Genomic DNA, 72,089 nt, shown 5'->3' with positions numbered 1-72,089 from the left:
CACCTATGAAAACTAAACAAATTGGAAAAAAGAAAGATATTAAAAAGAAGGTCTGGATAACTACAGGAATAATTAAATCAATACGTGTTAAACAGAAGTTATATGCAAAAGTCCTAAAGACAAACTACAATGAAGATATTGTGAAGAAATATAAAAAATATAGAAACTTGCTCACTACGATTTTAAAGAATGCAAAACGTACTTATTACACCAATTTACTATATGAAAACCGATGTAACACGAGTAAGACATGGGAAATCATTAATGAATTATTGGTTGGAAACAAAAAAAAATTCAAGGGTTGTTGAAGTAGACAGGCTTATCAAAAAGGTCAATGGAGACAATAACCTCATTACATCTATAAATGATATTGTCAATGAATTCAATAACTACTTTGTAAATATTGGTCCGAATCTAGCAGATACTTTGCCAAATGAAAATGTGTCACATAGACGTTACTTAGGGGCAAGAGTTAACAATTCTTTATTTTGGAAACCTGTGACTGAGGATGAGGTTTTTAATCATCTTGTAACTCTAGATGAAAAGAAAGCTTGTGGTCATGATAATTTACCAGCACGATTGTTAAGAGATAGTGCTGTTTACATTTCAGGTGTCCTGGCATATATCTTTAATTTATCTTTAGAATGTGGGAGGGTACCAGATGAAATGAAAATAGCAAAAGTTACGCCTATCCACAAAAAGGGACCAAAAGATGAACCTGGAAACTATAGACCAATATCTGTTTTGCCAGTGCTCGGAAAGGTTTTCGAAAAAGTAGCAAACGGGCGATTAGTACAGTTTTTAGAAACAAACAATGCTTTTTACCACCACCAGTATGGTTTTCGTAAGAAGTACAGTACTAAGTTGTCATTAATAAATTTGTCCAACACTCTCTTAAAAGCAATTGATGAGAGTAAAGCTACACTTGGGATATTCATTGACTTCAAAAAAGCATTTGATACGATCAATCATAATGTCTTAATCAACAAACTCTCTCACTATGGAATACGCGGTCTCCCGCTTAAATGGTTCGAAGACTATCTTAGAGGAAGATATCAGTTTGTTCAATATGAAGAGACAGTCTCTAAGAAAATGGAAATCACATGCGGTGTTCCTCAAGGTTCGGTTCTAGGACCAACATTATTTTTACTGTATATAAACGATCTACCATCTGTTTCTAATTATTTCAATTTCAGATTATTTGCAGACGATTCTAATCTATTTCATACCTTCCCAGCTGGACAAGATGAAATTGATGTAAATGAAGTCAATATTAACATAAATAAAATACAAGAATGGTGTGTTGCAAACAAGCTTACTATCAACTCTATGAAAACGAAATTCATGTTGATTGGTAGCAGAAGGAAAAATATTAGACTAGCTGGTAAATTGGAAATAGCCGGAGAGGAGATTGAAGAGGTTAATGAAGCAACTTTTGTAGGTATAACAATAGATAAACATCTAACTTGGAAGAACCATATTCGAATAGTTAATTCATGTATACGTAAAAGAGTAGGAATTATATTTCGGTTGCGACATTTTGTACCAAAATATACATTAGTATTATTATACAAGGCATTCATAGAGCCACACATAACTTATGGAATCGAGGTGTGGGGGAGTACTTACAAGAGTAGCTTAAATTGTATATTTTACACCCAAAAAATGGCAGTACGTGCCATCACATTCAGTGAGTGGCGAGCTCATACACGTGTATTATTTCAGAATTTAAAGATCCTAAATGTATTTGAAATGCACAATTTATCTATATGTACCTTCATGCATGACCTGGGTAATAATAACTTACCTCACTCTTTAGTAGATTATTGCGATGTAATAGAGCATAGATACCCAACAAGACAAAAAGAAGGTCGACAAGTACATTTACCAAAATTACGGACTACTCAAGGACAATTCTCTCTATCTTTCTTAGGAAGTGATTACTGGAATAATGTACCATTAGCCATCAAACTAAAAGTATCCAGAAACGATTTCAGGAATTCATTACAAAATCATTTATTAAATCAATAACTTATCATATTGCTCTGTATATAACATAAAATGTTACACTCATAATTTTATTTTGTTTTTTTGTAGTTGTTGTGTTTAAAAAAAAAAAACATACTTTAAAGTTCAATATTCGCCTATATTACTAATATGTGTAGGGGCCAGGCTCGACTAGCACTTGTGCTATTTTCTGGTCCCTTTTATCAGCTCTTAACATATACATGTATGTTTCATTTCTGTAATATTTATATGCATGACATAATAATGTAATATGTAAACATCTGTAAATATGTTGTTATCGTTGGTGAATAAAAATCAAATCAAATCAAATCAAATATGGGGCTGTCCCGGGGGGGGGGGGGGAGGGCAGTCAAATGTATTGCTGTACACACGCGTGGACAAATTATTTCCAAACACCCCTTAAACGAGTTTTTCTCTGTGTGCAAAATAACCCCCTAAACAAGTTTTTCGTGGGCTTTATTTACACATTTCTGCCCCTTAACAAGTTGTCGTCAGAATATGACCCCAGTGAAAAAGCTTGGGGGAAAAATACCTTAATTAAGGCTAAACACGATTGGCTAGTCTTAAAAAAAAAAGCTTTGGAAAAAAAAACCCTAGATACGTTTGACCCTGCGATTAACCATTGACCAGTTTTTCAAAACTACCCCCGTTTTGGAAATCGGTGTGTTTGATATTCGTCCTTTGATTTCTTTTTAAAAGCCATCACGGTACATGTACTTCCACCAAATTCGTAAATACCATTGTTAGGCCGATGAAGAAATGATGAAATGCGTAACCGTGACATGCTTTTCAGGAAGATAAATAAAAGAGGACCACAATTCGCATGAAAACACCTTTTTTTCAATCCCGCCAAAAACAAAAATGTGATATTTTGTAATAATATAAACCAGACAAACAAATCGCCTGTGGAATCAACCAAATTCTTCAACCATGAATTGCATGCATTATAAATATGTTCGGGGGGGGGGGGGGTGCACTTCCATTGATGAGTGGACCCCGCGTGACCACGCAGGGCCAGGTTTCGTAAAGCATTTTTATAGAAAGTATTTTCAAAATGCACCCCTTAACACATATTGGCGTGTAAAATCAAGTAGGATCCATGCTTGACCTCCTAAACAAGTACAGCAATAGTTTAACAGTCCCAGCATTAGCAGCAATCATTCTTCTAGTTCATGCACATTTGAGAAACAGTAATTACATCAGAGAAGCAAGCAAACAAACAAACAAACAGCTTATGAGCAAGTTTCCCGGGACCACCCCCATCTCCCACAGGACCCTAAACACGTAGCGTTGGTGCAATAAAGGTACATCTTTTATAAAAGCATTTTAGTCTTTTTATACCATCGCAAATTGGACCGTAAACGCGTAGCTTTCCTAGGGAAATACTGTATTTACCCCTTTTTCATTATTTAAGCGTTTTTACTAACTCTTATAGGGCTCTTATTACGTTACTTACGTCCACTGTAAAAAAATACATAGAATAAAATTTTAACCAGTACGAGGGTAATTATGTGTCTAACCAATTTGGGGCAGTATATACCCAATGCAGGAAGCATATTGTCCAGTATGGGTTAAAAAATAAGCAGCAATTACTTTAGAATGCTTGGGCAAAAGTTTCATCACACTGCATAAAATGCCCAATGTTGGTTGGACACATAAATACCCTCATATGGAGCATTTTTACCCAACATTTTATAGAGTGTAAGAGATCCCTTTTACGTGTTACTTTGGTCACGCGTGGCATCCACTCGTCAATAGAAGTGGACCCCTGGGGTCTTCCTCTCAAACTTGACCCAAAACTAACATCGAGTCGCCAGGGAAGTTTCTCGGTGATAGGTAAAACAATAATTCGGTCTCCAAAAAGTATATAAAAAAACTTTTAAAAAAGCTTATACAAAATTACAAATGGTAAACTCTTTTTCTTTGTACACTATCCTGTCGCAATGTCAAAATTTGAAGTTGACAAATTTAATAACAAACAAGAAGCAGGAAGTTTTAACACCATTTTTTTTTTGGGTGGACTACACATTGGGAGTTCCATTGAGATTGCACAGTGCAAGTGCTTGGGTGAACCCAAACTTCAAACCAAATTTTCTCCTTATTATTTTTTTTTTCAGCTCTCACTGAATTTCTTCTCCATTCTATCAAGGACCTATCAGAGTAGGCTATTGTTGATCTCCTTTGACATCTCCATCATGGCCTTAATTTTCACCATTATCACCATCATCCTTATTTATCTCCATCTTCATCATTATAAAATCATGAACAAAATAACATTTCCATTCTGCTTCATAAAAAAATGAATATATTAATTTAAAGAATTTTATTCCGGGGTTGTCATTTTTTTCAAGCAATCTGCTTATAATGACAATCCTTCTCCTGCAAACAAATGTAAAATTTTCTTTGTTAGTAGTAGATCATATTTGTTTAGAATGAATTTTTTATTTTGGATTTTTTTTTTCTTTAGGATTCATACCAAAATCAATTACCGATATATTATGTTTGTTACGTAATGAAAATTGTATTGTATACGAATGAATGTTATGAATGCAGAAGAAAAAAAATCAAATCAAATCAAATTTATATATAATTTGAAGGCTATATAGATGCTAAACGTTTGTTCAAGCACTTTATAAAGCACCCAAAATTAAGATTGTGCGACTTATTATTAGTTTTGGGGTGGAACTTGGAAGTGCACATTATGCTTGAACCAGGGAGTTATTAGGAAGGAGCTGTAATTCTTGTAATTTATTCAAAACGCATCCATAATGTCTTTAAGCGTATAGGCTATAACAATGAGGTTTTACACCGTTTACCGTTCTTCTACTGAGGTGATTTATGTCCAATATCAGTAAGGTATATAAAGAAGTAATATTGGTTGAATTGCATTGGTTAAATCCCAAACTTGTCTTTGTTGAGCTGACTGTTTGCCAAGCTGAAAATGGGTAGCCAATCAGGAATTCAGATTTACTGCTTGTGGATGTTTCTTTCTTGTGGACGCACGCGCATTGACATGTTTTAAGGGGGGGGGTGTCACCCTGACAAAAAAGCTTTTAGAAATAGCATGAATAAAATATATTGAAGGTTTGAGGAACTCCATCAGAAATTAAGAAAATTATTATAATTTTTATTTTTCATTTGTAACGTCATATACGTGCAGCTGCCTCGTACTCATGGTATACTTGTCATTTGTCAATTCAAGTTGGTTCATATAGGCCTATACCTGGCGCACATTGCGGAAAGCTTTTCTACTTATAAAATATGGTCAATATGACTGATCGACGGGAAAGGCTCACTCTTTTCCTTGTCTATGTATAGCAGGCATTCATTACCTCTGCCACTTTTACCTCTGCCATTTTTACCTCCGTCATTTTACCTCTGCCATTATCACCTCTGCCATTTTTACCTCTGCCATTATTACCTCTACCATGCATTGTTACCTTTACCATTTTTACCTCTGCCATTATTACCTCTGCCATTTTTACCTCTGCCAGTATATACCTCTGCCATTTTACCTCTGCCATTTTTACCTCTGCCATTATCACCTCTGCCATTTTACCTCTGCCATTACTACCTCTGCCATTTTACCTCTGCCATTTGAACCTCTGCCATTATCACCTCTGCCATTTTTACCTCTGCAATTTTTACCTCCGCCTATTTTACCTCTGCAATTTTTACCTCTGCCATTTTTACCTCTACCTTTATTACCTCTGCCATTTTTTCTCTGCCATTATTACCTCTGCCAGTGGCGTACCGTGGGTCACTGCATGGGGGGCACCAGAAAAAAAAAATTTAGTCACTTAGTGAGCGCGCGAAGTGTGATCAGTTGCCTGGTATACTGACCTAATAGAGACATTTTATAAGGACAATGCCATTAAACGGATATGTATCTCACTGATCAAATAATGCGAGCGCGAAGCGCGAGCTGAAATTTTTTTATATTCAGACCTAAAAAGGGACATTATAATCACATTTTTGTAATCATGATACGTACCTGTCTTGCTTAACAATGCGAGTGCGAAGCGCGAGCTGAAATTTGTGTATATATTGACCCCAAACAGGGAGATTTTAAGGACTACATAGGAATCCATTAAGAATATAAATATCTCACCATAGTCATGTAATGCGAGTGCCAAGCGCTTGCTGTTAGAATTACATCTAAACACATAAAGCAGTTTTTTTAGTCATTGTAATCATGATTATCATTCGCATCTCACTAATCAAATATTGCGAGCGCGAAGCGCGAGCTGAAAATTTAGATAATTCAGAACTGAAGTGGGGCATTCTAAGGCTTGTTTGTAAGAATTCACTAGGACCATACGTATTTCATTAACCAAATGATGCGAGCGCGAAGCGAGAGCTGAAAAATGTTTATATTCAGATTGAAAGGGGACATTTTAAGGACTGATTTTAGGAATTCATGGAGAGCAGACATATCTCACCAATCCACTAATGCGAACGTAATCACGGACAGGAAATGTTTTTATGAAGACCTTAACATGGGGCAATCACTTTAAGAAGTCATGAAAAAGAAGCATATATGTCATTACATAAAACAAACTCGAAGTGCGTGGAAATATAATTGGCGTATATTGACTTGAAAACGGGAGGTTTTAGTACAACAGGATTATATCATAAAGTTATGATAAAAATGTTTCTTATTTAATGTAACGTATACAATATAACATTATATGAATAACAATTTATTATTTCCCACTACGTTTCTCTTCCTTTCTCCCTCTTTTTCCCCGTTTTTTTTGTCAGCCGATGGGGGGGGGGGGGGGGCACGTGCCCCCCGTGCCCCCCCCCCCCCGTAGTTACGCCATCGACCTCTGCACTTAATTTTTACCTCTGCCATTATCACCTCTGCCACCATTCACCCATTAGCTCGATGATCTAACCCCCTTCAAATAGAGTTTCGCTCTCATTTTTTTTTGATGCACCCCGCCCCCCCTCCCCCACCCATCGTCTTGATCCCCTGATCTGATCTGGTAGGCGATGTGACCGCCCTCCGTATAAATCACAACTATTTTGTGGGTTTTTTCCATTAGAGTCAGGTCCAGATTTTTAAAAATGTGCTCAGAAAAAGTTCTATCAATCGTATGAAGGTAATTCAGGAAGGCTGAATCCAAAAATGATGTTTGCCAAACTTGATTCTGACGTTTTCATCCTCAAATCGGCAAAAAAAAAATTGCAGTATTTTGAATGCGGTTTCCCCTATTAAACGATTTCTATGGGTGATTATGCTTCAGAAATTATGGTCTATGCTATATTTTTTATACCCAGGGTGGCAAACATATAAAACTTCCGATTGATTCGTCAGCCATCGTTAATTCCAAGATGGCTGCCATGATTCACAGCTGTTGATTAATAAATAATATGATAAAATGTTTGACAATTTTTGGGCGATGCTGGCAAAATCAAGTTATGATAACTTTAACTTGTTCGCCGCTTTTCCTCGCCACCATAGCAGAAGCAAGACATAGAACTGATGTCGCTCTTCCGACGGCAGCAATCGGACTTTGGCGTCGGCCAAGATGTTAAGTTTTTGAAATGTCAAAACTCTTAGGGTATAAGCATCTATTTTATGAAACTAAGGGTTAAACAAAATGTATTGAGACAGGTTATAGTTTGCACTTTTTTCTAACTATGAACAAGATGGTCGTTAAAAATAATTAACTGGTGTGAGCGCGAACGATGGCCTTTGGTAGATTTTTAGTATGTTATGCCTGACATCATATATAGTACCAGAAAAAGTTGACAAACATTTATTTTTTGTTGCAGGTTTTGGGGGTCAAAAGAGAGCAAAAACGGCTGTAGAATGGCGGCCATATTGTTTTTGCCATTTTGAGGATTTTAACATAAAATTCAAGTTTGGCAAACAGCATATTTGGACTCAGCACCCTCAAATTATGTTTAAACATTTCTTTATATTAAGCATTAACACGATTTGCCTAAAGCAATCTACTTTTCTCGAATCTAGACCTGACTACATGAAATTTCATTTATGATGTTGATTTTTTGTAGAGGATGGACACGTAAATTGGAAGGGTGCCAATTCATATTAATTGATTGTGTACCAGGCGTGGATTTCAAACTACGGTACAGCAAATTTCTTACATATGCTCGCATGCAAACCCCATGTCTCTGACGTCATTTGGAAATTGCGAAAAAGTCAAACGCAAATTTCGAATCCTTTACAATCTGACCATCTAACGCACAACGAATCTCAAATCGTGCGATGTAAACACAACACACGTGAGTATAGGTAATTTAGCGCCACGTTTCTGCGACGAGAACAGACAATACAATTTGAAGTTGTAACTTGTACCCCAAACACCGACCAAAATCTAATTATTTCGAGAAGAAATGGAAGAAGATTTTGCCGTAGATAATACAACGAAACTCAAAGCATATACGTGGTGTCAAGAATATCTTGGAGGCGTATGGAAGCAGATTGATTTGGAGGAGTTTCACATCCGTGATTTGAGGTGAGTATTTTTTTTCCATTCAAAATTTCAATATGTGCAAAACGAAGCGGCGCGCGCACGGGGAGGGGTCGGGGTATTGCAACAGACGACTGGCGGCTGCTCATGCTGCTAGCTGCACGCTGCTGGCTGACTTAAGCTGCTGCTTTAGCCATGACAGCACTTGTTCACTGCAACCACCCTGCCTGTGCTGTGGGAAATCTACAGGTAGATTTGTGCCTATTTTTCTTCTTACTACCTCCATGGCCAGATCTAAGCCATGGCAATGGCAATGCAGTAGTACACAGTCACAGCAGTACTCCACAGCTCCAGTACAGTAGCCTTGACACTGTGACAGGACTCCATGTCTGATATTTTTTAATATTTTGACATATTTCTTCATCATTCATGGAGCCTTGAAACTCTTTCCATCATGTCCATACAATACATAACTTAAGGCGAGACCGGCTATTCATATCCATATTTACAGGGTGAAATCAGTTTATAACTCAAAAAGTGTGAATTTTATTGATCTTTGAAGTTTGAGTTTGAACCTTCAAACGCCTAGGCTAAGGCCCTTAGGGTGTGTTTATGCTTCCATTGCGAGGACGGAATCAGCGTTTTCAAACGTCGATTCAAAACGCCGATCGTGAACGTGATTCTGGGAGTGCTGTTTATGCTTAACTTTTCAGAGGCGAAATCACAATCTCCAGCTGGCTTCGCATCGTAATTTTCGTTGAGCAGGAAAGCGATGTCAAATTTGGCGCGCCCTTTATCGAAAGTTTTTTTTCCCGAGTGTTGTTATAGGGAAGGTACGTCGACTGTTATATAAACATCGAACAATTTCCGATATTTTAGTCATTGCATGGAGCTTCTTGATATAGCCATATAATTTTCACCATGGTGAGGATAATAGTAAGAAAAAATAAAGAATATTAAGTATAGGCCCTACAAAATAATAAAATATCAATTTGTTTATGCTACTGGGGCATCTGGAGATGTCTCCTCATTATAACTCATGTTCCAGGTTTTTTGGTGTAAATCCCTACGTTCATCGTAATGACAAATTGGAAGAGTAATACTAGTAATAGCACAACACATGCAAAACAAGGGAGATGAGAGGTAATTCCGTGGAGGTAACATGCGACCATGGAGCAATGCGATTGTATTTGCCGCGGATTTTCATCTCACCGGAAGCATGTACCAAATGACGTAATTTAAACACGTTTACGATCGTGGTTCTGTTTATACTTCCCCAGAAAGCCTGATTCTGGTCAAACGACGTTTACAAACGCACCTTTTTGTCTCACCTGCATAGCAGAGTGAGACTATAGGCGCCGCTTTTCCGACGGCGACGGCGGCGGCGACGTCAACACCAAATCTTAACCTGAGGTTAAGTTTTTGAAATGACAGCATAACTTAGAAAGTATATGGACCTAGTTCATGAAACTTATACATAAGGTTAATCAAGTATCACTAAACATCCTGCATGAGTTTCACGTCACATGACCAAGGTCAAAGGTCATTTAGGGTCAATGAACTTTGGCCGAATTGGGGGTATCTGTTGAATTACCATCATAACTTTGAAAGTTTATGGATCTGATTCATGAAACTTGGACATAATAGTAATCAAGTATTACTGAACATCCTGTGCAAGTTTCAGGTCACATGATCAAGGTCAAAGGTCATTTAGGGTCAATGAACTTTGGCCAAATTGGGGTATTTGTTGAATTACAGCCATAAATTTGAAAGTGTGTTGGTCTAGTTCATAAAACTTGGACATAATAGTAATCAAGTATCACTGAACATCCTGTGCGAGTTTCAGGTCACATGATCAAGGTCAAAGGTCATGTAAGGTCAAAGAACTTTGGCCACGTTGGAGGTATTTGTTGAATTGCCATCATATCTCTATAAGTGTATTGGTCTAGTTCATAAAACGTGGAAATAAGAGTAACCAAGTATCACTGAACATCTTGTGCGAGTTATAGTAGTTTTCAAAATCAGCACTGCTGCTATATTGAATCGCGTGATGCAGGTGAGACGGCCAGAGGCATTCCACTTGTTGTGAGTTTACGATCGGCGTTTTGAAACGGCGTTTAAATGAAAGTAAGCATGGACGCAACCGTGTTTTGGACTAATCACGTTTGGAAACGCTGATTCTGGCCTGAAAAGTGGAAGCATAAACACGGCCTAATGCGTATGAAGGGATAACAATTATTTCACCATGAATGGCAAAAATTAGAGGTTTCTTATCAGACCGATCTCGTGTAGATCCCTTGATCCGTTTGTCAACAAAGCAAATACAATAGGCCTGACCCTTGAACCGCTTCGTTATGAGGTACCATCGATTAGCAATGTTACAAAATGCCGTTTTGAAGAACAAGTTATAGCTAAAAATTATAGTTAAACAGATACTAAAATTTAATACGTGATTATAAATAATTATTATTATAATAATTCTTTCGTTACTAACGGGTAACGGCGTCACATGGATGTAATTAATCCCCCGTTCCTTTGGACAATTTTTATCTCTGCAAATTATTTTTTGCTGACTCCCGATGTAGTTCATTTTTCCCTGATCGTACCAGATCTGAAAGTTTGTCAATTCGTAGCAACAACGGCATAGTGGAAACTTACATGTAAGTGACATGTTAAAGTTTTGCTTAATAATAATATTTTCAGAAAACGGTTTATTTGCTGATAATGAGAATGGATGATGTCACACACTCTGTATTAACGTTTTGGATGAAGTATAGAATTTTTGCAGATTTGACAATAAAGATATAAGCATCATCATAGAATCATGGGAGATCCAAGATGCAACGATGACAATCCAATACATCCATTGATGATTCAATTAAGGTTTGTTTCACATACTGTAATGAAAAAATAACGATATTTCAGATTTATTTTCGTATAAAATACAAAAGAAATAGTGACTGGGTGACATCTTCCTATGGATCATTTGATTAATTCAAATGTAAAAATTATTGTGAAAATAAGTGCAATTTCTGATCCGATTTGGATGAGATTTATTGCTTTATAACTTGTTTAATTTCTTCTGTTTTAATCTAAATTTACTTTGATGTTCTCCAAGCACCTATTGTTCTGGTTGCCTATCCCATTGTCATTTGGAGCTGCATTGTACATGTATGATATTGATTTCATATTGTATGTCGGGACCCAAGATATAGGCCTATGTACAATGTCAACACTGAAATTGAATTGATTCCAGCTTATGGTGATTGTGTAATCCACACAAGTTCAGCCAACGTTCTCGCTACCACGCGTCACGGTTGGCGGGCGCCGACAACCCTGAAAATTTTCAGGGCAAATCCGCCAACCGTGAACTTCCCCGACAACCGTGGCCGACAACTGTAAAACAGGCCTAGATCCACACAAAAAACTGAATAATATATTTAAAATAAAAACAATCTGCTTTTCAGATCCTAAAATAAACTTGTCGATTATTTCTTCCACGATTTCTTCCCGGGATTTCTTTGCTTCGCTACTATGCTGTATACGATACGACCTCGACTCGAGGCCCAATTTAACTCTCTCTCTCTTATGTGGGAAGTGCGAAGATGTTTACCTCGCATTTGCGTATCGCATTGCTCTCATTATTTACGTCTTTAAAATGGTAGTAAAATACGCTCAAAAATAAAGTGAGAAGAGAGGGGTACCGTGGGTTACTGGGTTGGGCAATGTAATTTAGATGTTACGAATTTCAGTTGATATTGTCATTTATTTTGTCAAAAGTAAAGTGTGTCAAAAAATAATATAAAAATTCGATCGAAATTTAGTTTCATCTCGTCCCAGGCCCCAGCCTTATTATAGCTACATCTACATGAATTCATTGAATGCATTTCTGATGACACTGCCGTAGAACGAATTGAGAAAATTATTAAAAGATCACGTTAATAATGACAAAGCCACAGCCACATGAATGGATTGATATTATGTCCAACTCATTTACTCACAGCAAAATGATTATTCACATTTATATTCCAATTTTACTCCATAATTTCCAAAGTCTTGATCTCTACATCGATCTTTTGAAAGTGTTGATTAATTTCGCGACGGTGTGTCTACCAAGTTCTGTGTCACTGCACTAGCGCTCGCCATGGGCCGGCCACGTACATAATACAAATCGCACATGGCATCAAAATCTATCCGAGTCTTCCAAAATTAGATGGGATCCAAAACCGATTTGAATGTTTTTTTTTTCTTCAGATATTCATTGAATCTGTTATAATTTTCATAAGTAATAATCTATATTAATTTTATTCACGCTTTTTATCATATTACGACTCATTTTTTAATGTGAGTTATACGTACAGTGTATTTTCATTTGTATTGTTCTTTATTACTCTTTGCCTGCCAATTAGTCATTACAGTGAATGCTTCATGAATTTGTTGTACAATTGCTTAACAACTCCCGGTAACAACTACGATTTAAAATAAAATATTATTTGAAATTAATTTGTGTAAAGGAGAAAGAGAATAATGGGAGGTGGTCGTGGGCAATGTAAATGAAAATGATGGGATGTTTGTGACTTTGTGGGGGAGGGGATTGGCGAAAAGAAGTCAATGTTCGGAGCGAATTAAATTAATATTCTTTTATGGATGTGTCTACTGTGATTGTGGCTGCATAATCTTTATGGCGAGTGGAAAATCAACCCTTGGACTTGGTCGGGAGGGGTACGTGATTCAATAGATTTCAATAAAAGTACACATTCAACAAAGTGGAATTGACAATTCATTCACAGATATTCATTTCAGGGCCGCGGAAACAGGGGGGGGGGGGGGCTGGGTGGGCTTCAGCTCCCCCACTTTTTTTTCCAAAACCATGTACAAAAACAGGACCACCGGGGGCCCGTTTCATCATCATTTTTGTCCGACAAGTTGTCAGACCTGACAACTTTTCTTGATGTTGATTGGCTAAGAAGCATTGTTACTATGGTAACTGTCGGATGAAATGGGACTTGTCGGATAAAACGTCCGACAGGTCCTTACATGAAACGCTCCCCTGATTGCGTTTTTGCATGGTGGTCAGCCCCCCCCCCCCACTTTCAAGACCTTTCCGCGGCCCCTGCATTTCAAGTACGAATTATTGAAGTTGATATGTGTGAACGTTTTAGAGGATATGTATTTCGTTTGCCCACGCCCACATGAGTCGCTAGTATAATTTGAATATCGCTGGATGAATTTTTCAATTTCACTTATGTCGTTATATATGTTTTATATCGGAATTGTGTTTTATATATAGAGTTATCTTTACAACGTCGTTAGCCTAATTACTGCGAGTGGATTATATTTATGAAATGAGTTGGAATGTGAACGAGACCCCCAAAGCCGATGGCACGTGATCTAATTAGTATTCACTTTCTGGGTTGAGCCAATCATTGTGCTTGAAAACGGGTTTCCCCGAATTCCCGCCCTTGGAATGACTGTGTACCATGTGCGTAACCTGTTAACCTGTTGTATGAATGCGAATCAGCTGGTTTCGTGACCTCAAATATTCTTCATGTTGTTTACGCTGGATGGGGGCTATAAAAAGATCTTTCTGACTCTTTTTTTTTTTCAATTTTAATAATCTGTTCGTGAATTTCTGTAACTTGAAAACTGATGCAATTTATTGAATCACGTACCTCGATCTTCCCACTCATGGTGCAAGAAAATATTTAAAAAAATTTAAAATCGCCAAAATATACATGTAAAGAAAGATTATTCAGCCGTCATCAGACTCATCATCAGTAGTAGTATAGACATGTCTATAAATATGCATTCGCTTCGAATATTGACTTCTTCACCAATCCCACACACACGTACGATCTCAACATCCCCTTGTCATTGTCCACGCCACGACCCCTCCCCTTTCGCGCTCCCCCTTCGACCATCCTAGCTACAACCCCCCCCCCCTCTTCCTCTCTTTCACACACGCTGTATTTGTAGGCCTACATAGTGCATTATTTAAAAATACAAATCTGCTTTCCTGTCAATTAAGCTTTACTTTCAAAACATTTTAAATCGCAATTAATTATAATAAGAACAAAATCGTAATATTAAAGTATGATGAATGACTAAAAATATTTCTCCCGCTCGTGATGGACACATTCATTATTTTATAGGCGAGTATAGAACAATACAAATGAACATATAGGAATAATTGACAGTGAGTATAAATCTACTTTCCTGTCAATTAAGCTTTACTTTTAAAACATTTTAAATCGCAATTAATTATAATAGGAACAAAATCGTAATATTAAAGTATGATGAATGACTAAAAATATTTCTCCCGCTCGTGATGGACACATTCATTATTTTATAGGCGAGTATAGAACAATACAAATGAACATAGCAATAATTGACAGTGATAAACGAATCTTGATTGGATATTATTAGTATAAACATCATCAGCAGAAGTCTTAATTATGAGAGTCATAGTTTCAGTGAGTATCTGAAAACAAAACAAACATGCAAATTATATCGTCTCATGAATACCGATGCCCATTATTTGGAAGCCTCGGAAGTTTTCTTCCGAGGCTTCCAAACAAAGTCGGAACAATCTTTGGATTGAGTAAGGGCGTGGCGCGGCGCGCATGCGGTCCGTAGATGTAGTCGGTCATTGACACACATTCACAAAATGAATCGCACTTTCTAAGGACGTAGCGATCTAGACATTGGAAAGTATGGAGTACATTATCGATGTCATTGATGTGAATAAATCTATAAACTGTAAGTATAAAATGAGATTGAATTTAAATCTTTTCTTTTGACCTTTTTCATCAGTACTTGCCTTCATGCTTCAATCGATCGCAATTCGCGCAACCGTTACGGCTGTGTGGCCGGAGAAGCATTAAATAGTCATAAAATGTGGTGCATTTAGCAGCAATCTAAGCTCGTCGATATTGATATTTTCGATAGCTACCGCGCTCCGCGAGGGAGGGGGGACACCCCCCTCCCGCGACCCTCCCCCCGTGCGTGCTTCGCACGCACCAAGGCCGCTGCGCGGCTTGCGTATCATCGCTTCGCGCCGCCAAGCGTCAGAATGAACCTGGCGAGAACGTTGAGTTCAGCATCATCCATGTTGATCACATGTATAATCACATGACTTGAGGTGGTGTCATGTGATAAGGATCTGAAATGGAAAGTCCTTATCCATATGGAGCATCACAAATTTGTGCATGAGATCTGCTAATAAACGTGAATTCATCTGGATCTGGATGGTTTGAGTGTGGCATTCCCGTACATTTTTGGCAACAATTCATAATGTCGGATGCGTACTTATGATTTATTTGGATCTTTTCCAGGAGTTATTTAAGGATTGTTGTAGCCGCTCTTACAGTATCAGGGAGTTTATTCTATTGGGGGATTGTTTTTGGATATAGAGAGCTGGTAGCATCTCGTATTTGCCCTTACATGTATATATAGTAAACAAACTTCTTTGATTTGTTGTTATCTGAGCCATGTATAAATATTAGGAACATATTGATTTTAGGAAAAGTTAGTGGTTTGCATATGATGTTTTTCAAATCTCATTGAATGAAATAAGAGGACATCACATCAACTTCCCCCCCCCCCTTGGTCCTTAACATTTTGATTATCCTACAGTAGTTGGGCAAAGGTCTTGTAGGATGGGATAAGGATCAATCACATGGAGATGCCGTGGTCTAGTGGTGAAGACTCCCGTCTTCCAATCAGAGGGATGTGGGTTCGAATCCCAGCCATGGTGTGTTTTCCTTAAGCAAGAAAGTTACCCACATTGTGCTGCACTCAACCCAAGTAAGGTGAATGTCTGAATGGGTACCTCAGACCTGCCAACCAGTACGTTTTAGCCGTATTTAGTATGTTTTTTTTTATACAAAATCGTAATTTATTGAGAAAAATCATCTACATGTATATGTGTCTCTATTTCATAAAACCTACACAAATGTGGTTATTACATGTAGATCAATGTAATTTCAGGTAACTTGTTTTTTTTTTCAATCATTTTGCAAAAACCAGGGTGAGATATACACAAGTTTCAATGGTTTTTTTTTTCATCTGCAAGAGCAGTGCACATTTTAGCTTGCATGCAGCTTGAGCGCCATGATGGGCGAGTGCGCCAAGCATTTTATTATGAAATACACTTTTTTGGGGAAAAATACAAAATATTTATCTCACACGGTAAAAATACTGATTTTTTTGTCAAAATACTGATTTTGGGGGATAAGAATACTGAAAATGCAAAATACAACTTGGCAGCTCTGGTACCTGGAGGGATTTATTCCAATATGGCGGCTCAGCTAGGGCCAGGGTAATAATATACCAAGTATCATGCGCAATTGAGTGCATACTGTAGTATCTGCGTTAAATACAAATGGACATGTCTATTATTATAAGATTCTATAGAATAACAATAATTCATAAAAAAGAAGTTAAACATCCCCCAGTGTTTATCTTGCTATCCTATTAAATAAAATCTTTCTGAGTACAGTGAATGTGACCTTTCGAAGAATTTAGTTATTATAGAAATTCCATTGCACTCAAGTGCACTGCTTTTCGTAAATTTATGTGCATTATACAGCCTTCACATGTACAATCACTTTGAAATACATTTGGTTTGCCCCTATTAATTAAATTCACAACTACAAGGTCTACAGCAGAGTTATCTTGAACTTATCAAAATTATTTCATTGTAAGGAGGGTACATTATATCAATGATACAAGCTGTACGTGTCATTGATACTTTAGACCTAGATATTCGAAAAACAATGACAATGACTCCTCTTCACAATAATTAAATGTTGATCAGAGATCAGTTTTTGTTCTTTATAAAATGTCAAAATAATTTTCAAGACCTCCATGATAACCTGTACAAATATTGTCATGTATTGAACCAACGATTGCTTTGATATACTCTCAAAGTGACTTTCAACTGTTTGCCACAGCCAAGCGGAGGGTGTGATAGATTGTTGGTCCATTGGCAGCTTCCTAAACACAGAACTTAGACATAGAACAATTGACACAAAAAGGGATTGGATTTAAGTTTGATGTTAAAATTGAAGTATTCCTGCGAACATACTTTACAATAATAGAGTTGAGATTCAAAACATGAAATATTGATAAACATTCAATACACTGTACGTAATATATTTTAAATCAATAATTGAATTAAAAAAGGATCAAATATTCAATATATATTAACTTGCATATTAAACTTGTAGAGGTGTTGTGGCTTCGTCAGGGGTTTAGGGGTTTGAATCCCTGTTGTGGCTTCGTCAGGGGTTTAGGGGTTTGAATCCCAATGCAGCAGAGGTGTTGTGGCTTCGTCAGGGGTTTAGGGGTTTGAATCCCAATGCAGCATTCACATCCTTGGGCAAGGCGTTTACATTTGCCACTCTCCACCCAGGTGTAGTACATAACTAGGCCTACATGTAAATGGGTACCAGGTAGAAAGAAATTCCTTGAATACCGGTACTTGAGCGCCCGATAAGAATAGCTGTGCTTAAGCTTAGAAACATTGTATTAAGCGCTGTATAGATGTTGCATATCAAATTATCAATAAATGCAACCATTATTGCAATTCCCCATCGATTCTTGATGCGGGATTATTGGCACATCCAAATGTAAGAAAACAGTCAGTGTTAATTAGTGCCTAAATTTCAGTCCAAAAGTTCTTTTTATAGAATCTCTGGATTTATTCAACATTGGAACCTGTTCAGGAGATCTTGTTGCTGTGGGAAACTTTGAAGTTTAACTCGTTGATGACTGTCTATTCTAGCATGGTTGGAGTCCTTTGACGATTTCCCTGACTCAACTTGACAAGCTTAGACTGGAACATCGTTCTCAAGCTCATAGAGCTTATGATGCTCCACTCATGTGTATATATATAATATGAATGATCATTATAAAAAATAATATAAATGTTATGTAATGTTGAGAATGATGTATATGTATATATGATATATATATTTATATATATGAATAAAATAAAATCAATCAATTAAATGTCATAGTTTACACTGTGTTTAGATTGGGGTTTACACCTCTACGCCTGAGCATGGCAGTATTTGTTTGTTTTTGTCACTGCAATCACGCCATTCTGGAACCTTTGACCCTATAAAGAGACAAGGTAAAAACAAGACAATCATTTGAAGATCAAGCGTCAACTTGTGAAAAGATTAAAAATCAAGTCCTTCAGATTGTGAAGAATATCCTACAGTACCATGGGCATTGGAGCAGAGGATTGTCTTTGGAATGGGGGGGGGGGGGGGGGGACGTAACAGTAAAAATAGAGTTCCCCCATGAACATAACCGTCTGCCCCAATGTACATGTACAGTACTACAAAGGTCAATCAATACAGACAATGTACATGTATCATGTTGTCACATGAAAAGGAATGTGAGTGAGAAAAAATGGGGTGAATACAGGACCACATTCAGGAGACATCATTTACCCTTTTTACACACGCTAAAATTTCCTTAACCCCGTACTATAGGTGGGGCTAAATTGCTATTTAGCCCCACCTATAGTACGGGGTTAAGCTTAGCCCACTTTCTTTTTACACAGCATTTTTGCAAAGTGGGCTAACCCCACATTTAGTACGGGATTATTTGGCCCTGCAAAAAAGCAGGGTTATCCCAGCAATTGCGGTGCTAAGAGCGATAGTACGGGGTTAAGATCGCTAGTGTAAAACGAAAGTGGGCTAAGCTTAACCCCGTACTATAGGTGGGGCTAATGGCAATTTAGCCCCACCTATAGTACGGGGTTAAGGACATTTTAGCGTGTGTAAAAAAGGCACGAGTGAACTACTTGTACTACGAATAATCGACAAAAACCACTAGTCCGGGGTTAGCGAGTTTCGTGTCTGAAAAGCAAGCATTCCTTATCCGGGGTTAGCAATAACAATTTGGCATGTGTGAAAAGGGAAAAAAATAGTACGGGGTTAAGGATAGTACGGGGTTAGCGATAGTCCGGGGCTAAGAAAATCCTGTGTAAAAAGGGTAATTAGGAATAGGAACTCAAAAAGGGTCTGGTCACCCAATACCAAAATCATTCACATCGGAATTTAGTAAGCATCTTTTCGTGCAAACTTTCACATTCATTAAAAGACAATAAAAATTGGGAATACAGGAAAGCTGCTTTTAGAGTAGCACTATACAGGTGTTGTGTGTTTTCCACCGTGGGTTTCCCCATAGATATTTTTAAAAAATGGATAGAGCTCATTGTATGCTGCCATGCACTTTACCTTGAAGCAATACGTGTATAAAAGTACTCCATTACACAATCAACAGTATATGGGGCCACACGAACATCTAAGAAACAACACGCACATGTACTGTATGCACGAGAAAAAAGTGGAAATTTGTGTGCACTTGACCTTTTGGATTACTGTTAAGTGCTTCCGGTGACCTCAAAAGAATGTGCTGTTGCTGTGTTAAGTATTTTTTATCAATCGGTGTCTTTCATTCTCCATTGTTTTGTTAACTGAATGATGAGAATAAGTGATGAAAAGATGCATTAAGGATAGTCTGCGGGCACAGACCCTGATTGAAACTTTGATCAACAAGTGGGTCTTTACACAAAGACTAGCACATGTAAAACTTGCTGTTTCAATTGATTTGATTTGAATTATCATATTTCACAAAATAGATAACAACACAATACATAATTTGATTATCATTTATAGTATGGATACATGGCAAAGTAATTCAGTAGAACAAAGAATGACGGTAGAATATACAAATGAGGGAGAGTGAGAAGGTCTTTCAGTACACAAGCCATTGTAGTCTTTGCATTCAGACCCCTTAACTCGAAAGGTTTCCACAGCAGATAACATACATTCAGGATACTTGTGTAAAAGAGAGCTCTCACTTTGGTATTCGAAGGACCCCCTATTTTCTCATACATTCACTTGTCCTTGGATATTTTTCATTTTTGTACACGATGTACAAAAACATAATTCTGAGTGGGATTTTTTCATGGTCAGCTCCCCAATTTTCAAAGCTGTCCTTTCCTAAATGTAAATGTTCAAACTATTTAGAGGTTTATCCTTCTAAGTACTAGGTTTTGCAAACTCCATTGACTTCACATCAACGTGCCTATGCCAGTATGCCCTATGGTCATACATGTTAAAGAGGGTTAAAAGACTGGAGGGAACAGCAACTCATTTCCATTTACTTCCATGTTTTGTTTTGTTCAGGAAATATGGAAGGAGGTGATAAATGGCAAACACACAGAATGATTGAATGCCCTTCGGTTTTGACATAAATGTCAACTTTGTCCTTCATTTTGTTTATTGATATTGCATCCGATACCAGGGATCTGTGACACAAAACTATACAATCGATTGTATAGTATACGTCAAAGCTGTCTTAGCGGCCACCTGCTTATAGCGGCCACTAAAAATTCCCCTGCAGGAAAATCATGTGTTGTAGACCCTGTCTATAGCGGCCACCTGTCTAACACGGCCAGCGGCCACCCATTTTGGTTCCCTCGGTCACTATCCGACCGTCTATAGCGGCCACTAAAAATGAGCTGCGCCGAAACTTTCGGCTCCAAAACTGGTTGAATATAGCGCGTGCGCTTGCTCTTGTAACTACAATAATACATGAATTCATCTTCAATCTTACCGCCATGAATACACTGTTAAAAGCGATATTTAAAGTTCCCCTAATTAGCTAAAGGCCGTTACGTAACATCTATTATACCGAAGATTTTCTATTGTTAGTTGTTTACTCAAAGTTTCGCACCTGCAACTCGCACCCATTGTTCGGGTAAGTAGGTGCGAGATGGCGTAATTAATTGACCTCATTCAGGTTGCAGCAGCCGCGTTCACTAAAATGTTAATTTCTATGTTATAAAAATCTTAATAAAAATATTTGTAAGTCAAAATGAATTTAAAAAAATATTTTTATCATGTTCCTATTATTTTTTATTTTGTTATTTTGAATTTTTTTTTGGGTGGGATAAAAAAAGTTTTTTGAACCAATTTTTGCCAGTTACGATGCTATATAAGCCGTCGCAATCCCGGACAATGGCACTTGTTCAAACTTTCGACGAATCAACGCACTCCTACAACCAGCTGTTCGATTCATCACGAGCAATTCTCATCGAAATCATCTACCAGCCTGCACGTCGCTTGTCATCAACTCGGCTTCCTAATCTTCAGTTTATACTCGGATACACTACTCCAAGAATCTGCAATGGCTCCTAACAACACCGTGATCGGGGGTCGCCATCCACTCTCTCTTGAAAAGAAAATTGAGGTCATCAAGATGCACAATCAGCAGAAGTTGAGCGCTCGATCTATTGCTCAGAGGTTAAGCACCCAAGGTCATTGATGTGGTAGAACACAGATCTCCAACATTCTCAAGAGAAAGCAAGAATGGATAGAGGAGTTTGAAAGCCACGTTCCTCTCGACAGGAAAAGAAAATTCTGCAAGACCAGCAACGATGAACTCAACGCCATCGTCTACGAGTGGTTTAAGGACTCTACAGCCCGAATGTTTCCTGTCAGCGGACCACTCCTCCAAGAGAAGGCCAAAGCTGTTGCAGCTGAGCTACAGTTACAAGACTTCAAGGCTTCAAATGGATGGCTAGAGGCTTTCCGTCGGCGACACAACATCATCTTTGGCAAGATGAACGGGGAGAGCGGAGGGGTCGACACCACTGTCGTCGAAGACTGGAAAACAAAGTTGCCTGAGCTTTGTGATGAGATGAGACCGGTCTTTTCTTCAAGGCTTTGGTCGACAGCACCCTGCACTTCAAAGGCTCTGACTGCTCCGGCGGTAAGAGATCGAAGAGTGGCTCACGTTGATGCTGTGCGCCAATGCACTTGGGGAGAAGGAGAAACGTATGATCATCTGGAAATCGATCAACCCTCGCTGTTTTGGCAGAATCGACAGGAAAAGCCTTGCAGTAGACCACCATGCAAACAAGAAGGCTTGGATGACTAGCAACTTGTTCGAGCTATACATGTAGTCTCTCAATACCAAGATGTTTAGACAGCGCCGGCACATCTTGATGCTTCTTGACAACGTCCCCTTTCATCCCCAACTGCAGCTCTCCAACATCAAACTCGTCTTCTTGCCGCCAAACACGACTTCCATCACCCAGCCCATGGACCAAGGCATAATACAGGCAACAAAGCTGAAGTTCAGGAATAGGCAGCTGAGAGGTATCCTGCAGCAGATGGAGCAAGAGCCTGGGCTGACAGCACCTGAATTACTGAAGAAGACATACGTTATACAGACTATCAACTGGGACGTTCATTCGTGGAAGGAAACCAGCCCTGAAACCATCCAGAAGTGCTTCAGGAACTGTGGTATAGGTCTGCAAGCTGGTGATGTTGAAAAGCAAGTTGAAGAGGCGGTTGATGGTATGAGCGACATATGTCAGCAAGAGCTCCAAGTTTCGCTCAACGACTTGGTGGCTTTTGATGAGAACCTAGCTACGACCGACAATGAGCAGGCTTCTACTGTCCAGGACTTCCAACGTCGTCTTCAAAACAGCCAAGATGAGGGAGAAGACAGTGATGAGGGAGAGTCTGCTATCCCAACACCCCAGCAACCCAGGATTTCCAGTCTCCGGGAAATGGCCAACAGTGTGGCAGACATCAAGGCTTTTGCTATCAGCAAGGGCATGGCCGACCTGCTGAGCCATTGTGAAGAGATGGAAGAGACAATTCATATGCACATACATACACTTGTATACCGTATACCCTTTCTTGTTATACAATACAATTGTTTAAAAAATCAAAATGGCCGCCAACCTGTCTATAGTGGCCACCTGTCTATAGTGGTTACTTTCGCTGCTTCCCTTGAGTGTCCACTATAGACAGGTTTGACTGTAGTTCATGTTTATGAATTATAAGAGACTGAATATAAGGCCAAGTAAAAAAAGAAAGTAGTTGATCATCCACGCGTGCATCTATTCTAGCTGCCGCATGCAATTTTTTACTATTGACTATTTTCAAAAATTGGCTAAAAAAAAAAAATAAATTGTGATGTTTCTCGTCCGCGCCCGCTTCCCTTTTTGATTGCAGCATCAATTTTCTTGATATTTACTATTTTTATGGCTGCTGAATAGCGAAAAAATTTCATAAGATTGGCGAGCGATTTGCTCTCATGTGCTCTGGGATCTCTCTCGCAACTTCAAAAACAATTGCAAAGTCTGATATCACCGTAACTGCAAGAAATAAAAAATTCTGATTTGGTTTTTTATTGGAATTTTGAAGATACCATTATAAATTAGGGAGAAAATAAAGTTTGCAAACTCGGAAAAGATCACAGATTTCTTCATTTTCAGTGCATTTTTGGGGACCCCGCTTCCTGAATCTGAACTAATCCGTCGCGTGCTTTGGAAATATGGACCAGATGAATAAATTTTAATGACGTAATTTGTATTTCAGTTGGGTTTTTTGGTGAGTGATAGCGCCTGTACTTCGATGTGTGTTACGGTGATTGACTGTGCATGTGACTCTGTTGGGTGAATGCATGTATGCTGGGATGATGTGAATGACTGTGCTGGCGCGACATGTGAATTTGTGAAATGAATTGAATATTCTGGCGAGTTTTCTAACGTCAGCAGGCAATGCATTGAATATTCAAAAAATAATTTCAAGTGGGTTATTCATTATCAAGATTGAAAATCATTAATGGGATTCCAGTAAGTGCCAATTCTGTTCAAATTTGATAAACTTCATTCTTCTTGAGCTATTCAATTTGATGGACAATTGTAGAAATTAGTTAGATCTTACACTAACAGTTACAAATATTGAAATAATAAACATGTGAACAATTAACAATTAATTCAATAATCATTTAACATTTGATATCAATTAAAAAAATGAATAAAAATTGAACAGTATTAAACATTAGGTAAACGAATATACAAGCAGCTGGAAACTGCGATGCGAAACCATGCCCAGAGCTAAAAAAGAGATTGGCTCTGGAAAACTGAACATGGCTCCATGGTAATAAAAATGACCCCCCAATGCATTTTTTACCCTTACATGTACATATATATAGTAATATAGAATAATGTTTAAATCATTCACTTGACATGAACGTTTTGTTTTACAACAATACAGTACCGGTATACATGTACATCAGTAATACATCAATAGATTTTTATCGCATGATACATTTTCCATAGATTTCCAATCAATTGTATATATATTATGCATATATATTATATATATATATTTCTACTCATTTATTATTAATATTGAGTATGCATTGATCACATAATTCGAGCTTGACATGGCCTGACAATCATTTGAATAAAAAATAGCAAAAAAATAGTGAGGACGTCCCTCATCACTGATGTCAAAAAACGGGCCGAGAAAATGCCTCCTTGTTTTAAAAAAAATAGTAAGATAGTAAATAGTAAGGACCTCCCTCATCACTGCTCTCAAAAAACCCGGACGATCAGCTACTATCTTATTTTAATTGGCCTAATGGTCAGTGTAATAAAATAAAACAGGGGCTGCAGAACGGTTTTCAAAGTGGGGGGGGGGGGGGCTGACCATGCAAAAATCTCAATCATATGGTCATTTTTGTCTCGCCTGCATAGCAGAGCGAGACTATAGGCGCCGCTTTTCCGACGGCGGCGGCGGCGTCAACATCAAATCTTAACCTAAGGTTAAGTTTTTGAAATGACATCATAACTTAGAAAGTATATGGACCTACATGTAGTTCATGAAACTTGGACATAAGGTTAATCAAGTATTACTGAACAACTGGGCGTTGTGGCGTGCGCCTGTAATCCAAGCTATGCGGGGAAGTTACAAATTGATGCAGAGGTTCGAGCCCTGGTCACGTCTTTCGGATGGTGACGTTAAAGGTCGGTCCCAGACGTAAATAATCATATCTGATTGATACACGTCTGACAAAACTCAAATACACACACACACACACATCCTGCCTGAGTTTCAGGTCACATGACCAAGGTCAAAGGTCATTTAGGGTCAATGAACTTAGGCCATGTTGGGAAAATTATTTTCAAAATCTTAACCGAAGGTTAAGTTTTTGAAATGACATCATAACTTAGAAAGTATATGGACCTAGTTCATGAAACTTGGGCATAAGGTTAATCAAGTATTAGTGAACATCCTGCTTGAGTTTCAGGTCACGTGACCAAGGTCAAAGGTCATTTAGGGTCAATGAACTTTGGTCAAGTTGGGGGTATTTGTTGAATTACAATCATAACTTTGAAAATTTATGGATCTAGTCCATGAAACTTGGACATAAGGTTAATCAAGTATTAGTGAACATCCTGCCTGAGTTTCAGGTCACATGACCAAGGTCAAAGGTCATTTAGGGTCAATGAACTTTGGCCAAGTTGGGGGTATTTGTTGAATTACCATCATAACTTTGAAAATTTATGGATTTAGTTCATGAAACTTGGGATATAAGAGTAATCAAGCATCACTAAACATCCCCTGTGAGTTTCAGGTCACAAAACCAAGTCAAAGGTCAGTTAAGGTCAATAAACTTAGGCCATGTTGGGGTAATTGTTGAAGTGCCATCATAACTTTATGAGTTATAAGTTTATGGTTAGAGTGAATGAAATGTGGACATGGGTGTAGTTGACAGTCTTAAGTCTCCGTTCAAATGTCATTTATGGTCAATGAACGTGGTATTATGTCATTATATGAAAGATTTTTTTGTGAATGATTATTTTATAGTAGTTTTCAAAGTTAGCACTGCTGCTATATTAAATTGCGTAATGCAGGCGAGACTGCCAGAGGCGTTCCACTTGTTACGTTTTTTTAACACGGTTTTGGAATAATAGTGGGGGCTAAAACCCCCACCCCCCCCTCCCCCCGCTTCCGCGGCCTCTGTAAAAGACAGCTCTACGATCAATTGCTAAAAGCGTTGTGTTGAAGGATTCCCGTAATACAAAGGTTTCGTACACTTGATTTTTATGAGTAATTATACATTGTAGTCAATGGAATCAATTGTAAAAAAATGTTATATGATCATCGCTTTATAGCTTTGTGTTATGGGCCCCTGTGGGCGTGTTATCACAGGAAGTATCATACTTTTAAAAACTTTTCAAACATTTAACCTAACTAAAACTCACCTTCTGAAGTCAAAACGGGGTTCCAATAAAGCCGTACTTGTAGTATGAAGCAGAGATATTATTTGTTTGCATCATTGGGGAAAATGTCTGCAGGCACATACCCTTGGAAGGTTCTTGCAATTCGCATAGTGCATAACGCAGAGTCTGAAGAAGTGAGACTAGATTCACTATGGACTTTGGCTGGCTCTACCTAGTCTGCTGTGCAAACCCTTCACTCAAGTTTAGGGTCTGAATGTGCAGCCTACTCATGCCTTGTGTACTGAAGGCCCTTTCGCTCAAGTCTTTGCGTGGAGGCACACTTGTTGATAAAAGTTCCAATCATGGTCTGATACGAATTTATTTGACACAGATAAAGAGTCTTTGGAGTCTACATGTAGTCTTCACTTTAGACCTGTAATTGGTCAAAGTGTCAAATATGAGTCTGGCTTGCAGACTAGGGAAAATAGGGAGCGTTGTATGTCTTCTTAGGTCCATGGTTGCATCACCCTTTGTCATCTTCTGACAAGTTTCCAAATTTGACTTTCCCTTGGTTTTGGTTGGCTGCTACTATGGTTACTTGGATAACATTATTTTTCAGTAACTTTATACAGTCATTGATGGCCTACATGTATATTCACAAAGGAGGTTTGTTCAGCCCAGGACAAATTTATACCACATTTTAAAACTAAATCTCCTTTGTGAATTCAGGTTGATGAGTCATATAGGCCTACATTTCATTCATTTATTGATTCCACTTTAAAAAAAAATAACATAATATACATAACAAATGTATTCGTGAACATAGTGTATCAAAGATCAAATTAAATATCTAACATAAGTATTTAAACATACGGTACACTACAAAATGTGAAAAAAGTGAGGAGCCTAAATAAAAAGCAGAGCTTGTAGAAAATTAGGCTCCCATTGGGAGAAAATATAAGTTGTTACTTTGGGCGAACAAATGTGGAAACGGAATACATATTTATTACATTGAATGTTTAACACAAAATACATGCAGGTCTTGTACAAGTATAACTGAAGAAAATGAGTAGTTTTGAACTTTTGATATTATAAATTCTTGTAAAGATACAAATTTATACTTTACAAATAGATAGGCATGCATATAGGTTAAACAAAATCAACTTTAGGTATGATAACGTTATGTTTTTAAAACCAAAATATCACAGCATTTACATTCTGTATTATAGGATTAACACCTGTTTTCTTTCAAATGAAATATCATGGTTATTATGAACCTTGAACTTGGTAAAAACTTTCCTCTGAATTACACAACTTGGCTCAATTCCTATAACAACATCCATTTTTAGTTGACTGAAAAAGGATGTTGTTATTGGCTTTGAACCATGTTGTATAATTCAGAGGTTTTGAAGGTTGCGACTCATGCACTATATCCCTTGGTTCTTATTCAATTGGTCTATAAACAGGTGGTCTACATTTCTCAGAGACAGTATAGACACATGTAGACAGATCCTTGCCATTTGATTGGTTGTTTGATATCAAACATTCAGCCTATTTTACAATGACATCAGTGCAATTTTAGATCCATTCATTGTGCAATTTAGGATCCATACAATTTTGTCCATTGCACACACGCACTGAGACCCCAGGCACCACGAGTAAAACACTCGTGTTTGCAGCACGCGTGTTGTGCAGTATGTATGTACTCGACAATCAACACTCTGAGCTTGCATTGCGGGAGTATATTTTGCATCAAAATTCATAAATTTGAAATGACAAGGATCTATTTTCAGGTGTCATATAAACCTACATTTAATAATGAATGTTTTCATTCGTGCAATGTCATATGGTAAAAGATGAAAGGCATAGCCGAGTTGAATTTCTTTCACCTCATGAAGTACATGTATTATGTCCATTGCACTCATAAACATTCATTATTTGTATATTTGGCCATTATCCATTCAGAGCTTACATGCAATCTAAATCATCGATGCAAGCCAGAAATCACATACATGTACCTCCCTCATTTTATATTCGGTACATGTATGTATGCACACATTTGTTTTGAACATTAACATGTGTGCATATGCTGTATGGAAATGAGTTAGGAAATGTCTGTCATGCAACGGAAATAAACTCAACAATCATCCCAATATCATTTTATTGATTATCTACAGGTTTTATTTTTGTTAATCGGAGGCCTTGATTGGCTAGTCTGCAGGCACAGACCCTTGGTTTTTGCAATTCTCATGGTGCATAATGCAGAGTCTGAAATAGTGAGACTATATGTAGATTCACTATGTACTGTGGCTGGCTCTTGACAGAGACATACATGTAGGCCTGTATTCTGAAGTCAGGTTTAAAGGTAAATTCTAGTTTTGGTAACGATATCAAAATGAGTTCGTACAGAATCCAATGAAATGACCACCAAAGTGTCTGTTTGTATAAATAAAACGCATGTGCCAAAGGATTCTGGAAGAAATTGTGTAATTGCTGAGAAATCAGCAAATAAGCACAGGATTCGGACGCTCAAAGCAATAATTATACACTGTCCCACGTGCGCTTATCTGTGTTGGGGAAGTTCAGTCTGAACATTTTTCAGCGTAGATTTCAGATTTCACAAAGTTCAGTTTATGTAACTGTACCAGATCTAGATCCTCGATGATATACTGACAATTACCGTAAGTAACGGTGTATTAACCGCACCTTTTTCTCGGCGGGATATAAGCAAAAGTCGGGGGTGCGGTTTATCCACGGTGACGGGTCTGAGCCCACCCGCGTAAACCCTCCCGAACATGTAAGAAGTCTGCCAGTTCACAACACATCGAGTGGCCGGGCGTAGCCGCCCAGGGCAATGTCGTTTAGAGGGGTATGAGCCGCGGGTAATGGGAAGCGAATCAAATAGTGTCCATAACAGATGCACCCTCCTTCATGACACTAATTTCGACTTTATTCTCGATTCAAAGCAGCGAAGTTCCCTGGCTAAGTTCAAAGAGACGCAAAGCATTCTCGGTAATAATTTGTCACAGCTGAGCAAGAGCCGAGAGCTAGCTTGCGTTGTATTGTGGTTTTAGTGCGACTTAAGCTGGCGCTATTCATTTTAACCCCTCAAAGTCTCGTTTCGCGCCAGCTTATTTTTTTCTTTCCTGTTTGCTTTTCATAAGATACCATGTACATCGTGCACCACGTATGAGAGAGACTGCACGAAGCCGTAAAACAACTGGAAAAAATGCAAATTTCTTTATTTTGTAGATGAATTGATCAAGAACAGCAGATTTCCGCATACCGGTAATCTCTTTGAATACTTTGAAATCTTTAACTTAGTTTTTGTTTCTTCGTACCTCAAATATGCAAGTAAATGTGAGAAGGATTTTTTTTTTTTTTTAGTCCAAAGTTGGGGGTGCGGTTAATACACGGGTGCGGTTAATACACCGTTACTTACGGTAAGCCTGGTTTTACAGACTTTCTCATGAAATCAGTGTTTACTGCAACTACTGGAATTTCTCTTTAACTTAGACCATGTTCTAACTCTGTACTAAAATTATGGGAAGCCAAAAGTGTCAAAATTTTTATTAAGTTGTATGTTTCTTATGTTTACATGGTGAAGACAGTCATCTTTTTATACTTCCTAGACAATTATGAATGATTTGAGAGCCAAATGAGCTGAAATATGATATCTCTACTGTTAGTGATGTATGTAACAATTGGCTTTCCATACTTAAACCACAACTTTAAACCTGAGTTTAAGTTAAACATGACTTCAGAATACGGGCCAATGATTGTGGCGTCTAGTCTTTACTCTAGACATGGTATATTTTGGTAGAAGTATCAAATATGAGTCTGTGCTTGCAGACTACTCACCTTTCCTCCTTTGTACCATAATATAGAAATGTGCCATGTGATAAAAGCAGCCTTGAATATTGAATTTTAGGCTAATTAGTCACTCCATGTACATTGTTATATTGGAAACTATCCATCACATCAGGGTAAGAACAATTTTTTTATTTTTAGAGGCTTTTTTGTTTTTTTCCATATTGGGGCAATTGCAGAATTTGGGGGGGGGGGCTATTTCTTTCAGTTTAAGGGCTTCTTTTTTAGGGTGAAACATGCAATTTTGCAGTAAAAGCAAATATTATTTTGCCATAGTTGGCATATTGATATTCTAAACAATCTTGCATGTTTGTGACAGATCTTGGGGCGACTCTAGAAAGAATGGTCGCCCAAAATTATGCATTTTGGGGGGAATTTTAGGGGCGATTTGGACTGTAATGAGGGCGAAACCGTCTGTCGCCGTCATGTATTTCCTATACTGCATCACAAACTTTACTGCATGGTACAAAAGTAAAAAATAACCGCATTCTTCTTCCCTTTCTCACTTTCACAGTTTGGACAAAAGGCACAACAAGCATTATATTTGCAGTTTACCGTCGAACAGTTCGCCGTTATTTGGGGAGCCGAGAATCACGTTGCTGCGACTCTTCAAGCGTCCGATACTGGCCAACAAGGTTGTCAGATTATCCATGACCTTCTTTTTTTCCTTAAATTTGATAGTCAATGGTTTGTGGATACAGTCATGTGAAAGGTGTGTTCTTTGAATGATGTCCTCACGAGGCACAAGATGGCTATGACCTCAAGGGACCCTTGTAGGCAAAATGTAGATTCACTTGTTCTATCGATCTTGAAATTATGGCTTGATATTAGTGGACAAAGCTAAATGAAGTATTCTGAAAATGGGTATGTATCCTTGTAAACCAGGCCCAGCTGCTTTTGGAAAATAACATGTCTAGATTAAAGTTGCAAAAGGATAAATTAAAATAATGAAAAGGACATTAATCAACAATTCAATACATTAGTCAACAATTCAATACATAAATCAACAAGTCAATACATTAATCAACAATTCAATACATAAATCAACAATTCAATACATTAATCAAAAATTCAATACATTAATCAACAATTCAATACATTAATCAACAATTCAATACATAAATCAACAATTCAATACATTAATCAACAATTCAATACATAAATCAACAATTCAATACATAAATCAACAATTCAATACATTAATCAACAATTCAATACATTAATCAACAATTCAATACATTAATCAACAATTCAATACATAAATCAACAATCCATCTGCAACTAGGGCCTACATAAAGATCAATTTGCTGAAATCAATTGAATTGTATATAGTATCAAGATCTAAACCATAGAAACCATGAAAGTCCCAAAACTTCAATTAAAAGTATATTTCATTCCAAAGACCACATCTGATTCAGGACTGTTGCAACAAACCTTGAGGCAGCTCTCTCAGTGAACAGGAGGCTGAATAAAAAGAGAAAATTGGTAGAAATAATTTTTTACTTGCATGCAATTCTTTCCTCTTTATCTTATCCCCACATGTATACATTCATGCCATGGATATACAGAGCGGGCCTTAGTAACTACCTATACTTATGCTCTATTCCTGATCATCAGCGAGGAAATTGCACTGACGAACCAAGAGAGGTCCTCCTCCGCGTCTATGGTGAGATTTTCTTTGAGGGAGAGACGCCGCTTCTGGACACCGTGATCTTTTCGTTGCTGTCGGAGAGGAGACAGGCGCCCAAGCTGTACGGGGTTTTCAGCGAGGGACGACTTGAAGAGTTCATTCCTGTGAGTTTACTTTATTTGTAAATATTGGACTGTTGATGACGATGATGATATTGATGATGGTGATGACGACGATGATGATGATGATGGTAGTGGTGTAGTCCAGATTGGACCTCGGTGTATTAAAGCTCTCTTTCTCAAAGCTAACATAGAGGGCCTCCTGACTCCCAATCCTCTCATCTCCCATCTTCACCAAGGAGATGAGAGGATTGGTGCTTGGTTAGGGATTGGGAGTCAGGAGGCATTCTGTGTTAGCTTTGGGAAATTTAGCTTCCATACAAGGTCCATTCTGGACTAGTGGTGAATTGGAGACAATGTTGGTGATGATGATTATGATGACGATCATGATCATGATGATGATGATGGTGGTGGTGGTGATGATGATGATGGTGATGGTGATGAGGGTGATGATGATGATGGTGATGATGGTGATGATGATGATGATGGTGATGGTGATGATGATGATTATGATGGTGATGGTGATGATGTAGTTTTACGGATTGTGAAAGAAAGTCACTTATTAAACAAATTATGTATGGATCTGTATTTATCAATTGAAAATTCATATTATTATTAAAGGTCAAGTCCACCTCAGAAAAATGTTGATTTGAATAAGTAGAGAAAAATCAAACTAGCATTACGCTGAAAATTTCATCAAAGTTGGATGTAAAATAAGAAAGTTATGACATTTTAAAGTTTTGCTAATTTTTCACAAAACAGTGATATGCAGTTCACTGACATGCACATCAGACAGTCGATGATGTCCTTCACTCACTATTTCTTTTGTTCTTTGTTTGAATTTGGTTGTTCCACTTTATATGTTTGTCATTTTGCCTCCAACGAAGATTCTGCTAGGATCGAAAGCTTAGGCCCCTTTTGACTTTCTATTGTTTGAATTATCCATTATTTCATATTTTACATATTTGACAATAAAGACCAACTTTACTGAACCATATTGTATTAAACAATGCTAATTCCACATGTTCAGGGAGGTATTAATCGTTGTTTCACTTGACAATGAGGAGAAAATTAGAATATTTCATGTAATAAAATACAAAAGAAATAGTCAGTGGATGACGTCATCAGTCTCCTCATTTGCATACCGTCCAGGATATGCATAAAACTGTTCTGTGAAATTCAGCAAAACTGTCATAACTGTCTTATTTTACATCTGGGGCCCGTTGAATAAAACTTTTGCCACAAAAAAACTCTGGCAAACAAAAATGTGCCATTGAAAATAACACACTCAAAAACTCTGGCAAAAAATTTGCCAGAGTTTTTTATGGCAAAAGTTTAATATGCAACGGGCCCTGACTTTGATGAAATTTTCAGTGTTAATGCTTGTTGGATTTTTCTCTTTTAATTCAAATCAAATTTTTGTTGGTGTGGACTTGTCCTTTTATTAAGCTTGCAAAATGTGTTTCTTGCTACAACTCCAATGTATATATGTACATTAAAGTGAACTAGACAATTGAACTCTTGGAGACTCATCAAGAATCTAATTAATGCTATTCCTGTCCTACAACAGGTGCACACCCATCTATTGTCAACATGTTATTATAGAGCTATACAACAGAGCATATAATCAACACTCTTAATTACATTTAATAACATTGATCTGATTTTTTTTTAATGTGAGCTGTAAAATCAAATTTTTTCCTGTATCTCTGTCACTCTGATACATGTTAAATTGCACCCTATAAAATTAGGCCCTAAAAATGCCCCTGAAAGTGCATCAAAAAGTCAACAAGTCCATACATGTGATGACATTTAGAATCCTTGACTGCATCAAACTTAAATGGTTAATTTTTTCAGTCACATGAAAGTGTCTGCACATTTTTCCTTTTTGTTTTTTAAATCAAAATATTAAAAACAGCACACATCAAATTTCAGGATTTTATTTACATGTACATGTAAAGGTAAAAGAAAGTAGTTGCAACAAACAATTATTTCATGAGAAAACCTTTTATTAAAATCAAGGTTAATGGTCACAATATTGCCATTGATCTACAACTGGTACCTTATTGTAAACTTATCTTTGTGAAATCAGGAAATCGTAGCTGAAAACCGATAATTCCGATGATAACTAACACAAAAAGACATATGTGGGACAGTGTATTAATATTGCTTGGAAAAACACCAGACATTTGATGGAATTCTGTGTTTATTTTGCTAATTTCTAAGTAATTATGTATTTTCTTCTAGAGCCATTTTGCAAAAATTTTGTATTTATACATGTACACTGTATACAAACATTTTGGTGGTAATTTTATTGGATTCTGTTCGAACTTATTTTGAGATTGTTACCACATTAATGTTAACCATTAAAGGGCAAGTCCACCCCAACAAAAAGTTTGATCTGAAAATTTTGAATAAAAAGGGAAAAATCAAGCATACTAAAAATCTCATCAGAATCGGATGTAAAATAAGAAAGTTATGACATCATAAAGATTTGCTTACTTTCACCATTGACATCACAATGGTTATTAGTATTTTGCTTTAAGTTGGCCTTTATGAAACAAAATACTTTGAAGTGAATTGGATACGAGTATAAGCACTGTGCTTAGTAATTTACTTTGATACTTACAGTACCCGGTAGTCAATCAATACTTTGAATGGGATACCAGCCCAGGCCTGTTAATGTGATTAAAACCTATCATGTTCTACCACAGGAATGTGATTCTGTATTGAATGGACACTACATTGAGTCTCATTGGTTCTATGCATGAGTACACAGTTGTTTGTACAATACCAATGATGATGATTATAGTGATGATGTTGATGATGATGATTATGATGATGATGTTGATGATGATGATGATGATGATGATGGTGATGATGATGATGATGATGGTGATGATGATGTTGATGATGATGGTGATGATGATGATTATGATGATGATGGTGATGATGATGATGATGTTGATGATTATGATGATGATGGTGATGATGATGATGGTGAGGATGATGATGGTGATGATGGTGATGATGATGATGATGGTGAGGATGATGATGGTGAGGATGATGATGGTGATGATGATGATGATGATGGTGATGATGGTGATGATGATGATGATGATGGTGATGATGAGGAGGATGATGATGATGGTGAGGATGATGAGGATGATGGTGAGGATGATGGTGAGGATGATGATGATGATGATAGTGATGATATTGATGGTGAGGATGATGGTGATTGTGATGATGTTGATGATGATAGTGACAAAGTTATAATATTAAACACTATTTGGATAACACACATCATTTTATGATATTATTACCCCAGCTTTAGCCTTTTACATACATCCTGTTTGCCTTATGTTTGTTTTTAATACAGTCACGTGCCTTGAGGACGGATGAGCTATCAGACCCAGAACTCTCAACAATCATCGCTGGCAAGTTAGCTGGATTTCATCAGCTTCAGCTCCCGCTCTGTAAAGTACCAAGATGGCTCGATACCATGCTAGACAAGTAAGACAACCAAAAATATGACTTTTTAAACTCTTATTACCCTAAAGGTCAGGGTGTTTGAGATGTACTGAGGGGATGGGAAGGCATTGGCACACACATTCTTTACTACTTGGTAGTCTCTAATTTGTGCATTTCATAATATATGCACCCACCAACATTCAATATCACATTTAGTATACAAGGTAAAATGGGTTGTGAGTGAGAGTGGAACGAGTAAACAAACTGATTCCCAAGATAAGGAGAGAATGATTGATGTAAAGAATTATATCCTATGAAAATTGCAGTGTTTCAATGGAGTTCCTATTAACTCCGAAACAGAGTTGATATCTTGGGTTGGGGTTGGTCAACCAATCTTTTGGGATTAACTTGTAGGAGGATGGACATCACAATAATATCCCAATCTGCACGCATGCATTATGAAACGGAGGAATCAAAACTCCTCTTTGACCCATTCTTTGTGTGGAGCATTGTGGCCCAGTGGATTAGTCTTCTGACTTTGAAACAGAGGGTCGTGGGTTCGAATCCCAGCCATGGCGTAATTTCTTTCAGCAAAAAATTTATCCACAATGTGCTGCACTCAACCCAGGTGAGGTGAATGGGTACCCGGTAGGAAGAAATTCCTTTAATGCTTGAGCGCCTAGGTAGCCCAGTTCAAGCCGGGGTAATAATATCCAAGTCCTTTGGAAGCGCATAGAGACAACGTTATTCATAATGTATTATGCGCTATACAAGAACTGACTATTAGTATTATTATTCTTTGTGAATTTCATGCCGATAACACTTGTTCATTGATTCGCTTTGTATATAATACATGTATATATATATATTTTTTCATTTCAGATGGTTCAACAAAGCCTTAGGGCTGACTTTCGAAGATGACATTAATCAACAATTCATGAAACAGATCTTGGCCTTTGACCTTGAATCAGAGAGAAGGTTTATCAAGTAAGTCTCAGCTAGGCCACCGTGAAATTGAATAAAATATATCTTGAGTCTTAACTTATAAAGGGGCAAAGACCTTGGTTGGTATGAAGAATTTGTGTAATATGCAATAAAAATGACAAATGAGAACATTGCATAACTCGTTGAAATCACCAAAGGACAGAGAGTTATTAGCTAATCCATTCATGCCATAATATATCTTTATTACCCCTCTCAATTTTGATACACACAAAGAATGCAGAGAGTTCCATTTTTTAAACCTCAGATAGGACTTTGCAGAGGGGAAGGATTTAAATCATGGCCTTCCATTCATAAGGCAACAGATCTATCACTGAGCAACCATGCCCAGCAGACAGCGTTCCCAGCCCATCAGGGAAATCGGTGAAAATTATTAAACTTTTTCTAGTCAGGGAAAAATCAGGGACCTTGATAAAAAAATACCTCAAATGAAAGAAAAAATCAAGGAATTTTGATCGGCCCAAAAGTCAAAAGCAGACTTTGTTATATTTTGTTGCATATCAAAACAACACCCATTAAATGAATGGTTATGGTGGTACTAAATATTTTTACACTATTGTTTTTATACTGAAAGTACATGTAATTCACTGTAACAAGATAGATAAATGAGATAGATAAATAGATTTTATTTAAAACATCATGTCTCACAGTACAAACAAATGAACATGAAATACAGATAAAAAGAATTACAAGACAATAAACAATATACAGTATTAACATAGGAATTTAAATTAAAGGGTCACTCTTGCAGTGCACTTAATTTCAGTAAGGAGAAATTCAAACAGAAAACTAGGTAATGTATCCAGGCACCCCAAAAGGGGTACCTGTAGAAAATTAACTTTGAATACAATCATCCAAAGTGCACCACGAAAATGACCCTGTAAATGATTAACATGAAAAAAATAATAATACTAAGTTATTACTTGTAAATTAAACTAGATACGATTTATAAATATTTCATGAGTAAAGTTAAAACTATCAAAATCGTACACACAGGAAACCATTAGGACTTTACTTTTACTATTAATAAAATACTTTACTATTAGGAAAAACTAGCATTTATATAAAACAGAATATCAAATTATATGGACCCTAATTGCACTTAAAATTCGTAAAACCAGTGAGTAGGCTTATTTATGTGAGATATTGCACAAAGAGAGAGAGAGAGAAGTAGTACATGTATATAAAGTCAACAAACGTTGGAAACATCTGATAGAATGAATAAGTTATATAAGATATAATAACAGTAATAAACACCAATATTTATTTATAAATGCATTGTATAGAGTAATTTGTATTTTTTATTATTGTTTTAATTTACATTCCATAAACCCACTAGTTTCACTTTTCATTTCATTGATTATATGGTAAATAAGTATGTATGTAACCTTTATGTAAGAAAATTGTGGTTTAGCAATTAAAAAAAAAAGTAAAATGTAAACGTTAACTAGTTACGCCAGAGTTGATATTCCAATACATTTTGAGACCAGTAGGTGTGCAGGGTAAAACGAAACCCTGAGGTGACATAATTTTCATAAAAAAGTGTCAAAAGCCAAAAAATTGTAAGTAAAAAAAAAACATCTCAAAGTCATGCAATCAGAAAGGTGTCACTATTTACAGTCCATATTCATTCAGCAGTCTGTGGAAAAAAGGAACAGGATTGTTTTTCATTCTAGTAGTTCTACTTCTAGGTTCAACACAGACACGTTTCCTAAGCTCTCGACGTTGTTCAGCAGGTGCAAACCATCGATGAACTGCATTCAACTTGAAAGCACTACGAGCAAAGGAAAGACACAACTGAATCCTTCTTTCGGACAGCGTCTGCAAATCTGTCACAGAAAGAGCATTTTGGTATGATATGTACTGATTCGTTTGGATGATTCGCAGAGCACGTTTCTGGACGCCCTCGATGGTCTTCGCCTGCTGTTGGGTGAGGGAACTGTGCCAAACTTGACATGCATATTCCAAAACTGGTCTGATGAAACCGGTGAATACTAATATCATGTCTTCAGGAGGGCAAGAAAATGGCTTCAACGATCGCAACATGAACATACGGCGATTTGCACGAGAGACAATAGCATCTACATGTTTATCCCATTTAAGATTATCCTGAATTGTGATTCCAAGGATTTTGGTGTCATTCACTTGCTGGACCGTTTCCTGACACAATTCAATGTCAGGTTGTGATCGGGTGGTTTTACTGAATGAAAACATGCGAAAGTGGGAATGGGTTTAAATAATTACCAAGGAATTTTTAAACTTCATCAGGGAATTTTGTTTTCTTGAAAAGCTGGTAACCCTTGAAAAGCTGGTAACCCTGGAAATACTTAATTTTAAAAGAAAATGTTTTACAGCTTAGATTCATGATTTCACTCAGTCAGCGGTTTATAAATTACTATTGACTTTACTACACATGACTGGTAACCCTTTCTTGTGCCATATGTTGCTGACTTCGCACCTAAAACTGTTAACAGTAATACTAGATTTATAATAATATGGTATGCAAATATTGACTGCTCATGATGGTGATAGTAAAAACTATAACTCTTAAGTTATCTTAAGTCCTACTATTTTTCCTACGTGTAGGCTGAAGGTTAAGGGATGACAGACTTAAAGTCTCAAGATCAACAAATGTATTATGTGTGGAATTAAAAGATATTCTTAATGTACCGTTTTTATTTCAACCCCTTTCAGGAGACTGGTATCACAGACTAAAAGCCCTGTCGTCTTCTGTCATAATGACTGCCAAGAAGGTATGAACATTGACCTCTTATGATACTTCCTTTAAAGGGGAAGTTCACCCTGGCATAACTGATATGATGATTATGATGATGAGGGGGATTATGATGATGATGATGGTGATGGTGATGATGAGGATGGTGATGATGATTAGGATGAGGATGATGGTGGTGGTGGAGGTGGTGGTGGTGGTGGTGATGATGATGATGATGATGATTGAATTGAATTAATTTATTCATTTTCCATTAAGAAATATACAAAATCAGTAGTATACACAAATAAACATAACAAAGCATAAAAATGAGACATTATACAGATGATGTATCATACTTAAAGAAATGCACAATACTTTGTTTTATATAATATACGTATTAGGAAAATTGGATGCCCATGAAAGCAGTATGCCTGTTAAGTTGGGTCACTCAGATGATGATGATGATGATGATGATGATGATGATGATGATGATGATGATGATGATGATGATGATGATGATGATGATGATGATGATGATGATGATGATGATGATGATGATGATGATGATGATGATGATGATGATGATGATGATGATGATGATGATGATGATGTGATGATGATCATCATCATAAACTGGTGCTTATATAGTGCATAATCAATTAAAGCTGCTGTAAAATTTGTTTTAATGAAAGCAGAAAAAATAAACCAAACACATTGATGAAGATTTGGATAAACTTCGTCAAAGATTGAGAGAGTTGTGAATTTTCAAAATTTTGGTTTTGTGACATAACATAGGAGCAGCTGACATAAAAGACATGTTCTAATCAGTTTTTATTCCTTACAAAATAATTTTTCATCTTTATATATTTCGTAGCTAGCTTCCTTTGACTACACTTACCCACTTTTTACCCAGGAGATAAATTCATATTCAAAGTTCAAATTCAACTTTATTTCCACAAAAAAAAATTATTTATACAAACCATTAACATTAAAATATATTTTACTTGTGGAGGAGTCAAAGGAAGCACAACTGCTTGTATAAATTGGTTACTGATAAAAAAATCATATTAATATGTGCTAAAATGTGAATTTAGCAAACAAATGTAAAAATATAATCATAAAATAATTACAAATCCAAGAGAGAGAAGGGGGGAACAAATCCTTACAATGAAAGGAAAGCCGTATTTAGAAGTGTTTTGTCACGGAGACCTGCTTTTGGAGTAAATAGTAGGTAATATGCCGTGGAGTGAGTTTGGAAACTCTTGTTGGAATGCTCCCCAGGGAGTGAAGAAAGTGTATGCATTGTGTGTGGCATGTCAGGATCCGATGACCAGTGCAATTATATCTACAAAGGTTTCTGTGACATTTGTTTCGGCGACAATTGCTCTGATGGAAAATCTGCACGTTTTCCAAACATGAAATAAACCCTTCTTATTATCTTTACCTTCTTCTGAATCAAGAACTCTATTACAATCCTAAATATAACCTAGCCCGTGCCCTCTGAGATATTAAGACTGGAGCAAATGCCGTGTCACGCTACAAAGTGCCTAGAGAAGTTGATCTGATGTTTTAAGCACGATGTAAAAGCATAATATTTAAATTGTGAAAGGACTGTTAAAACCCAAACAACACTAGTTATTATTGATAATTATTTGATTTTTTTCTTTTAATTCTAGGAAACATACTTCTTACCAGCGGGGAAAACTCCAATGAGAAGAATCTGATCTTGATTGACTATGAATATTCCAGTTATAATTTCAGGTAAGAATGCTGGGGCCCACAACACAAAGCTTAACAATGGTACAACATTTTTTCTACGAGAGATTGCATTAGCTACAATATACAAGCAATCGTGAAAATCAAACGTACAATTAATTTCTAACCTTTGTATTACAGGATCCAGGTTGCCACTTGGTCTATACCTTGGGCCCGTAACACCAAGCGTAACAATCATCATAGAAAAATATCTTTATGATTGATTGCATTGACTACAATGTACAATCAATCGTAAAAATCATGCAATCAATCAATCGCTATCCTTTGTGTTATGGGACCCTGCTTTCCATTCGGTCTCATCTCACATTGTCTAATCCAAGTTCAATTAAACAAATTTTTATTTGACAAAGTGTTTATGCAGAATCGAATAAAATGACCACCCAAGTGTCTGTATGTATAAATAAAATATCTGTGCCAAAGGATTCTGGAAGATATTGTGTAATTGCTGAGAAATATTAAGCAATGGCAAAAAGAAGCTGCTGAAAACTGCTTATCTAATAAAAGAGAGCCAATGGATCGAAAGCTTAGGCCCCTTTTTTTACTTTCTAAATATTAAGCAAAACAGCATGGAATCCCATCGAATTATCTGGTCTTTTTCCAAACAATAACACATTGTCCCACATGTGCTTATCTGTTTTGGCGATCTTCATTGTGATCGGTTTTTAGCTTTAGAATTCATGATTTTAGTTTAGTTTATGTAGCTACCAGAGCTAGATCTAGGATGATATAATGAAAACAGACTTTCTCATGATATAATGTTTACTGCAACTAATCAACTTTATTGGGGGCATCGTCGACTAGTAGTTATGACTCCTGACTTTTAATCTGAGGGACGTGGGTTAGATTACAAGCCATGGTGTGTTTTCCTTCAGCAAGAAATTTACTCACATTGTGCTGCACTCGACCAAGGTGAGGTGAATGGGTACCTAGTAGGAATTTATTCCTTGAAACGCAGCGCGCGTAACAGCTGCTCTGCTGAAGCCAGGGTAATTATCCTGTATTATTGTAGAGCCCTTTAATAGAGACTTCTGATAAATTGTGTTAAGCACTATATGAGCAGGTATAATTATTATTAATTTAACCTGATATACCTTATCTTTCTTACTCGAATAGGGAATTTGATTTAGCGAATCACTTTGTGGAGTGGTCCATGAATTACTGCATCAAGGAGGCACCCTACTATTCCCTGATACCGGAGGATTTTCCCTCTAGAGGGCAGCAGCTCACCTTCATCAGAGCTTACATTGCAGCCAGCCGTCAGATGGGCATGTACCAGCCAAGTTGCCATGGTGATTCGGCGGATGAAGAAGAAGCTATTCTGCAGGAAGTGAAAAGGTTGGTTTTGGTCAAGATGTGATTGATTGTCCTGTTGCATGAAATTGTGTGTGAACTGTGAATATGAATGGACACTTCTGATTGGCTAGAAACCTAGCTATGTTTGATTTTCTTGGTTTTCATGATATGTGTAAACTAATGAAATAATACCCATCGATACACATGCAACGTACAAGCCACATTTCGATACAATAAAACTTGTATTACTTAAATATTCTTCGAGAGGTTTGCTTGCCGGCTTGCAATATTGTTAGCAAATTACCCGTCTTCAGTATTTTATATTACCTGTTGAATGGAGAACAAAAGAGTACAATGTTGTTACAATATTCAACTTCGCAGGGCCATCAGCCAACTGAACTGCATGAAATAGACAACGTGCGCAATAAGCAATGCCATGCAATGTGCAATGATGCCTGGAACCCTGGATTAAGCACTATACCCTACTCTAAACCTAACATTAAACCCTCTTATTACAACTGTACATCTTAGACAAAATACAGCCTGGAGCAATCTTTGCAGAAGCAAATGTCATGTTACTATATCAAATATATTGTATTCTCTGACTTGTGCATTATTCAAACTGATGAATGTAATATATCTGATATACCACTAAAGTTCATCCAATATTACTTGTTAATATTCCCTCTGTGTAGATTCTGTCCTGTCAGTCATTTCTTATGGGCTCTATGGTCTATCGTACAAGCCAAGATATCTCACACAACCTTTGGATACATGGTAAATATCATTCATTTTTAAAATGCAAATTTAAACTCTTAACCCTAAATCTCCCGGGGTATTTTGATTCTTGTCATTCCGGGGGGGGGGGGGGGGGGGGGGGCATTATGGCCCCCCCTTAAGATCTCAGCCGCGGATTGCGCGATCACAACGAAAATTTGCATGATGGTGGAGAATGACGTAATCTACGCAGTTGCATTGGTAAATTTCACTGAATTCATACATTTTTATTTTATATGAATTAATTATGCTAATTTATTCATGAAATCATACTTATTGCTCTGATTCACTAAATAAAGCTCCTAGAATGCTATTTTTTGGTGAAAATATTCTTTATAGCATTCCGAACAATTGTGAATGAAAACAATTCTGGTACCAAGACCGATTTCTTATGTATTTTATTGTTTTTTAATTTCTTATGTATTTCTTTTTTTTTTTTTTCGATGGAAATCGTTCCAGATTTAATTCTGATCATAAACAAAGCAAAATTAATTAAGTTTAATCAGTAAAAGTAGAAATAATGATGCATTTATGAATTTTGGCTAATACACAATCTGCATTGGATTTGTACATGAAATCACGTTTATGAGCAATTTGGGGTCTGACATGCATTACATAATGTTGCGTAATGTCGTAACCGCGTACCAGGGCGTCACAAATTTGGTCTCAAAATTTGCGCGAGATATGAAAGTAAAAAGTCTGAGCGGCGAGGTCAAAAAATTTGCGCAGCAGATATATCGCGAAAATTGTCGAGGGGGGCCATTATGGCCTCCCCGGGAGAATTAGGGTTAATGTGCCATTCACTGTAATCAGCGAGTGCCATTTTTTTTTTCAAAGAGTCTATATTTAATTGTTTAATTTATAAAAAAGGGAATCCTGAGACAATAATTTTAAACCTCTTGACCATAAAGTGAACTGAACAATGGAATCACTCATGCATGCAATGCACTCCTCAAAATGTAATAATGTAACAATAGCTGTATGACCATTGCACGAAAATGTGTTCATGGCACTCCAGTGGATGCACAGATATGTGTTCATGGCACGTAAAGAGTTAAGACTTTACTACCAAGTTGGACCCCACCCCCCATCGTATAATCTAGGGCGTGGCTTTAGCTTTTGTCATTGCTTTGATGAGTCTGATGTGGAAGACTATGAATCATACCTACGAAGCAACCACCATGGTAATAAAACTTGTAAGTGCATAGGAACATTATATGAGAACTGTGTTATACTGTGCGTCCCACAAAAAAGGAAACCCGTATTCAGAGATAGATTTTACAATTTTCAAGTATTTTTTTACTATAAATTTGATACTCCTGGCAAGAGTGCAAACTTATCTCTCATTTGAAACGAAGAGCTCAGCAAATCGTTCACGCGTAGCAGATTACAAACAATAGATATTGAGGCATATCAGAAATGATTTGCGCAGAAACTTACGTGTGAATCTGAATCCACTCTCATTTCAGGGATCAGTGAGAGAAGCTTAACAAAGAATACAAAAGAAATGCTAATGAGCCAATTGTCGAATATGCAAGAGCGTCGTATCACGAACCAATTTTGTCCCATTTTTCTGCGCAACCTGGTTTTGACATTAAAATTTCAAACTCGTCTTGGTCATTAATGTGTGAAGTGTTTGTCTCATATTAGGTTTTAAAAATAAAGAAGAATAATTGAATTAAATTATTATGTAAATGAAATATCATCATTCATTTGCCTTGTATATTAATTTGTGGGATTTCTATTTAAACAGGAATATGCTGTCGCAAGGTTCAAGGAATATTTCCGTCATAAGGCCTTAATTCCAGTGGACATGTTGCCTTCTACTGCTGACCAGAGAAGCCAGGAAAGAGATGAAAGTGCCTCAATCCATCCAATGGAACAGAGACAAGCTATCTTGACCTGAACTTTGACCTTTGACCTCTCATCATGGATCAAATCGGCTTGGGAGAATGGAACAGTAATGATGAAGATTAAGAAACAATGGTGATATAAATGCTGCAGTTCCTTAATAGCAGTTATGCCAAATAACCTGTTGGAGTGGGTGGGTAGTCTCATCGAGCGGATGTAAGTGAGGGAGTATATTACGAGAATGTGCGGTGCTGTCAGAGTGCCAAACGGACATGTAAGCCCTACACAAAGCCACATTCCTTATAGTTGTTGAAAACAATGATCAGGAGCATCTAAAAAAATTTAAGACAATCTTTATTTTAAACCACTTGTTTTTGAAATTTATGTAATATTCTGCAATATAAAGGTGATTACCTTTCACTCCATGCCTGCAGTGATATTAAGGGTCCGTATGGATGCTTATTGACTATTGTCGTCATTATCACAGCAATTAAAAATAACCGATTAGCTTAAAAATCTTAGCTCGTTCTTGTCTGACCTGAAGGTTTACAATTATGATTACAGTATTAGCAGTTAAAGAAAAATTATTTTTAGATCCTGAATGAAGATTAGCATCCCTTAACGCTCTGCACATTTTCGTTCTTTGCAGACTTTAGCTTACACTTCGATGGAGAGCATCACAAAACCATTGTCCCCTTTTAAATTACTATATATTGTATTTTATCAACTCATTTTCTTACTTTAATAAATGTGTATTATATACATTATTCAGCTTGCCTTCATAGATGGGGGATAAGATATCATATCTATCTTCTATCGATCAATGCATGTATTATGTAATTCTAATTCACAACATTGCAGTTGAGGTAAATGATACTAATTATACAATATAAAATATGAAAATAAGCGGGTAGATCTGATAGCTTGATAATTTACAAGGAATGATTCATGGTAGAGTTTATTAAACAAAATGAAATGGGGAAAGTAATAATTGGAGAGTGGATACTAAAATGTGTTATCACACAATTACGGCGTTGAAATGTATTTGCAATGGAAAGATAGTATCACCTTTACTTGGACCATTTTCTACAACTCTTGTTTCACTACCTTTCAATCGCACAGCATTCCATTCATGTTTTTTTTGCATTGATATAAAATAAACTGGATAGAGCTCGTCTCATGCTGGCAACGCAAGACCTTGAAGTTACAGGACACAACAGTATATGGGACCATACTAACATGTATTAAGAAACAACATGCACTCGCAAGAGAAAATAGTGAGGAACTTTGTGTGCACTTTAGACCTTTCAGAGTACCTTTGTTTCTGGTGGCCTCAAAAGAGTGTTGTTGCTCTATCCCTTATCAGTGGTTTCTTACTACCAAATGGACTATGGCAAGCCAAAATTTGTTTTCTCGAGCCATTATATTTGTTTTCACTACATTTATATGGTGATGCTTGTTTCATGCAAAAGTCTGAATCCATGCCCTAGTAACACAAAGTTTAGCAATGATTGTAGAACAAATTTTTACGATTGATTACATTGACTGCGGTGTACAAGCAATTGTTAACATCAATCTTACCATCAAACTTACAATTGATTTTACAATCAGTCTTACAACAATCGCCTAGCTTTGTGTTACAGGGGACCTAGTATTCTATTCTCAGTCAGTGTTTCAAGTTTCAGTTAATTGATCATGTGATATCATATGTATGCAGAAACCTGCATTTTTATACAGTATGATCAAATGAAAAGTTATGTATCAATTCTGAGCCAGAGAAAATGATATTTCTCAATGTTTCAACTCATCCAGTTCAACTGGCAGTTGAGTGTATATGTCTACAACAGGTTTCAACTATATTCCGTACCACTTTGCCATTTACAAACAAACCAAACCAAACCAAACCAAACCTAATGTACATGTCTCACATTTCATTGTTCAACATATATGTTGCGGACATCTTATCAATTGTTTGTATGCTGGTACAGGTCTGTATTCTGTTGTATATTTCATGTGTAATCTGCTGTGAAGGAATGCTCCTTCCTATAATCTGCAATATAAGAATACCTGGTGCGTGTTTCATAAAGCTGTTCGAAAGTTAAGAGCGACTTTCAGAACGACTGGTGATCCTTTCTTACGCGCTAAATAATCACCAATGAACATTTGATGGTGAATATCATTTACCACAAGATAGTATCACCAGTTCTTAAAATCGCTCTTAACTTACGAACAGCTTTATGAAACGGCCTCCAGGATTGCTTGTCAATTCTATTCTGTTATGTGCCCTTGACTTGGATTGTAATTGTACTGGTGGGTGGGTGACATTATGCAAGACAGCTGACTCTTTACTGTCCTTATGGAGTGCTGCAAAAAACTTGCGATCACTTGCAAGTCCATTATCGGTCCCTAAATCAATTATAACTTTTGAAATTGATTGCAAATTTGCGTTTGATTGCTAATCTGCTTCTTGAAACAAGGAGTGCAATTGATTTACTCTAGCTCAAATTAATATATCAATTGTAAAATTGCAACAGAATATCTGCAATCAATTGCAAATTTTTTCTTGCAACACTCCCTAAGTCATATATCCCTATGAAGCCGACTTGGCACCTAAGAACATCTTCCAGTTGTGCGTAAAGTCGTTTGTAACGTTCCAAACAGCTTATCAAATGCCCACCTACATGTAGTGTATTAACAGTAGAAATTCGTAATTTGTTTTTTATCAATGATTGTCAATTAAACAATACAGTATCATGGTGCAGGGATCAATAGTGCAATGACCTATGTTTTGAAGCTGGGCCCCGTTGCAGAAAAATTACTATTATAGTAACTTTGTCATCCAGTGGTAACTACCATGGTAACGCTGATCAACAGCCAATCAAAATCAAGGATCCCAGACAAGTTGCAATTGGATGGCAAAGTTACCACAATGGCAAACTTTTATGCAACGAGGGCCTGGTATGTTTACAATGTATTATCAGCAAAAAGCTTCACATTTAATACTTAATGATTGTTTATAATTGACTGGTTCGTAGTTAGCCCATGCCCCAATGTCCTTAAATTACCTCTAGTATCCATCTAAGGCGCTGTAGCTCAGTAAGAGCGGAGGTTTCTGATTCCAGTGACCTGGGTTTGATTCCCACTTGGTGCGCTAGTGCCCATGAAAAAGCATTAATCCTCATTACCAAGTCCCTCGCAGAGGACCTCAAGCCATCAGTCAGTGCTTTCTTAGCAATCAGGTTAAAAATCACCACCAAAACATGCAGCAGTCTTTATGTACATAAAGATATGGCACTCATAAAGTATTAAAGAGTATTATGGTAGTTTAGCTAGTTTATGTTGTATAATATAAAATGCTTAGACATTTTGTTAATTAGGCAGTATTATTATCTCAAAGACACAACCGCTCTTCAAATATGGAATTATTGTAAAAGCTTAAGCTAAAGTATGTAAGCACTTTTTGAAACGGTAGCCTTTAGCCCAATCAGCCTACGCAATTTTTGTTTATTTAGTAGGGTTTTTAGTTACATGTAGTACGTTTAATGATGCTGGAATTTATGTAAATTAGACTGTGATACGATCCTGTGTTGTGCCGGCTTACAAGGTCGGTCCCCTCTCTCCCATGAGAATAAAAAATAAAGACATAATTTATTTTTTTCATAAAGAATTAATTATTATCATCATAATTATGAAAATTAAAAAAATAAATAAATGAAAAAAAGTAAATAAATAGGTGTGCACCCCCACTAGGATGTGCCTCTGGGTAGCCCTTTTGTTTAGCTTTCAATAATAAATTGCCATACTTTGTCCATTGGGAAGTACATGACACAACATGTATGAATGTGATGTTGACATTTTTAGTAGCTTTTAAACAGTTACTTGAACTTGTATTCATGACAAGTGTGGTTAAAATGGTTTAGTTATTGCATGAGCTTTGTACATTCCTTTACATGTGTTAATCTTGCTTATAATCAATATCAGTATTATGATACAGAGTAAACTGCACGGAAGCGACATCACATCTAGACGATAGTGCATCTTATACCTCGGTCATATTTTCTCTACGGCGGCTGTACGGCGAGTCGAAAACAACCGTTATAACATTTCTTGTACCAGCTACATAGGTGGTTTGAATAAAACGGCGGTTTTCGACTCGCTGTACGGCCGCCGTAGAGAAAATATGACCGAGGTATAAGTGTTGTCTGGATTACCCCTTTCTGAGATTCTGAGAGATGATCTTATTCTCTGCCGTGGACAGTGGGTGTTTCATGAAACTGCTTTTAAAGTTATGAACGACTTGTGTATGGCAAGCCATGTGTGGTTCTCGATCATTAAGTTAATAATGGCCAAGTACCATAACTTGGGACCACAGAGGTCTGTTTGACGTCAGAAATTTGACTCAGAAGAGGTAAAAGACACATATTTATGTGTAAGGTACATGTATTGTATCTCTTTCGATAAAACAAATGAAATTAATCTTGTTAGGTGTTCAAATGTCAGGAAAAATTTTGCTTGCACATTGGCACTTCATAAATATCAGGAAAAAAATATTTCCTTGCACATTGGCACTTGATAAATATCAGGAAAAATGTTTGCTTGCACATTGGCACTTCATAAACCAATTGTTCATAACATCATGCTTAACTTTACAGACAGCTTTATGAAACAGCTCCTGAATGGCATCTGATTGGATGTTTTTAAGCTTTCAATTTAATCTTGCTTGTACTCATTTAATTCCAGCTAGCATCATGGGCATTATCAGCTTCTGAAAGTTATGGGACACTGACCAAGCGTGGGTTGCCCTCTCCCGTGGTAGGGACCTGTGAATTTTTGCCATCGATAATAGGCCTTTAATGTAATGTGTAGCAGATATTAAGCCAAATGAATGTTATTAAAGGCTTATGTGGTGGATTCTCATTATGACAAGCAGCAACATGCAGCCTTCATAAATGGAATGGGTTTGATGGTTGACCCCAAAAATGTTGGGGAGAGGGCATGTCCCCCTATCTTCCACCTTATGATGCTAGTAGATTGATATTGGACATAGTGTATTCTTTGATTCTCAAGCAGCTTTTGTTTTTTCTACAGTCCATCAGCTGACTAAATTAATATATGGTTAATCATGATTTCTGTTTAACTTTACCAAAGAAATTGTTCGTTTTATGCCTCTACTACTTGTTCCCAGTTTTACAAAACTTCAACAATTGATCACAAGGTTGATTTTTATGCTTCATTGCATTGAAGATTGTGTGTAATCAGTTGTAAAAAAAAAGGCAAAAGATTGATTGCTAAACTTTGTGTGATGTGCCTTGATGCCTCTTATCCTAGGCCCTCTTCTCACAGTGTGTAGGTAATTGATTGTAGATCTGATTTTTATGATTAGTTCTATTGATTATATGTGCCATCTATCATACAAATCTACTTTATGATCAATCTCTATGCTTTGTCATACTGGTAGCAGCCTGTATAGCTGTGCAAAATGCTTGTATGTCACATTTCTGCATGTGTGTATTATAGCATGATTAATGTGCACACTCATTGGCCCGTATTCTGATGTCGGGTTTAACTTAAACTCAGGTTTAAAGTTGTGGTTTAAGTATGGATAGCCAATTGTTACATAAATCACTAACAGTAGAGATATCATACTTCAGCTCATTTGGCTCTCAAATCATTCATAATTGTCTAGGAAGTATAAATAGATGATTGTCTTCACCATCGATGAATCAGGAAAGAGCACAGTAAACATAAGAAACATACAACTTAATAAATATTTTGATACTTTTGGCTTCCCATACTTAAACCACAACTTTAAACTTGAGTTTAAACTAAACCCGACTTCAGTCATAGTTTTCATTCTATAATTCATTGCAGCATAGGAGCTTAGTACTCTAAGGGAATTTATGAAACATAAGTTTGTATTAATAAAGTTAAGGATACATATTTCTTGGTATTATTTTTTTTTTTACTTTGAATTATGCTCTTGAGTAAAATTTTTAGTGGATATGACTATAGATGTATACTATAGCATCATTTTTCATGTTCTATTACCGACTCAACAGTAAAAATATGTAATTTCTCTTCATGATAGTTTGAATCAATGGTGATTAGCTTCTTTAAGTGATAGAGCCAATCTTATACTTTGATTGTAACAAGACTTTCTTTAAACTTGTCAGAAACGAAAACTTTGAATTCAAAAGTGCTTAGGTAACACAATTGCCTAGGTCATAACTTTTGAAAGTCAAAGTCATGAATAGAAGTCTTTAGTTGAACTTTGCTTGATTTAAAGCAGGTTTTCTGGGATGAAAACATTGCAGAGCATAGTATGGCTGCATAAGTTAAGTATTTAATTTGTAAACAAAAAAATTGGTATAAAGCAAAACTGTGCATATGTTCAAACTTTGCATGAGCCAAAATGTGGCATAAATTATAAATAAAAACTTTGTTTTACCTGAAATTGTGCATATTAAACTCAAAATGTGAAGAGGTTAAATATAAGGATTAATTTTAAGTCATTTTTATTTTTCGTAACAATTATAGGGTTTTGCCGAAAAAAAGGAGAAAAAGCAAATACCTGCATTTAGGCATTTTACCTGCCATGATAGTTTAGAACTTATCCTTATATGTTCATGGCATCTAATATTTGTGTCATGAAACTTCTTGAAATAAATTATATGTGTATATTCATTGATATAGCTGTATATGTATGTAATACTAATAGCTAGTAAAAACAATTTTTGTGATTATTTCCTTTTTTTTTCTTTCACAAGAAGTATCATTGTGATGATTCCATATCAAACATGTATATAGCTGCAAATATTGCCTCAGAATAATTCAAAGATGAAAATATATGCCTTTTCTTATCAATGAAAAAAGATTTGTGATTATTTCCATTTAAACTGTTTCAATGATTAGTTATAGTGTGTTGGAAAAACACCTGAAAATGTACTTGATGTGTAGCTTGTATTACATGAAGCAAAAAGCCTCCAATGCTAATAAGCCAGTTCGTAGTTCCATTCTGCGCATGATCAGAGGAAGGTCATTGGTACTAAAGTGACATGGTGGTTTAAAATCTAATGAGATAAGCACCAACTTTGGTGTCTTGATTATTCATTTATTCATATATTCTTTCCTATTGTGTTTTTCATTTACATCCACAAAGAACAAAAATGCGTCCACAAACGACTGGTATATCACAGTTTGCCAAGTACATTGTACAACATGCTCTAATATGCATTTAAAGTAGAATGCAACAAATACCTTCATGGATTCTTCATTTATGTGCTATTCTAGTCACCTGGTATATTCAATTTCTTCATCCTGCTATGTAAGGCATGCATATGTTATATCTTGCTTTGAAATCTGCCTATCATAATGAAAGAAATGAAAGGTCTTTTGACCAAAATTGTCCATGATGTAACTACCAACTGGTCTATTTGGATGCGTAGGGCACTCGGTCTAACTGTTCCCTTTGTTCAAAGGGATTACTTTAATTCATATAAAAAAACTTGTTGCCACACTACGGTATATGTAATATGTCATTATAAATTTTCCAAACTTCTTTGAATGAATGTATTTACTTTTTTCTAATGAAACGATTATTGCCTTTGACGATGCAAACATGCCTATCAATGCAAGTTTATCGCTAAATATTCTCAAATATTTAAATGTATTTACAGGATAGCAGAGGTATATTTTGTCTTATTTCTGCTTATTCTTTTTTGTCACACCTTTCCTCTCTCCATCTTGTCACTCACTCGTTCTCTGAACTCTTCATCCTTTTTCATTTATTTTTCATTTTTTTGTTTTTCTCTAGTCTCTCCCTTCTGTCATTTTTCTATGGAAAGCCAACATCACCAACATCTAGAATACATGTGTCTGTGTAGTGTTTTCTAAATATGATGTATGTTTTGATAAATGAGAGTTGCGATTGATTCAATAAGTCATATCTATGGAAAGCCAACATCACCAACATCTAGAATACATGTGTCTGTTCAGTGTTTTCTAAATATGATGTATGTTTAGATAAATCAGAGTTGCAATTGATTCAATAAGTCATATCTATGGAAAGCCAACATCACCAACATCTAGAATACATGTGTCTGTTTAGTGTTTTTGAAATATGATGTATGTTTTGATAAATCAGTGTACTTCTCTTCAATCCATACTGGAGGAATTATGACATTGATGGCTTTCTATAGTTGAGATTCATGACCATTTGCTAAATATCGGAAATGTGCAAAGGCAATTTCATCAAATAGACATGACATTTTATTGTTTTTGTAACCGTTACATTTGTATCGTAAAATTTGGCAAGAATTTGTTGCATAATTTTAATCCAAGTGTCTATAAACTGTTTTATATGTCTTGTGATTCTTGTCCGTTTACTCCACATTGCCCAGAACTTATATCGTTTTCCAGTTTTCTGTAGGGTTCATATGAGAGTTTATGATTCTTTACGATGGCATAGGGCCTTTCAGAGATATTGAAGAGGGCTTACCCGTTAATTATTTTCGATTCACCGTGCATATTTCAACTACGCTATTGATGCTGTATACAGCATAGAACACCCAAAAAAGCCTGGTCTGGTAAGGGTTAAGGCTCTATCACATCGTTCTTTGCAAACCTTGCGGGTGATTGCCCGCAACAGATTTTCAAGCATGTTCAAAACTTCTACATTCAAATCAGACTTGCGTGTGCTGTGGGCAACTGCATGGAGATATGTGCGAGAAACTGTCAATGTGAGCGACCTGCAGGTAGCAGAAATAGTCACCTGCAAGTCACACGCAAGGCTTGCACGGAACGATGTGACAGGGTCTTTAGTTTTTGATAAATTTTCTAGTCTTACTATCCCTCGCTCATTTTCTCCATCAGCTAGGCTCCCTTTTCTTCAGGCATTCTCCCTTCCAATCTTCATTCTCTCTCTCTCTTGTCAATTCTCCTAATAAACTTTGTCCATTCTCCAGAATTGTTCTTAAAAAGATACAATTCTGCTTACATGAACTGTCTACTTAACATTTATAAGTAATTCTGAAGAGTAGTCTATGTTAGTTACATTTAACGGATTAAACCTTCATCAGTATTGCAGATTCGTGACAAATGTAAAAGATCTGTATATATTATGTGTAACACTTTATTGATAATACATATTAAGAAGCTCATCGTTTTATTGCATTAACTATCTCTACATTCATCTAATATTTTTTATATTGAAGGATACAAGCATGATCAGTCGGAATATAATTGGGCTGATATACATGTATGTACGTGTGTATATGTATGTTGTATAATGATAATGTATTGTTCATATAATGAAAATGCACAAACAGCAAATGTATGTGATTCGGACACATCTTCCTTTACATGTCATTTTATTTGATTAACTAATAAAATAAATATTTAAAAAATGCTCAATTACGATACTCATGCCTTTTTGGGGTTATTTTTAATACCTCAGTCACATTTGCTCTACAGAGAGTCAAAAACGGCCTTTTTTACTTTTATATACCAGCTACATATAGGACTCGCCGTACAGCTGCCATAGAGCAAATGTGACCAAGGTATAAATCATCAAGTATGAACATTTAGATGGGAAAAATATTGGTACAACAGAAAAGCAGAGAGAAGTAGGATTTTGAAAGGTGTGAAGGGAGGGGGGAAGAGAGAGATGGGTAGGAAGGGTGATAAAAAGGAGGCAGAGATAAGTGGAGTGGCAAAATGATGAGAGCAAGGAGGGGGTGAAACATGAATAAAAAAATTGGCAAATATCCCAAATTTGTTGCATTAAAAAAAAATAATTCAATATAGCCCATTATTTTTTCTTTTAGGGGGGGGGGGGAGAGTAAGGAGAGAACAATCACACAACTCTTTTTTTTTTCAAAGGAGCATGTCTGATAATTCAATGTGGCACAGTATTCTCCAATGAATACAATATTTTTGTATCCCCCCCCCCAAAAAAAAGGTTGAAACACTCAATAAATGTGATATTTGGCCAGTCAATGATAAATTGGGTTACTAGACATTTTATTCATTGTTCTGGTAATTGACATAATACATAATTTACACATACAAGACAGATTATATATATCATATTTCTACAAAAATTGAAGTTGGTAAGCTTTCTGAGATTTTCAAAAAATGATCCATTATTACCTGATTATAAGTTTGAACAATTTCACCATTTGGCGTGAGATATGGAATTGTGACAGAAGCCTATATTTAGTATAATCTAGATGGATGCTGCAGTAATTGTCTTAACTTTAGGTAAAACTGGGTAAACTTTCTTTCCTCGAGGAGTCTGATGAGAAAGACTACAAACAGATGTAGTCAATGTTTTTAGTCTTGCTACTTCAGACTTTAGTAAAACAGCAAAGACATGAGCTCCAGTCTTCGCCTAGAACATAGGCTGATCACAGAGGCAAGAACACTAAGTCATATATCACTCCCACAGCGACCAGTCATATTCTCATAAAATTAATTTTATCACTTAAAATCCTTCTTTTGATTTTTCATGTCAATGGAACTTCCCCCAGTTACAATAGGTCTTTGATGCATAATTACCAACCCTCAAGAAATTTACAATCCTCATCATCTAACCTCTTACAAATTCCAGTTGCTAAGAAATAATGCAGGGAACGGGCCTTTGCTCGGGCAGGGCCTGTGGAATTCTCTCCCACAGAGTTTGAAAACCCAGACTTTTGTGACCACCTTCAAGGGCAACCTGAAAACATACCTGTATAAGAGTGCTTTTTGATAGACATTGACTTATTGTTCAGAAATTTATTACATGTATATGTAAATAGTTTTTGTTGTTCTGCTCTGAAGTGCCTTGAGAATCTAAACAAGATGGAAAGTGCGCTATACAAATCTCATATATTATTATTTATCATTATTATTATTATTAAAACTGATTTTAGCTATTGGTAAATTATTCCCAGAAGTTAAAGACAATCAGTTGCAACAATGCGCATGTCCACTTAAAGTCTTAGAAGTTTTCTGTACTGGGAATAATGTAAAGTCACCAATCTTCCCTCTGCTATGTGACCAAGATTTGCAATGTAGCATGGACTTTTCCCTTTAGACAAAATAAAAATGAAAAAATATCACTTTAAAATATAAACTCTTTGTTCTTGGTATATTTTGTGAAAAGATACTGCCAATAGGACACCTGGGGCCCGTACCACAAAACTAAGCAACGATCGTAGAACATTTTTCTACGATTGATTGCATTGACTACAATGCACAATCAATCGTGAAAATCAAGCGTACGATTAATCGCTAAGCTTTGTGTTACGGGACCCTGATGTACCAAAAACAAAATAACAGTGATAATTCAAGTGAAAGCAGTTGGGAAGTAAACGCTGCAAAACAGGCTATTGGGCAGATTTTTTACTCATGCTAAGTTTTCTATAAGGAAATTTGCTATAATTTTCATGATTTTCAATGCATATTTGGTCATTCAAATTATTTTGCCTGAAAATTGTGCTTTTTGTGAATTTCTGTGATATCCATTTCTTCCGGAATTCCATAAGGATTTTCCATTTATCTTGTCATGGAAAACTTGGTACTCAAGTGTATGGACAGCCGTGTGTCTGTCTCTGTCTATTAAAATCACAAAAGACATTGAATTATTTCTTTTTTTAATTCATACTTGCCTTTGGAGAGTGCAAGAAGTGGAAGACATCCAAATGAATTTGGGTCATTTAGAAATATGTTTTACTTTGATAAAGGCCAGTTTTATATGACCTCTTCCTTAATGTGTTTCTTTTTCTTCTTTTTCTTCTTGGGAACACCATCAACCCCTTCATCAGTCCCATGTATTTCATTTTGTGTAGTCCTTTCACCATGATCACCACCTCCATTCACATTGTGCAACACATCACCGTGTTTCCTCTTCAATTTGTTTTGCTTTCTAATTTGTTCTTCACCCTCACCATCAGATTCTGATATTTGATGGTCAATGTGTCTTTGCTTATGCTTTTTACTTTTCACTTTCTTTTCTCTTGTCTGATCATCATCCGATTCTGGCTCTATCTTGATTCTGATTTCACCAGTAGGTTCGATGGCTTTGCTCATATTTTGATCAGAATCCTCAGAATCCCTCTCTTTATGCTTCTTTTTCTTCTTCTTTTTGCCCGACTGACTTCCATCCTCTGAATCCATGTCCTCTGTCTTCACAACGATGCTTTCCTGTATGCAAACATTACCATCCATGTTTGATTTCCTTTTCTTTTTCTTCTTTTTCTCTATGATTTGCTCTACGTTCGATCCATCATCGACGACGTTAGTACGACCTTCATCCAGTGACCAGCCCGGTTCCTTCTTTATCGTCATCTCTGATAATGAATCGTTCATTTCATTTTCCCTTTTTTTATCCTTCTTTTTCTTTTTCTTCTTCTTTCCCTCTATACCTTCTCCTTCAAAAATTACTTCCATCCCTCCGTCAGCACTAACATCAAGATCTGGTTCTATTTTCACTACGATGTCATCCCTCTGTCTATCCTCAATTTCCCTCTTTTTCTTTTTCTTCTTCTTTCCAACGTTCTCTCCATCATTCTCACTTGTCGACTCTAGAGGGAGCTTTGCATTGTTTTCTGGGTCGCTTATGAAACCACTGTCATGTTTCCTTTTCTCAGGGGCATCTGTCTCCATCGCGGTATCTTCTGCTCCTTCGCCATCAGAAACATCCTGTTTTAGTGGGTCCACAAGGGGCAAATCTGAGAACCTGACAATATAAAACAGAAAATATTTGTATTTTGGATCATTCTGTGAACACATTGCAGAAGGGAGAAATCTAAATGTAAATATTGACATCCAAAATACCTCTTTCTTAGCTAGAATTATTTGTATTAAACCTTTTTTTCAATTTGTCTCAGAGTATATTCCAAAGGGGAGGGGGGAGGTCATCTACTTATTAGTAAGGTTAAAAGTGCAACTTAACCCAAGATGGGTAACATGTTCCTTTGCTTAAAAATGAGATACCAGAAATTTGTATTGGTATTTCAACAAAGTGGAACAAAATTATTGATATTGATAATAAAGCTTTGTATTCAGATACTTGTGAAGTTGAATAACTGGAATTTTGATCTAGAAAAAGATTGTCCTCCAAGTTTTAGCTGATAGGATTTAAATCACTAAGAATCTGATCTAGATGAAGCATTCAACTAGGCCTTTCCCAATACTTATATGTCATACATGTATGTAAATGATCAATGTTGATGTTTTTAATTATTATTCTAAGTAATTCCTTATGTTGTATAATTTGTATTTTTGTAAAGTGCATTGAGAGTCCTTTCAGGTCTGAAATGCGCTATATAAGAACTGCATTATCAGGCCTCTACAAAAAAAAATTCATAACTTGCCCTGTCGGGCAAGTGATAAAAAAATTTGCTTGCCCGATAGAAAAAACTGCTTGCCCGATTTTTTTTCAAAAATTATTTTGCTCTTAATAATTATTCTTTTCTGTCCTGGCTGAACTTGATTTACTGGCGCTGCCCTTGGCATTTCTTTTTCTTGACTCTTGTTCAAGTTGTTCTGGCCGCCGATCATGACGACAAAAGTCGCCTATTTTAGTCTGACGACTCATTGTTTATTTGGTTTGAAGTTGAAGCCGAGTCAGGGTGTCCAGATTTCACAAAATGAAATATGGGACAATCGACAAAAAAAAAAGATCAAGAAAGAAGGCTACACACAGTGTTAGACTTGTGAAAAAAGTACAGAATTGGAAGGGAGGGTGAATGAAAGAATGAAGGAGAGAAAGAAAAGAGATGAATTGAGAAGAAAGAAAGAAAAAATGAAGGGGAAAATGAAGGAAATAATAAAAATATAAGAAAGTTCTAATAAAAGAAGGATGAGAGAATAAAAATAGATAAAAAGGTTTCTGTCATTCTTTGAATTGAATATAGAAAGAAAAAAAAAGAAAAGGGAAGATGAAGAAATGTGTGAAAGTCAAAACAAAGAAGAGAAAGACAAAAAGAAAGTAAGAAAAAAGGAGGAGGAAAGAAATTTTTCTTTCATTTTTGGAAAGAAAGAAGAAAACAGGAAGGAAGAAAGGGAAAGAAAGTATAAGGGAAAAGAATAAGGACAAAATGAAATAAATAATGAAAGAAAGAAAGGAGGAAAGAGAGGGAGGAAAGAATGAAGGGAGGCCAGAATGAATAAAAAAATAATGGAAGGAGAGATAGAACGAAAATAAAAATGAGTGGAAGGGAGAAGGAATGAAGGAAATAAAAAAAGGAAATGTAATAAAGAAGGCAAGTAAGAGAAAGAAGGAAAGAAAGAAAATGAACAGAGAGAGAGAGAGAAAGGATCAGGAAATAAAAATAGATATGTAACAAAAAAGGGCAAGAAGGAAAGATAGAAGGATAGAAAAGAAAGAAAGAGGAAAAAGTTCAAACTTCAAGCAAATAAAAACAATCCAATCATATAACAAAAATCCTAATGATATTTGGTGTTTCTTTTATATATTTTTAAAATTAAATAAAAACTAAAATGTTTTAGAAATGAATAAAATACGGGACGTCTGGTCCTGGCCGAGTCAGTCCGAAGCTTGCATACATTCAGCGTGATCTAGCTCGAGACTCGGCTGGCTTGATCGCGATTGCTCGTGTACGTCCGTACATGCGCTCTGAGGGCGAGAGAGGGGTTTCCCAAGCCAGCTCCTTCGTCGATTAGTAGCGCATGCGCACATTGTAGTTTAGAAAGTAAGATGGCAGCCTCCATCGAACGGGACCGCTGGCGATAAATTGTCGCTTTTGTCGGTAAATTGGCGCTGATTTGACATGTTTCCACTGTTTTTTGACTGGTATGACATTGTATGAGAGATAATTGGCCGATAATTGCAATTTATCAAAAAATTATTAAACTTTACTCTCAATTTATCTTGTTCATTTTCAAAACAACCACTTTCCCGATCGGGCAATTGACTTTGAGAAATGCTTGCCCGCACGTCATTTTCACTTGCCCCGGGCAAGCGGGTTTGTCGCGCCCTGGCATTATTATTATTATTATTTTGCACTCAAGGACGTAACATCTTGCACAACTTTATAGAAATAGGTCCAAGAAACAACCCCTGGGGCCCGTTGCACAAAAAGTTGTGTTTAAACACAAGCCAAAAAATCAATCGCATGTCCCAAATGCGCGCTGTTGATTGGTAGAAAATCAAGTTATGCATGATTTTTAGAGTTACGATTGATTGCAACTCTTTCTGCAACGGGCCCCGGTAATATTTTCTTGTCCAAAACAAGCCTTACTAACACTGGGGTAATAATATAATTTGTATGAGTATATAAACATTGCATGAGAAGCCATTTCGTAATAACAATTTGACCATCCGTAGACGGTCATTGGCCGAACAAGAAGAGTGCTATTCAAATAATTGAGATGAGCATGATCATTCATATGTTATTCTAAAAGATGCTTATTATCCCATTTTAAGAATAACAACAAAGTGTTTCAGCAATGTGTGGTATTTGGCAACAACCCAAATAATAGCCAATTTATAAGTAGTTCAAAGCGGACAATGTAACAGAAGCTTTCCAAATTGTATATTAACACAGCCTCCAAGTTGTGTCACCGGGTCTATGCAGTAATTCCTTTTTTAAAAGTTGAATATTACTGATCGGAATACCAGGCAAATTACATAACATCCTCTTTCCAAAAACTTGAAAAATTACTTGAGTATATATCCAACTAAAGAAAAGGGAGAGGTCATTGCAAAATCTTGCTAAAATGCTAATTACCAAATAGCTGTTATTTTTATTAATATCATACCTTTCCTCTGTTGGAGTACCCTGTATTGCGAGGATCCCATTCTTTGCTTGAATCTTGGTGACCTTTGCCATAACCTTTGACCCCTTCGGTAACCTCTCCTCGGCGTCTGAACCCCGGAGAGGGAGTGAAAGGTTGAACCAGTTATGAACCAGGCAGCTGACGTGATCCTTTCCAAGCTCATTAACCACACACTGTGGGGAATAAATAGAAAATGAAATAAAATAACTATAATGATGATAATGAGGATGAAATTGATGATGATACTTATAATTATAATAATTATATTTGGTAATTATAATAATGATAAACGTGGTGATGATGGCAACAATTACGATGACGGTGATTATAATGATGATGATGATAATTGTGATGATAATGATGGTGGTGGTGGTGATGATGGTGATATTGATGATGAATGATGATGGTGGTGGTGGTGGTTGTAATGGTGGTGAAGATGATGATGATAATGATGATGAAGATGATGATGAAGATGATGATATAACAAAATTATTTTGTTATAATGATACATGTAATCATCATGAGGATTAGGTATATATTGCACTCACATCTACCTTGTTAGGTGTCCAAGGCACTTACTATACATGTCTCTTGGAGTATAAATAAAATTATTTCAACTTGTTTTAAATTCTGTGAAACCCTAACCCTTTTAATACTCTAAGGACACATTGTAGACCCAATAGAAAAATTATGCACTAATAACATAGGTTTTCTGAAGCTGTGGGTCCCATTTCATACAGACTTTATATACTAACAAATGCACAATTGATATAAGAAATTCACTATCAGCCAATCAAATTGAAGGATTTCAGTAGCTTAAAACTGTTATTGCAAATTAGTTATTGTAACAAGTTCTGTTAAACAGTTCTTACTTTCAAGATGGATCCAAGGGAAGGTTTGAAGATCACTGCCTTGAAGGAAACGTTGAAATGAATGTAAGGTTGATCATCAAGAATGTTGCCTGTTTGCTGAAGAAGTTGCAGATTACAGTAAGCTAAGGGGACACCACCAAGGCTGCAAGATTTAAGGACAATGGTTCATTAGATTAGGCATGTTTTTTTTTCTTAAAATTGGCAACTTTAAAGGACAAGTCCACTAAAACAAAAAGTTGATTTGAGCAAAAAGAGAAATATCCAACAAGCATAAAACAGTTGCATCGACATCGTCTGTGTCAGACTCGGCTCATTCTGAATTCTGCTTTAAATATTTAAGCGAGGCAAAGCCCAGACCAGGCCTAAATTCAACCCTACGTGTGGTAGATCTAGCTCAGGTCACGTCACGAACTACATACGCATGTCTGATCATGGACCTATTACAAATGGACATTCAACGAGAGCATTTTATGGCCACCACCCGTTTCCAGCTGTCAAAATTGCTGTCACACAGTTTGTTAACTTTCTCTTTGCACTTTTTTTACGAGCGCCCGGGGCAATTGTTTACTCAATCCCTTCTCGGACCATGACAGTCACCGCTCGATCTCTGGCCCTCTTTCGACCAGATGCGGTCATGTAAGCTCGATCGCTGCGATCAGGGAAAGTCCCTGCATTACCTATAATGCAATGCGCAATTTATTCTGGTTTTCAATACATTATTTCATGCTGTCAATATTGTGCAATTATCGTCTGATCATCAGAAAAAATTCCTATTAAATTTCGCCAATCCTCTGTAATTTTACGCCTAAATGAAAATCGACTTCTGACCGAAGGTAAGCGCGACTATCGACATCAATACTGTCCGAAAAAGATGCATGTTTAACGTCTTTCCGCACATTTCTCTGTCGAATTTTAATTGTTTTTTTGCAGTAGATATACTGATCTACACGGTGATGTCAATGCATTTTGTGAGCGGTTGTTAGCGATGCATGTAGGTAAAAAATATGTTTATGCACGCCTGTTTTCTTGTTTCTGCAAAACTGGCAATCATTTTCTTAACGCTAACGTTCGCTGCTGTGTGTTGCTTTTGATAAAGTGAACGAACAACATCCCAATGTATAGGAGCAGAGCACAATTGATTTCCGCTGCCCATCAATGACAGCGTGTTTTAAGACCGGCTTGATGGGCGTCAGCTGCCAGTGCTCTGTTTATAAAAGGATTAGCGGTGACGGTCTTAGGCCCAGAGGGGATCATGTAGGTCCATGGTCTGATTCTGTCATTTTCTGGAAATTCTGTCTGGATCTGGATCTGGATCTGGATGTGTACACTGCTGGACCAATTGGTATGAATGCAGCGGGTGAGAGAGGGCACGGTGATATTTAGTCGTATCGTAGGTAGCTCTTTTCGATCTTTGACTTGAACACCTCTAGTGATGTGCTGTTCACTGTGTCAGGTGGGAGATGGTTCCAAGCCAGAGGGGTACTCACAAAAAAAGATTGCTTTAATTGTTCAGTGTTTGTTGATTGAATAGTGTAACCTTTATTGTGGTTCACTACTTGTCTTTCTAAGATATTCTGTGCTTGAAAGTCTTTAAATTGTTTTGTTTTGACTTTCCGTTTTGGCCTTGATTTAGTCAAGAAATTCTCAATAGGAAGGGCTGGGACCAACCCCTCGACCACCTTGAAGAAGGAAGATAACTTCAGGACTTGTCGTCTTGAGGATAGTGTTGGCAGATTCAGCTTTTCTCTCATGCTGGTGATGCTGCCTGGGTTGCGAGATGTGTAGTCACCTGTGATGAACCTCACAGCTCTGCGCTGAACCCTTTCAAGGCTTTGGATATCTTTCTGCAGGTATGGATCCCACACACAGGCTCCGTACTCGAGAATGGACCGTACAAGGGAGATGTAGGCTGTACGTTTACACTGCTCAGGGCAAAACTGGAGATTTCGGCGAAGAAGTCCCAGGATGGAATTTGCTTTTTTCGTTGTCATGCTGATGTGTGGGGTCCATTTAAGGTAATCAGACAGCATGACTCCGAGGTACTTCTCTTGGGAAATGTGTTTGAGAATATGACCATTGATGTTATAGAAGTAGGATGACTTCTGATCAGTACTCAGTACTTGGCATTTCGTGGCATTGAATCTCATTCCCCATGTAATCGCCCATTGCTGCAGCTTGGACAGATCGTTTTGAAGACTGACATGATCCCGCTGCGACTTGATCGTTCTATATAAGAGACAGTCATCAGCGAAAAGGCGGACAGTAGACTTGACATTGTCTGGTAAGTCGTTGATATGACAAAGGAAGAGAAGGGGGCCGAGCACTGTCCCTTGCGGCACTCCTGACATTACCTTCGTTGAAGATGAGTGTTCCCCATTCACAACAACTTTCATCTGTCTCTTTGTTAGGAAAGATGAGAGCCACTGAAGCAAAGGACCTTCGATGCCATATCTTTCCAGCTTGTGTAGAATGAGGGACGGTGTCGAAAGCCTTCTCAAAGTCCAAGATAATGATGTCCATTTGGGTCTTCTTATCATGGGCTGTGAGAAGGTCGTGTACGGCAGTCAAGAGCTGTGTCTCAGTAGAATGGCCTGCTCTGAAACCGTGATTGAGTGGTGACAAATGACATTCAAATTTCGCATGACCAGCTTGTCTAAAAAAACTTGTTTAAAACGTTTATAAACCAGGATATTGCTCACATGAAAACACAGTAAAACAAATTGTCTTTGTGGATAATAATTCCTTGTTTTTGTTTGCTAATTTAAAAAAAGAAAATGAGGGAAACGAACCTTTCTGAATAATGCCCGATCTCCGACTCCAGAGCCTCCATCGCTCCCTTCTTCAGCCGCCCGAGGTAGCGGGGAGAGAGAGCGAAGTGCCGCTGGGACACGACAGTGCGACATCCATTGCACGGATCTTTCGTCAGTTTTGCTGCCTTTTTGAAGATCCCGAACAATTCCACATTACTCATTCTTGAAGGAGAGCGTCCGGAATTATCATGAATCACTGTAAAATTACACATTTAAGCAAGGAATATGTTTTTTTAAACTAAAATGTGCCGACATAATTAATAGTAAGCACTGGCACGACCGACCACGCCAACATGCTTCCTATAGAATACGGTGTCTTATAATATATTAACTAAATTGAAAAGGAAAATAATATAGAAAGGGGAAGGGGCCCCGGGGGTGCTTCCCAGGCTGGAAAGCACCCCCTGAAATTGGTTGGTATGTGTACTAAACAGAAGAAATCTAACCAAAACCGGTACCAAAATGATCGTAATTTTTGTAGCGAAACATTTTTTTTTTTACTTTTGCTTTTTTTTGTTTTTTGCTTGTCGAATTCGCCGTGCACCATATACTTCAGTTGGTAAAGAAAACTTTTTTTTTTAGATAGAGTCAATGGCGACAATAGTCAAATATGACTAATCGCCACTCAAACCAACATAAGAAGAAGAAGAAGTTCCCAGGGGGGGGGGGGGTGAGGGTCAGAAAAAACCCAACGTTAAGCCAGGTCATTGTATCAATTTTAAACTGACTGGCATAGCTGTTAATTGAATATAAATATCCTAAGCTTGATAAAAAAACATATTCCTTCCTAAGTTGTTTATTTTATTTAGAGCAGCCCCCAAATTCCCCCGCAAAAATAGAGAGAGAGAGAGAGAGAGAGAGAGCGATTGATTTTATTTCTGTGGTGAACACATCAGCACAAAATAATAAGAATGATGAAATAATATCTCTCTTATTCTTTGAGTGATTTAATCAAACATTTACCAACATTTTTTTCTATTTTATTGCCAGGGTAAACTTCCCATTTCGCGATTGCATTATTGTATCCAGCGGTGGATCTAGCTTTTGCCAATGAGTTGGGGGTGGGGGGTGGGGGTTCATCCACATTTTCTCCGCTCGGCCACTCTAATGGCTAAAAGCTGGTTTTATTATTTCATTATTACTTTTCTATTTTGGAGGCCTCATGAAGTCATAATTACGCCTTAAAAATAGTTGAGCTGTTGAGCTTGAGCACAAAACGCAAGCTGTATACATATATATCTCATTATTTTCGTCCGACAAGTTATCAGATCTGCACATCTTTCCTTGATTCTGATTGGTTGAGAAGCACTGTTACTATAGTAACTGTCGGATATAATGGGACTTGTCGGGATGAAACGTCCGACAAGTCCTTTCATGAAACGCTCCCTGGGGAGCGTTTCATGAAAGGACTTGCTATATGTTTTATCCGACAGTCACGGTTACCATAGGAACTGTGCTCCTCAGCCAATCAAAATCGAGGATAGTTGTCAGATCTGGCAACTTGTCGGACGTAAATGTTGATGAAACGCTTCCCAGGAAACAACATATTCTAAGCACTATTTGTCATCATAAACAAGATGCCTAACCAGCTGCGGATCCAGGATAATCCAAAAAGGGGGGGGGGCAAATTTTTCGGAGGAAAATTTTGACACGCAAAAAAAAAAAAATCAACCACAAATTAAGGTTATTACGTTCCCGAAAAAAAAGTCTTCAATTTCAAAACAGGGGGCACACCTCTGTTTTAATGGCATTTTTACGTTACAAATGTTAATTTTGCTTCTCAAAAGGGGGCACGTGCCCCCCCCCCCCTGGATTCACGCCTGTGCCTAACAAACCAAATGATAAGAGTACGACGCGTGACCAAACATTGTGGATATATACTGACATGAACATTATATTTTAAACACGTTTTGTATTAAAGAATATGATATGCGTATCCCACTAAACTATAATAACAAATAATGCGAGCGTGATCGAAGCGCAAGCAGATTTTTTTTTGATAAGCTTGATTCCAAATGGAGCTGATTCCATTTTAAACAAAATTTAACAGAATTGATTTTAAAGTAAAATATGCTACTTTAAACATTGGGATCAATGTACCATATCGCATTAAAACTATTTTTGTGGAAGCTTGCGAAAATTGATTACAATTAAACTTTAGGATTTATTCCAAAAGGAGGCAAATCCATGCACCATGGTCGTTAAAGGTCAAGACCACCCCAGAAAATTGTTGATTTGAATCGATAGAGAAAAATCAAACAAACTTAACGCTGCAAATTTCATCGAAATCGGATGTAAAATAAGAAAGTTAAGTTTCGCTTATTTTTCACAAAACAGTTAAATGCACAACTCAGCGATATGCAAATGAGAGAGTCGATGATGTCCATCACTCACTTTTTAATTTGTTTTTTATTGTTTGAATAATACAATATTTCAATTTTTACAGATTTGACAATATAAGGACCAACTTAACTTAACCATAAACTGTTAAAATAATGGTAATCCCACATGTTCAGGGAGAAATAAAACTTTGTTGCACTTGACAAGGAGGAGAAAATTAGAATATTTCATATTTCATAGAATAAAATACAAAAGAAATAGTGAGTGGGTGACGTCATCAGTCTGCCAATTTGCATACCGACCAGGATGTGCATATGGTTCCATGACAATTGCTCCGCCGACAATTGCTACGCAAAATACGACAACTGCTCCGCCGACAATTGCTCCGGACAGTTGCTCCGCCGACAGTTGCTCCGTCGACACTTGCTCCGCCGATATTTGCTCCGTCGACACTTGCTCCGCCGATATTTGCTCCGCCGATATTTGCTCCGCCGATATTTGCTCCGTCGACATCTGCTCCGCCGAAAATTGCTCCGCCGACAATTGCTCCGCCGATAGTTGCTCCGCCGACATCTGCTCCGATTATACGACAATTGCTCCGCGACAATTGCTCCGCCGATATTTGCTCCGCCGACATCTGCTCCGCCGAAAATTGCTCCGCGACAATTTCTCCGCCGATATCTGCTCCGTCGACATCTGCTCCGTCAATATTTGCTCCGCCGACATCTGCTCCGCCGAAAATGGCTCCGCCGTAAACTGCTCCGATAATGCTTGCATGATATATTACATATGGCATACACAGGGGCCGCGGAACAGTTTTCAAAGTGGGGGGCTGCATGAGTCTAAAGTGGGGGGCTGACCCTGCTAAAAATCGCAATCATATGGTAATTTTTACGTTTTTGTACACGGTTTTGGAAAAAAGTGGGGGGCTGAAGCCCCACGGTTCCGCGGCTCCTGAATTCTGATACATGCATATAGAAAGAAATAGAAAAAAAAGGGGTAAGCACAAAGGAGGGATAGATATTATTAATTCTTATTCATGGTGGGGGAGCATTTGTGTAAGTTTTATTACGTGCCTGGTGATTAGAATGAAAAAAAAATACGCGTTTTCATGTAATTATTATAACAGTACAAAAAACTTAGATATACCCCATTCTTAGCGTCAAAATCGCTCTGGCGAAATTTGCTCCAGGTGAAATTCAACGGTACCCCACCTTTTTTGTCGAAAACCTGTACTGTAGTCACGCAAAATGTTTACTGTCGGCAAATTTTGTTCCTCACAAACATGACCAAGACATTCAGTAATTAAAATTAATATTCACGAAAATACCAACTTGTGAAACGCTACATGTCGTGTCACCTTCTCGCCACACCCCTCCAATCTGGTTTCCATATCCTCTCGTATACACAGTGCAGCTCTGGTCTCTACATCCACATTTAATTTAATTTATTTATTTTTCAACAAAATATAAATCAAATAAATGCAATATCATAACAAGTCAACATCATAAAAAAATATACCAAGGTCATAAAATCAACTTGAAAAAGACATGTTATAAGAAAGTTACATACAAAGTAATCATGTGTAAAGGATTTGTGATTTATAATTTGTGAAAATGGAGGATCCCACTTAAAAGCAAAGCTTGTATATTGTGGGCTCCTCAAAATATGACAAGCGAGAAATAAATTTATATATACAAATCAAAATATAAACCATGATTACCAACAGGAGACATTAAAAGAAAATATTAAATAACCAAAATATACGAAAAAAAAAAAACTCAGGAATGAGAAACAGTATAGAAAGAAAGCGGATGAATGAGAGAGAGAGAGAAAGAGAGAGGAAGGGGGGTGGGGAATGAATGTGAGAACTGCATAATGAACTACAGGGAGAGGAGTGTAGACAAACAGAAGCAACGTAGCGCATGAGTGAAAAGGAACGGTGATTAAAGATAAAAATCTGTGATGATGTATTTTTTAGACGTGATTATAGGATTTCAGTAAGAAAGATTTTAACTTTCTTTCTAAAAGTGTACAGAGAGGGGGAATTCTTTAAGTCGTTATGAAGGGAATTCCAAAATTTTGGGCCTTCATAAATGAAAGTATTTTTGGCTTTGAACGTCCTGAAAAGCGGTAAATGGAACTCATCTGATTGCCTATATAGTTGGGTATTTATGAATGCTCTCATTTTTATGAAACATGTCATTTATGATAATATATAATAGTGAGTTGCTTTTTTGTTTTATGTTGATCATGATTGTTTTCTTCACTGATAGAAAAAGGATACTTAATTTTTTTTTAATTAAAAAATAAAATCCATATGGTCCGCCAATAGTCGAATTATATTCATTCTGATGTTATAATGTAAGTAACAATTTGTTGTTGATGGGGGATATATAATGTTACACGTAGTTTCAAAATAAAATAAATCAATCAAACAAGATTTTCTTCTATAAATGATATACCTTCATCTGTATATGGCCGCCTAAGAAGAAAATGAACAAGAAAGAAAGTGAAACGGAAAGGGTGAAATGGTATATTATTTTCTGAATATTAAGTCAAACTCTTTTCTTTTTTTTTAATCGATTTCTGTATTAAAAATGTCAAAAAATTTGCTCGCTCGCTTCGCTCGCTCGCATCTTTTTAGAACTATTGTTCCATCAGCCATTTTTGGCTCATTATGCCACTGTGAGCGTCAGACCAGTAGGCCTATAAATAATCCCAGCTTGCATATCGCGCTATTTAGTAAGATACGGAACATGATTGTGTGTGTTTTTTTTTTTATATTCCGTTTTCATAACCTATGAAAAAAAAAGTTTCAGCTTAGCTCCTCCATAATTTAATTGGCGAGATTCGTATCCTTTTGATTAATTTCTGGAACGGATATCAAAATATTTTGAAATATTAAAAAAATGAAAGGAAGGAGAATGAAATATAATACAAATAATACAACTACTACTAATAACAATGATAATAATATTAATAATAATAATGAAAATAGTAATAATAATACTAATAATGATTATAATGATAATAATAATAATAATAACAATCATCTGGTTATCTATATAATGCGCTTAAGACATGGTATGTATCTAAGCGCTTACATATTTATCACCCCGGTCATCATTTTAATCAGCTATTCCCGCACACAACGTATGCACATCCTCCACTCCCTTGGGAGTAATCCAGCCTGTCACCGATTAGGCGCACATAATGCAGGACAAGCTACAATGGCCCGTATTCTGAAGTCAGGTTTAACTTAGACCATGGTCTAACTCTGTGCTAAAATTATGGGAAGCCAAAAGTGGCAAAATTTTTATTAAGTTGTATGCTTCTTATGTTTATTGTGCTCTTTCCTGATTTATCGATAATGAAGACAATCCTCTATGTATACTTCCTAGACAATTATGAATGATTTGAGAGCCAAATGAGCTGAAATATGATATCTTTGCTGTTAGTGATTTATGTGACAATTGGCTATCCATACTTAAACCACAACTTTAAACCTGAGTTTAAGTTAAACCCGACTTCAGAATACGGGCCAATGACTTTCACATCTTACAATTTAGCACCTGGGTTGAGAATGGCAAAGTGTGGATTAACGACTTGCCAAAGGATGCTACACCAAGGTGGGATTCGAAAACACGACCGTTTAAGTACAAGCCAAGAGTCAGAACCGCTACACCACATCACGACGGTTCCACTTTAAACTTTAGTCTTTTAACCCTTAAAAAAAAAAAAATCCGCTTTTAGCGGCTGATCGGCGAAAATGTGGATGAAAATGTTTTTTCCACCCGGCCCCCCAACCCTAGTGGCGAAAGCTTGGTCCACTCCTTAAATACTGTATGTCTCAAGTTCACGATCACAAAATGTCCCTTTTCTGAAATATATCAAAAATATTCAATTAGCGCAATGCGCTCTCACTATGAGATATCCCCCCCCCCCCCCGAGATATGCTTCATTGTTTACAATTTTCCAGGTCAATAACAGCTCGCGCTTTGTGCTCGCATTATAAATTCAGTTTAATGCGTATCGGGTTTCATGAATTTGTAACTATATTATTACTGGTATATATATTATTGTCTTTTAAAAATAACATTATTTGTTTAGACGTAGTGAGAGAGATACATATATTCATTTATTAAAACATATTTATATTGTCGCTATTGCACAGAATAGAACAAAAATACAACCGAAGTCTAGTTTTATAGTAACTCACCAGTAGCGTAATGAGCCAACAACAACAATTGGAGGGGGCCAGACAAGGATTACATTTATTTTCCTTTCCTTTATTTATTTTTTCATTGGTAGGGAGAATGGGGGGGGGGGGGGGTCCGTGACCCCTAGCACGCCCCTCTCCCATCTGTACGCCAGTGATGATCATACTTTCGTTTGGAACAAATTGAAAGAAAAAAGGTGCAAGGGTAGATAAGGCCCAAGATGTAAATAAAAATTATTGATAAAAATATTAATAATTATAATGCTGCTAAATATACAATAAATCAAGCGGTCATCAATGAAAATAAACGTCGTGAAAGAACAAAACGAGAAAGAGAGAGAGCCCGTGCGAATGTATGGTGTATAAGATGCTGGAAAGCAGAAGAGATATTGTGTCCAGCATCCCCCCCCCCCCCAATTTCTCTCCACGCTCAAGACCGGAGTGAAACCAATGATAAAAATATATGAACAAAAATCCAGATTCACAATTTCAATGGGGAGTGGAGTGTGTCATTCCCCTTCTCCTTTACAATTTGTCAAGTGGCAGCGGCAGGGAGAACGATTTGTTTTGTGTTTTTTTAAGCAGAAAGCTGTGATGATAGGGGGAGAATAAAATAAATAAAACATTTACGAATAACAAGAAAAAAAAACCAACAAAACAATTTGTATCAGGATGAATTTCTTATCATTTCAAACATAGACCAACTTGGAGAAATAAGATGTTCATGCAATTGTCGTATAATCGGAGCAGATGTCGGCGGAGCAAATATCGGCGGAGCAATTGTCGGCGGAGCAGATGTCGACGGAGCAATTATCGGCGGAGCAATTATCGCGGAGCAATTGTCGTATAATCGGAGCAGAAGTCGGCGGAGCAATTATCGGCGGAGCAATTGTCGGCGGAGCAATTTTCGGCGGAGCAGATGTCGACGGAGCAAATGTCGGCGGAGCAAATATCGGTGGGAGCAAATATCGGCGGAGCAGATGTCGGCGGAGCAGATATCGGCGGAGCAAGTGTCGACGGAGCAATTA

The 72,089-nt window shown here is 36.9% G+C and overlaps 2 protein-coding genes and 1 pseudogene across 2 annotated transcripts; 2 read left to right on the top strand and 1 right to left on the bottom strand.

Annotated features, from left to right (window-relative positions):
- The first annotated feature begins 21,020 nt into the window (after positions 1–21,020).
- LOC135155457 (tigger transposable element-derived protein 4-like) lies at positions 21,021–23,974 on the top strand (annotated as a pseudogene).
- Positions 23,975–31,706: 7,732 nt separating this feature from the next.
- On the top strand, positions 31,707–49,488 carry LOC129268503 (choline kinase alpha-like). Its single transcript, XM_064104994.1, has 8 exons — positions 31,707–32,193; positions 35,528–35,661; positions 36,502–36,606; positions 39,316–39,374; positions 41,011–41,095; positions 42,224–42,445; positions 43,099–43,180; positions 44,934–49,488. Exons 1-8 carry the CDS (start codon positions 31,939–31,941, stop codon positions 45,084–45,086), a joined length of 1,095 nt encoding a protein of 364 aa, XP_063961064.1. The 5' UTR covers positions 31,707–31,938; the 3' UTR covers positions 45,087–49,488.
- A 5,546-nt stretch (positions 49,489–55,034) lies between these two features.
- On the bottom strand, positions 55,035–64,823 carry LOC129268064 (DNA-directed RNA polymerase I subunit RPA43-like). The gene is made up of 4 exons (XM_054905644.2): positions 64,479–64,823; positions 61,690–61,831; positions 60,800–60,990; positions 55,035–57,752 (listed from the first exon to the last, which is right to left on the bottom strand). Exons 1-4 carry the CDS (start codon positions 64,709–64,711, stop codon positions 56,765–56,767), a joined length of 1,554 nt encoding a protein of 517 aa, XP_054761619.2. The 5' UTR covers positions 64,712–64,823; the 3' UTR covers positions 55,035–56,764.
- Between the last annotated feature and the right edge of the window lie 7,266 nt (positions 64,824–72,089).

This window comes from Lytechinus pictus, chromosome 9 (genome assembly GCF_037042905.1).
Source record: "Lytechinus pictus isolate F3 Inbred chromosome 9, Lp3.0, whole genome shotgun sequence".
NCBI classification, from domain to species: Eukaryota; Metazoa; Echinodermata; class Echinoidea; order Temnopleuroida; family Toxopneustidae; genus Lytechinus; species Lytechinus pictus.
The sequence above is the reverse complement of the archived record's forward strand: the minus strand, read 5'-3'. Positions and strand labels throughout refer to the sequence as shown.

Excerpts from the sequence above, each read along its gene's own strand:
- LOC129268064 (XM_054905644.2), bottom strand. The coding sequence starts at position 64,711 with ATGTGTAATTTTACAGTGATTCATGATAATTCCGGACGCTCTCCTTCA. Across the intron at positions 61,832-64,478 it reads ATCGGGCATTATTCAGAAAG|CCTTGGTGGTGTCCCCTTAG; the intron begins GTTCGTTTCCCT and ends TAAATCTTGCAG. Across the intron at positions 60,991-61,689 it reads CCCTTGGATCCATCTTGAAA|TGTGTGGTTAATGAGCTTGG; the intron begins GTAAGAACTGTT and ends TATTCCCCACAG.
- LOC129268503 (XM_064104994.1), top strand. The coding sequence starts at position 31,939 with ATGTATACATTCATGCCATGGATATACAGAGCGGGCCTTAGTAACTAC. Across the intron at positions 35,662-36,501 it reads CTCGATACCATGCTAGACAA|ATGGTTCAACAAAGCCTTAG; the intron begins GTAAGACAACCA and ends TTTTCATTTCAG. Across the intron at positions 43,181-44,933 it reads ACACAACCTTTGGATACATG|GAATATGCTGTCGCAAGGTT; the intron begins GTAAATATCATT and ends CTATTTAAACAG.